Source organism: Populus nigra, chromosome 8 (genome assembly GCF_951802175.1).
Source record: "Populus nigra chromosome 8, ddPopNigr1.1, whole genome shotgun sequence".
Classification (NCBI taxonomy): domain Eukaryota; kingdom Viridiplantae; phylum Streptophyta; class Magnoliopsida; order Malpighiales; family Salicaceae; genus Populus; species Populus nigra.
In genome coordinates, this window is record NC_084859.1 from 15228276 (window position 1) to 15299832 (window position 71557).

General features: G+C 32.9%; 7 protein-coding genes and 1 pseudogene across 9 annotated transcripts in view; 5 read left to right on the forward strand and 3 right to left on the reverse strand.

Moving 5' to 3' along the window:
* LOC133700813 (uncharacterized) overlaps window positions 1-1184 on the reverse strand; it is a 3611-nt gene extending 2427 nt beyond the window's left edge. Inside the window, exon 1 of the mRNA XM_062124492.1 lies at window positions 1-1184. This exon is cut by the window's left edge and continues 111 nt beyond it. Coding sequence (XP_061980476.1) covers window positions 1-801 — 801 coding nt within the window. The 5' untranslated portion in view covers window positions 802-1184.
* Window positions 1185-11146: 9962 nt separating this feature from the next.
* Window positions 11147-12957, forward strand: LOC133701325 (uncharacterized). 2 transcript variants are annotated; one of them, XM_062125200.1, is made up of 6 exons: window positions 11147-11608; window positions 11701-11815; window positions 11909-11990; window positions 12078-12129; window positions 12271-12329; window positions 12421-12957. In XM_062125200.1, the coding sequence occupies exons 1-6, from the start codon at window positions 11234-11236 to the stop codon at window positions 12584-12586; spliced, it is 849 nt and encodes a 282-aa protein (XP_061981184.1). In that variant the 5' UTR covers window positions 11147-11233; the 3' UTR covers window positions 12587-12957. The 2 variants fall into 2 exon arrangements, with proteins under 2 accessions (XP_061981184.1, XP_061981183.1); XM_062125199.1 differs by having other exon boundaries at window positions 11149-11608; window positions 12271-12325.
* Window positions 12958-22986: 10029 nt separating this feature from the next.
* On the forward strand, window positions 22987-23764 carry LOC133701357 (protein SPIRAL1-like 5). The gene is made up of 2 exons (XM_062125246.1): window positions 22987-23316; window positions 23415-23764. Exons 1-2 carry the CDS (start codon window positions 23092-23094, stop codon window positions 23487-23489), a joined length of 300 nt encoding a protein of 99 aa, XP_061981230.1. The 5' UTR covers window positions 22987-23091; the 3' UTR covers window positions 23490-23764.
* Window positions 23765-31504: 7740 nt separating this feature from the next.
* Window positions 31505-34742, forward strand: LOC133701747 (probable polygalacturonase). Its single transcript, XM_062125809.1, has 6 exons — window positions 31505-31590; window positions 31805-32137; window positions 33206-33326; window positions 33407-33581; window positions 33706-33776; window positions 33938-34742. The coding sequence occupies exons 1-6, from the start codon at window positions 31558-31560 to the stop codon at window positions 34642-34644; spliced, it is 1440 nt and encodes a 479-aa protein (XP_061981793.1). The 5' UTR covers window positions 31505-31557; the 3' UTR covers window positions 34645-34742.
* Window positions 34743-35063: 321 nt separating this feature from the next.
* On the reverse strand, window positions 35064-39496 carry LOC133701748 (mitogen-activated protein kinase homolog MMK2-like). The gene is made up of 6 exons (XM_062125811.1): window positions 39087-39496; window positions 38121-38250; window positions 37816-37953; window positions 36536-36868; window positions 35718-35901; window positions 35064-35602 (listed from the first exon to the last, which is right to left on the reverse strand). Exons 1-6 carry the CDS (start codon window positions 39299-39301, stop codon window positions 35430-35432), a joined length of 1173 nt encoding a protein of 390 aa, XP_061981795.1. The 5' UTR covers window positions 39302-39496; the 3' UTR covers window positions 35064-35429.
* A 3278-nt stretch (window positions 39497-42774) lies between these two features.
* Window positions 42775-45910, forward strand: LOC133701292 (heat shock protein 83-like; annotated as a pseudogene).
* A 2675-nt stretch (window positions 45911-48585) lies between these two features.
* Window positions 48586-50945, reverse strand: LOC133701201 (transcription factor MYB46-like). 2 transcript variants are annotated; one of them, XM_062125035.1, is made up of 4 exons: window positions 50697-50945; window positions 50416-50545; window positions 49108-49736; window positions 48586-49005 (listed from the first exon to the last, which is right to left on the reverse strand). In XM_062125035.1, exons 1-4 carry the CDS (start codon window positions 50827-50829, stop codon window positions 48971-48973), a joined length of 927 nt encoding a protein of 308 aa, XP_061981019.1. In that variant the 5' UTR covers window positions 50830-50945; the 3' UTR covers window positions 48586-48970. The 2 variants fall into 2 exon arrangements, with proteins under 2 accessions (XP_061981019.1, XP_061981018.1); XM_062125034.1 differs by having other exon boundaries at window positions 48586-49736.
* Window positions 50946-62031: 11086 nt separating this feature from the next.
* On the forward strand, window positions 62032-64238 carry LOC133700904 (protein ROH1A-like). Its single transcript, XM_062124635.1, has one exon. The coding sequence runs from the start codon at window positions 62303-62305 to the stop codon at window positions 63494-63496; it is 1194 nt and encodes a 397-aa protein (XP_061980619.1). The 5' UTR covers window positions 62032-62302; the 3' UTR covers window positions 63497-64238.
* Window positions 64239-71557: the final 7319 nt, after the last annotated feature.

A 71557-nucleotide genomic window follows, 5' to 3' on the forward strand; every position in this document is an offset into this window, starting at 1 on the left:
CATCTTATCAAGAGCTTTCGCTAACGGATAACTAACAGCAAAACCACCTCCACCATAAGCCATTCCATAAGAAAAATAAATGTTTTGCAAATGAGATTCTGATAAGCTTCCAATATAATAATACTGATTATGATCATACTTTCTCAAGATTCTCACAAGATTCTCCGCTATAAAAACAGTGTCATCATCTCCCATGACAAACCACCGCACATTTTTTAGCCCGAGACGCAATGTTTCGGACACGATCCGGGAGATCCTGATTGCAGACCTATGACCCTGTTTGTTTGTGTAAGAAAATCTTGATGTATCACTCGAGATTTTAATTGGTGGCAAATTGTTGTCTTCTCTTCCTTGATTCTTCACTTTGTCGTCTAACCAAACAATGCCTCTCATTTCTTGAGGTTTATACCAAATCTTGATGTAATTTTGTCGCTGTTCCCATAACTTTGCAGACGCTGCAATACCAAAAACTATGTGTTGCAACCCAGTTTCTTGACGGGGTTCGTGATTTTCTCTTCTGTGAATGGCTAGAGAAGTGTGATTTTGACTCAAAGGTAAGGAATTGTTGTGGGGAATTGCAGAAAGATGATGATTTGTAGTGAAGGGCTCATCATTGCAAGCACGTGAAGTTGAAACAAGCTTGAGTGTGTAAACAACATAAGAGACTGAAACAAGGAGGATTAGCCATACCATGAGTTTTGGTAAGGTTCTGGTTTGTGGCCCAGAAATTGGGTTGGCAGACGGATTTCTCATTTGATCCCAGATTATCTTCTCTGGATCTTTCTGGGCATTCAATTTCATGGTTTCTTGTCTTTTTTTCCTTCTCTTGCCTCTCTCGCTTTGTAAGAACACTTGTCTTGTTTTTGGTTTTGAGGTTGTGAGCTACTTTTTACAGCTAACAAGCAAAAGAAATGTGAGTTGAAAGATTTTAAATTTAGGAGAATCTAGGAGGGTTTTTTGCTAGATTGGGGAGATACAGGTGCATGGGATAGAAAATGGAGCTTGAATCTAGCGAGAAAAGAAATTGAGGGACTTGAATGAATATATAAATCAATGTGAAAACTTAAAACCCAGAAAGAGAAAATGAGGGAAGGCGAAAGAAAGTGAGGTAAAATTTTTGGGAGGTGGGGGAAGGGAATTCAATTACAGCAGAGGAGAGAAGGTAAAGATCGGATTAGACTGAGAGACCATGCAGAGCTGCCAGAGTGCACACTCTCACTCAGTAAAGAGCTACTTTCTCAAAAAGTTTTTAAAAGTTTTTATTTTTTTATTTTAAATTAATTTATTTTTTATAATTTTAGATGTTAAAAAATAAAAAAATATTTTAAAAAAAAAAAAATTAAAAATTTTTTTTTCACTGTAATCTCAAAAACTAATTATTTATACACATGCTATATCGCTTTTATTTTTATTTCCGTATATATCATGTTTTTTTTAATTTAACAATGACATAATTGGTGAATGGGTTGGGTTTTTGAGAAATTGTTTTGTAGTTGTTTTTATTTTTTATTATATCTAATAATTTTTATTTTTTTAGAATTTTTATTATTTTTCTTTTATTTCCAAGTTTTATAGTTTATTTAGGTTGATATTTGGATTTATCTAATGAGTAAAAGATGAGAAATGTTCAATAAAAAAAATTATGGTCTTCGTGTAGTAACTCTATTCGACAAATTTTGTGTTACTTGTATTTATTGTTTTTCTTGTATTATTTTCACGTGCGTCAATTAGTATTGAAACTTAACAATTCTTAGTGGTTAATTGTTATGTATTGTTGAATAACTATAGATGGAATAAGTGATTATAGAATAAGACTTGCTTTTGTAGAAGGGACGAGGTGTTTCTCTCATAGAAAAAAGATGTTCAAGAACCAGTGACAAAAAACATGTAAAGATATATTACAAAATTGACATATTAGTTAATGATAATAAAGTTGCAAAGCAAATTGAAGAATTGTTATATTTAAATAACAGAGATGAAAGAACAAAAATTAAAGGAACATGAGAAAAGTAATCACAAATTCATGGCTAGTTTTAAAAATATGTTTTAAAGGCATAAACATATCATGCGGTTTCTTTATCGGGATGAGTATTGTTAAGACTTCGGTAATTTTGTTTTATGATGTGATAAATATGAATTGATATCTTTAATCAACTTATAATATTTATTTTAATGATGGTTGTGTTGATAATAATATCATATATAATGACAATAATAACGGTGACAAGAGTGGAGTCAATGGGTGGCTAACAGGACCTTGGTGCAAAAAATATTTTTTCCCCATGCCTCCCCTTTTAATAGTTATAAATTTTAGTTCTAAAATTAGTAAATCTTAACTTTTTCCGGCTCTAAATTTTTGTTTCTAATCCCCCCTCCCTTATGCCTAATGTTCTGGTTTTGCCTCTCAATGGTAATAATATCATTAATTGTAACCTCATTGATAACTTAAAGGTTAAATGCAAATAAAACATAAAAGGTGTTAAAAAAAAATATTTTTTAAACTACGTTAATTATTTTGATTACAAGCTTACTATTATCACAAATATAAATGTTTTCAAGGATTATACAGATATAACATGTTTCAATAAAGTAAGTTTAAGTTTTGTAATTTACTATTTTATAAGTAAATTAGAACGAAATAATTTACTAATTGTTGTTAATCGTACAAGTTTTAAGATGAAAAAGACTGAAATTAATGTTTAAAATTTTTATACATCCGAAACATTTTTTTTTTAAAAGGTTTGAAAGTCGACTGGAAATCTACAAAATCGAGACAAAGTAATCTAAACTCGAGGGCAAGCCTTTTCAACCCCGGAGGACTAATGCAAGACATACAATGTATTTACAAGGTTTAGTGTACTTAAGTTTTTCAATGCAAGACAGATGCAATGCTTTTGTTTTTCCTTAAACGAGGAAGGCAGTTAAACACTTTGATTGTATTGGATTCGATGATCATGTTGTTGTTTTAAATGTACGGTGTGTAAATGGGTATTTAGGTTTTTTTTCCCACATTATTTTTTCTTATTTGAAATATACTATTCTCATAAATATACCAATTAAGATGTAAATAATTTATTAGATGAATTTTAATCTTAATATTAAAAAAATGGATGATATTCCCATTAAACTTAAAATTAATTCTTTAAAATTAATTTTTTATATAGAATTTCCATACCAATACATATGGTAATTTATTTTTCCATGGAAACCAATCATTTAAATCTTATAAAATCCACATTTTAGTATTCATACATTGACACTCCGGTTTCTATGAAAATTTATTATCAAAAAATTACTTGTAAATTATTTTTTTTAATTAAAGAAAAAAATTGCATGTTTTGTGAGGGAAATACTAAATTTTTTGGGGGTGGCTTGGTTGTTCAAAGCGTGTGAACAGAAGATGTGGAAAGTGATCTGGCTTGGGTCGTTGTCTTGCGTGTCTGGTCCTCCAAAAGCTAGCTACAGGTAACCGACTTGTGAAAACCATGGACATCTTTTGGTATTATAATCCAGTTATGTTTTTAATTTTTTTTAGTTTTAAATTAATATTTTTAATGTATTTTTTATATATTTTTAATGTATTAATATTAAAAATAAAAAAATATATATTGTTTTAATACTTCTATTAAACTTTCAAACAGACTTTAATCTACAAAATATATTATGAGAAACTAGTCAATTGCACCTTCATGAAAAAATAAAAATTGCCATAAACAATTGAAGAGGAAAAAAAACATTCTTTGTTTAAATATATGGATTTAAGGGCAGATAATTTATCTTGAAATCTAATAAAAAAAGATTTTAGTCTCGATATAACAAAAGTGGGTCGGAAAAACATTTATCATTAATTTAAACAAAAAATTATGGAAAACATGTCAACGTTCTAATTATATTTTTCACCTAAAATATATATATATTTTTTAAAAAAATTATATTATGCTCTCTACCTTTAACTAATCATTTTTAAACCATAAATGTATTTTCAAAGTTAAATAGTGTGTCAACCAGAAATATAAATAAAATGTTTTTTTAGTAATGATGGTAATGAGATGATAATGGTGGCACGATGATAATAATGAAAAATAAAGTGAAAATAACAGTAAAATAAAAATAATTGTTGAAATAGTTGGATAATATTATAAATAAATTATTATTCATAAATTATTTTATAAAATTTTATGAGATGAAAATATTTTTTAATAAATGAATTAATTTTGAAAATTAATAAATTTTTCTAGAAGATATTTTATAAGAAATAAATATAAAAAAATATTTTTTACAAAAACAAAAACAACAACTTTTAAAAATATTTGATTGTAAAATAGACGACACAAACAGACGGATCCTTACCGCGTATTCTTTCCGCCTTGAAGAGTCAAACCCGAAACCCGCTCCTTAAGGAAAGAGTGCTGCTGTCGATAAAGCTACCGTATATCTGTCTTCTATGGATAGAATAGAATAGCTTCCTTACAGGAAGTGTTACTTTACTAGGTGGCATGAAAGGTACGAACAGTAATTATCAATCCAACGTAATTAAAGAAAGGGAAAGGAAAATGATCATCATTGGTACTCTATAAAGCCTCGTCAACTTAGGCAGCAGCTATAGGTTAAAAGCTTGGAAAAAATAAAAGCAATCCCTCAAAATAATTTTGATGCCTTGTGTTGCGAAAGATAATAGAATTTGCTCTAGGTTAAAAATTTTAAAAATTAAAAATACTGTGATTTTAAAGAAATATTTAGAATGTTTAATTTTACTCATCAAATTTTTATTATTAAAAGGTCGTTACAACTTTTTAAATAAAAAAATTAAAGAACCCTGGTGTGAATAGGAAAACATAATAGTATAAAATAGAGTCTTAACTATACTGAACTATCCTAAAAATTTGTGCTTGTTTTATTGTATTGCACATTGAACTAGTCCAGAACTTCTCGAAACCTATAAAATTCTAATAAATAAATAAATATTACAATGAAAGTAATTTAGTGTAGAATAATAATATTTGTCAAATTTCAATATGTTTCATTTATTGTTTTGTTTTCTATCTAATAACTTTTTATGATAAGAATTTACATCACCTTACACATCAGTTCAATAATTTTTGTAAAATATCGCTTGCTCACGCCAACCCCACATGGTTCTCCGCCGAAGAAAACTAATAGCGAGTTTGATATTTTTACGGCTATTAATTTTTAAATTATTTTTTTATTTAAAAATGTATTAAAATAATAATATTATTATTATTTTAAAAAATTTATTTTCAATATTAATACATCAAAATAATCTAAAAATACTAAATAATTAATTTTTAAATAAAAAATTAATTCTTTTAAAAACAATGTTTTGGTAAAAAAAAAAAACCCTAACACAGTGACATGTCAACAATTGCATGTATATAGGACTTAAAAACATATTTGTTTTGTAGATTCCTAGAACTAGAATTGCAACAAGGTTTCATATATAATGCAGTTGGAAAAAAAACCCACGCCATCTTGCATGGTCCTCGTAAGTGGTTTTTGAAATTACAGTGTGACGTTTGTTTAAATGGAGGGATAATGCGTGCTTCAAAAATAAGTTGTATTTTGACAATTGATTGTATGTTTGTTTTTAAATGCTGGTCTACGGGAATTAGCAATATAAATCTAATTCAGTTGATATTTTTAATATCTATAAAAGAATTTAAAATAATTTGATACATCAAATGGATCTTATTAAAAAAAATTGAATGAATTAGGTTATCAATTTGCAATATATTCAAGAACAAATTAAATATAATTTTAAAGCCCAACAGCACCCAACTGTATGCCGTGTGCATGTTAATGTGTTCCGAGTCAAAACTGGAGCCCGAAGAATTGTGGTTTTTAGTAATTTGTGGGAAATTGTTGATGGTTAGTCCGAAAATCACTCGGGTCTCCCAATAAAAATTACAATTGGTGTTTTTTTTTTTTTTTTGCGAGGAGGACTGTTGACTCCTCCCGTACAATTGGCCTGTCTTTTATTAGAACTTCGAGGGCATAATAATCCATAGATAAAGTTACTTTATAATAAAGTTATTTATATTACCATTTATCTGCTTATTTTTTACACTGCAAAGTGCAAACATGTCCGCGTGATAAAAAATCACTACTAGTTCCTGATTGGGAGAAGTTGTTAAGCTGGAACCCACAAAAGAGAAGAAAACTCGCCACGTTGACAGTGATGGAAAGAGAGAAGCAGTGACAGCGCTCACCAATGCCCAAAACTTGTCAAATCCCGTTGACCTTCAACTTTTTTTAAAAAATAATATTTAATTGAGTTGTGTCGTGTGTCGGCCAGCTTTCGGAGGGATTCGAGTGTTACCGATTTTGCGTTAAAAAATATTTTTGGTTTGTTTATTATTTTAAATGTGTTAAAAATAAATTTAAAAAAATAAAAAAAATATTATTTTAATATATTTTTAATCATGAATATCAGAGAAAAGACAACGCGAGGATTACAACGAAGGTTGCTAACAACAGCTGGAAATCAATTAACAGGAGCTGGAAATCAATCAAATGTTTTCATATATATATATATATATATTAAAAGAAAAGAGTTTTTTGGAGACGTTACGTCTAAAAGGAGATACATCCGTCTCTCCCGCCTTTCACATGGGATTTTGTCAAAGGTTATGGTTAGATTGGGTGGGACAATCTCACTGCTTGAACTTTGACGTGTAAACTATAGAGTGGTGACAGCCAACTGTATTTGTGGTGTCGTTTTATACAAGGTGCTGTGTTTATAGACATAGCACTCGCTTTAAGCCCATGTCCCGTGGGCTAGCACTGTTGGCCACCGTTGGCCCGTGCAAGACATTAAATTATTTTTGATATTATATAGATTAATTAACTTGTTCTTGTGTCTACTTACTTGCATGCTGTTCTATATTGTTTTTTCAGGGAACTATACCATGTCAAATATGATCCATATTGTGTTGTGTTTATGCTTTACATGCATCAATCAATTCTATATTTAACACTACTCGCAACTACATATAAAATCCATTTTGTGTTGATAGCTATTATTATTTTTTTCATTGTAAATTGCAAGAACAATGAAAATCTAATGAAATCATCATCCTTCTTCAAACTTTTGATTCTGAAATTAACTTTTGTACGTGGCAATTCCATAAATTCCTCGTATAAAGTTAGTTTTTGTTTATTTTTATCAAATAAAAAATGCGTTTATCACAAGAAAGAAAAACATAAACTTTTTTAAAGTCTCAATTCTCAACTAAAATTTAATTAAAATTATAAACCAAAGAAAAAGAACTTTTTTTTTAATCATCAATAAATAAATGCAGAATCTATCATAAACCGAGGAGATGATTAACACTATAAATTGTCATGGTGTAGGAAGCATAATTGAAAAATAGATTCAGTTTTTGTTTGTTTAATATATGCTTTGTAGTCCTTTTCTTGTATTTTATACATATATTATTATTATTATTAAAAATAGTAAAAAACAAAAAAACATCATCCGAGATCCAACCCGAGTTTGATGGGCCCAAATCTGAACATGGCTGAGTTAAGAGGCAGATCCTAACGGAACAATAGCGAAAGAAAGAATAATATTATAAACCCGTTGCCATTCTAAACAAAATCGCTTGGCAGAAAATTTGGCGCCAGAAGGAAATGGCTGACCAGCATTTTAACAATTTGGATTGTTGTGTTGGCCGCCCGTCAAACCAAAATTGTGCTACGGATCATATTTAGACTTTAATTACTGCGCCAGCATTTTTAACATCAAGAGTCTTTTGAACTGTTAATTCATATTTGGGCCAAAATAGATTTCTTCTGTGTTGTTACCCTCAAGAACCTGAAATATAAGAAGTTGAAAGAAAATTAGACGAATTTTAAAAATGCCTCCTAGATACCATCACTTACAACGCAGTCATTTCTTTAAAAATGCCTTCTGTGTTGTCCTTGAAGCATGTATAACAGATATGCAACAGGGAAGAGCAGTCCATACCCTATCACTAAAAACTGTATCTGATCAAGATAGCTATGTTGAAAGTTCTGTTATTGACATTTATTACAAGTGCGGCAGCATAGGAGAAGCAAAGAAAGCATTCAGGAGTTCATCTATGCACAACTTGGCTGCTTGGAATGCCATGATAATGGGATTTGTCCAGCATGGTTTCTGTCAAGATTTTTTTTCTCTTTAACAAGATGCCTCAATTTGGAAGAGAACCTGATGGGACAACTTATCTTGGTGTTTTTAGTCATGCTGCCATGGAAGGCTCGTGAAAGAGGCATGTTACTACTTAAGACTCTATGTTCGAACTTCATGAAATTGTCCCACATTTAGAACATTATGCTGGCATGATTGATCTACTTGGTTGAGTAGAATTCCTGGAAGATGCCAGGAAAACCATAGATCATATTATTCAATCTGATGTTCATACATGGCAAAATCTTCTGTCTGCCTGGAACATCCATGGACATGTTGAGCTGGGAAGAGTTGTGGGAAGCAACCTTCTTGAGATGCATCCTGAAAACGAATCTGCTTATGTTCTTCAGTTGGTATGTGGAATGCTGTTGGAAGATTAAGAAAAGGGATGAAGGAAAAAAAATTCTTTCAAGGAATATTCTGGTTCTAGCAGGATTCAAGTTGGTAGATCAATTCATAGCTTTATAGCTAATGATACCTCACATCCCCAAAGTAAAGAAATATATGCGGAGTCAATAAGGTTGTATGAACAAATTATAGTGTCCATGGAACCGGAACAAGATGGTGCTTCTCTCTGGATCTATGGACCCAACAAATACCCCTTGGTTTTTTCATTTCAGAAGTGAACTGTTAAATACTTCTATCCAATCAGGTGTCCTCAATTATAACTTCAAAGGCATTTCCGCTCAATCCATTCTTTATTTGAAATGAGTGTCTAATGATTAACTGAAAATCTTCTTTATCCCTCATGTCAACTCTTCTAGAATACACTGTCTTCATATTGAAAAATGAACGAGTGGTTCCAGTTGCTGTGAGGTGCATGTAAAATTTACAGCAAGGGAGATATATAACTGTTTATAATAGTCAGTGTAAATAATGTCCTCAGTGTTAATTAGAGCAGGGTGCATTATGCCGTTCATCAAAAATAAAAAATGGGACAGGACGTTGATATTTGGCTCAGATCATGCCATCCTGGAGGTTAGTTTACTATGGTAATGCTGATCTCTGTTATTTGATGTAGAGGATAAGAGTATGTAGTCAGACACTTTACGAACCATTTTGTTTTCATTCTTTTCTCTCGCTGCTTTGTTTTTTTACTTGCTTACTAATCCGAGTTAATGTCTCTCCATTGTGTCCATGTTGATGAACAGTTAGTGTCCTTAAAAATTCATTGATTCTGATCCTTTTTCTAGGTAAGCTGAGTGAGCAAATGTTAGCCAGATTATTACTGTGAGGAATTTGTTGGTAAGCTGTCTGGGAATTCAAATTATGTGCTTAATGCCTAGGTCAAGTGTTAGACAGAATTGCTTTGCATTATGTTCTAGTTTCTATTGGCCATGCTCTAAATCTGTCTTCCAACAAGGAAATGCAGGCACCATTCCCATTATTTGCATAATAATAATAATAAAAAATACAGGTGCTAGAATGGAACAGGAAAAGAAAAGAAAATGGCAAGCTCAATTGTCAATGCTAAACACTATACCATCAATCTTCAGTAGCTCAACCTATACCCTCGTGCAAGACAACAATTCCTCTGGCGTGCCTCCTAACCACCAATTCTTGCTACAAAGCCCGTTTTCTGTTTCTAACGCACGCTATGGTTGGTATGACACCCAATTCCTCCATGCTAATTTTCTATCTAGGTTCCAAATCATATCATCTGCTTAACGTAAATGTTTAATGCATGTTGAACTCTTTTTTGTGGCAACGAAAATGGGGAAGCGAATTGGTTACTCCTAAACTGAGGAGAATATTTTTTACAGTTGAATAAAAAAAATTCCAGGTGCAATTAGAAATATTTGAATGAGATACCACTTCAAGAACAAACTTGAAATTGAGGCAAATTAAAGACAAGGTAGAGGACAAATATGTTGTTTTTTGGAAGATCAAATACATTACTATTATGAAAATTTTGAAAATTCAAGTAATAGTACCATGCCCCCTCCCAAAGAAAACAAAAGAAAAGGCATATAACATATAATATTATTTTTTTGCGTGTTTAAAAATATAGTAATAATTACTTCTTAAAATATTTTTCATTTAAAAATACATTAAAATAATATATATATTTTAAAAATTATTTTTGATATTAATATATTAAAATGATTTGAAAATACTAAAAATATTTTTAAAATATAAAAATAAAGAGGCTTTTATATTATGATGAAAAGGAACGAGTAGGTTGGATACCAAACACAAGCTATGATGATGACAAGGATCAAACCAGACATACTATGTGACCATGAGCTATCTAAACGACGGAACCACCCCATTGCTGGCCTTGCACAAGGAACTTTGAGATATCTCTATTTTTGTAGGTAAACCCAGGGGCATATTGAATCAAAAACTGCAAAACAAGTGGTCATTTCGCTTCCCATTAACCACTTCTACTCAGATTAAAAATTAGAACCTTCAAATTGGAAAGGGTGGTAGTTCGTGCTGTAGGCTATTCCCAAACTGGAAAGGGTGGTAGTTCATGCTGTAGGCTATTCCCTTTATGTCTCGAGACACCTGATTTATTCCTCGATTGTTTTATTGACCAGGTCTAAATTGTATCATAGTGAAATACGAAAGTGGAAATTAAGTGATTCTGAATTAGAGGTATAAATGGAACTGAATATTTAAGCTTGAAGAATTATATTTTTGCAAAGTTTTTCAGCTTCTTGTACAACCAACATCTCCATACAGAGGAAATTTGTCTTCCAACATTCCAAATGAAAGCATTCAGGTTTGATAGTCTGCCTTCAAATGGAATCTATTCCAAGAGAGGCCTCAAAATGCCTAAACTACGTAAAGTGGGTGAGTGTTTTCGCAGCCCGAATATGGGTGGAAATTAGTCTTGGAGATTCTTCACAAACTTTACGGGGCTAAGAGCTTCCTCGGCTCAAGCTTGCATCATCATGGGTAACACTAGGAGAACATTCTTTGATTTCCTGCCAAGGCACAAAACATGCTACTTTATTCTTTGCTCGATTCTCTCATATTTGGCTCATTCTTATAATCCTTTCTACATTCAATATCACCATTTTCTTATGTGAATAGACAATGGCTGCTGCTGTCAATTTCCCTGGCCAGCTCCCACGGCAGACCATCTCCCTCAAAGGAGTGGCTGGACTCACTCGCGCCTCCTCTCCCTTTAAAGGGTCGTGTCAATTAATGCTGAGCAACGTGAAGATGGAACAAAAAGTAGCATGTTTAAGAAAACAGGTAAATAACAAATCGTTCAACAAAAGATGGGTCAACTTGGTTGTGTCAGCGGCTGCTGCTTTCGACTTGAAATGGGGTTCTTCTCCGTCCAATATGATCAAGCAATTCTATACATGCATCAATGACAAGAAGCTGAAGGAACTAGATGGCTATATCTCGGAGGATTGTCACTTCGAAGACTGCTCCTTCCTTCAACCAATGCAAGGGAAAAGGGTCTCTTCTTATTCTTCATAGACTCCTTTTAAATCTAACAAATACATTTCTTGATTCTTCCAATTAACACAGCCTATAATGTATCACTGAAGGAGGTTATGCATTTCTTTCGACAACTTACAGCAAGCATGGGCGAGAATATGAAGTTCATCATTGAACATGTATGTGAAGATGATGAAATGACAGCAGGGGTGAATTGGCACTTGGGTAAAAATTATAATCATCAGACATTGTCAAGCATTAAAATGTATTTTGTTTCATAACAATTTAACAAATTGATGAGAATTCTCTACCATGCAGAATGGAAAACGATCCAGATACCCTTCACCAGAGGATGCAGCTTCTATGAATGTTCTCACAAAGACGACAGACTTATTATCAAGTAATAACCAAATTTAGAAACATATTTGGCCCCCAAAATCCGTAAGAGAACAAGAGTCTCTCTAATAAACACTATGCTTTGCTACAGGAAAGCTCTGGTTGTGACAGAATCACCCATCAAACCAGGAGGCATTGTTCTGGTAATCACCCAAAATAAAATTTTCTCAACATTTCCTAAATCTTTTAGGCTAAAGAACATTTTTTTTCTAACCAATTATATTACATGGTTTAACAACTTTGTTTTCTTCTTTATGCGCTCTTTGTTCCATGTATGAATACAGACTCTGTTAAAGAATGTGACTGCAATATTTGATGATTTCCCAAGAGCTGCAGAATGTAGGTGAAATTTTATTAAACTATAACAAAGCTTCCATTAATATCAAACTCATAGCTAATAGCATTAAACTACACCTATGCTTTGTTTTCTGCAGGGTTGCTAAAGAGTCCTCATGTCATAATGCAATTCTGTTCAAAAATTTACAGCAGGCTTTTGGCCCCTCTTGTCAACCCACTTCTTGCAGGCTACATCAGAGCCTGGAAACCCATTGCAAGATTATTTGCTTTTGCACTAAACATAGTATTCCATTTTCTAAATAAGTATTTTGGATAGGATGCACTCACAAAAGTTTTTATATACATAAACACCAACAGCAGAGATTGCAGCTTTACATCAACAGTCAGTCATCATCACCGTCATGGCTCGACCACATTTCAAACAACGAGAGAGCAATTAATGGTCCAAAAACAGGTGGTAATGGAGGAGGTTTGCTGAAGGCAACAATAGGATCCATCTTTTCATTTGGAACTAGCACTTTTTCGAAAGAAGCATTGCCCTCTTGTCTCTTCCGAGTTGAAGTGGCTACAGTACCTAGTTTTGTGAGGATGTGATTATCAGTAATAAAAGCTGTTAATTATATGATTGTCTTTTTCGCTACAGTTCAAATAAAAACAAGAATCGTTTCAAGGGATGGGACGTTACCCCATGATCCTGTCATAGGGCGTATCTGCTTGAATTTGTATTTTGCAGGCAATAATGCAGCTATTCCACGCATACGCTATGATATTGTGATCCTTTTAACAAAAAAAAAATAAAATAAAATGGTTACTACTAATTGCGAGAAATTTTACACTACTCGAGTAATTAAATAGACGAATTAATGTAACGTGTCGGATATAACTCGTCAAATTCCTTGCTTCTGCTTAAAATATAGGCATCAGTAGAGAGCACAGCACGTATCCACCAAAGTAACAACTTTCAAGGATACAAAGATTTCAAGAATCACAATAATAATGATGATGATGATGATGGATTAAACACTAAATCAAACCAAAAGCTAGAGATTTTGCAAACAAAAACTCCACATACAAGTTGTCATTCACTTTAACCATCTTCACAAAATAACCAACAATTTCAATAACTCCAAGATCCCGTTTTCAAGAAATCACCTAAATCCTAAAAATTAACCACATTTACATAAAAATCTCCATTTCTCATCAAAAGAAGATGTCAAGCCTACTGCAAAAAACACAAGAAAGAGAATTATCCATACCTTTTTTGATGATATAATAAGACCTCTTGCGGTGCTGGCTTTACTTCCTATGGAGCAACAGAAGAAAGACACCCGGGATAAATGGAGTTGATGTGGAGAGTCAGAGAACTTTCGGGAAAATTCAGGTTCCACGTGGCATGCGACGAATTTTGTTCCTTTTTTTTAAGGGGGGCTTTTCAGCCCAAGCCTTACATTGAATTTGGGATTGTGCTATATTTTCAACTAGGAGTGATCAAAAAAACCAAAAAACCGATTAAATCGAGAAAATTAAAAAAAATATAACTGAAAAAATCAAATCGAAAAAAAAAACAGATTAAACCGATTAAAATTTTTGTAAAAATTTTCGGTTCGGTTAGGTTTCGGTTTCAGAAACCTGAAACCGGAAAAGCCCCAACCGAACCGAACCGGTTCGGTTTAAAGGGTACTATAGTATAAATACAAAAAAAAACGCGTTATCTTTCTTAACCCTAGCCGTCCTTCTCCTTGCTCCTGAGCCGCTCCCTCAACTCACAATTCACAATTTCACATCTGTAACGAAATCAATCCATCTTCATCTACAGGACCACAGCCAGCCACATCCCTCTCTCACCATCTTCATCTTCAAACGCCAGTCAGCCACATCCCTCTCGTCTCTCCCTCACACGGTCACACCCAACCTTGAATCGTAGGACACATAGTCACACACCACACCAGCACACCGAACCTGCAGATCTACTTGTTTGGCAAAAAAGAAAAAGCAGGAAGGTATTCGTCATTTGTTGTGGGGGGTTTGTAAAGCACTCCACTCAATGTTTTTGAAACGCTGCAGTTGCAATTCCTTCACTAGCTAGATCTACTTGTTTGGCTTTGGACATTCCTTCCACTTGAATCCACAGAGAGGAGAGGAAGCTTGGAGTTTTGCTAAGGAAGTTGCATTTGTTTCTGGATCCAAGCGCCATCATTTGAATCTAAGGATACATGTTTCGCTTTATCTTCTTCTTCGCTTTTAGCATGTAAATTTCTAGTTTTTTTTTATAAATTAAATTCAATCATTCTTAAAGTAGGATATCTTGTTGTTGTGGTGGTTAATTGAGAAGCAGGCTTGTTTAGCTTAAAAATGGAGGAACCACTAGGTGACGAGGGGGCTAGAAAGGCTCTGACTTCAGAGAGACAGGTTTTCCGGTTTTTCTATTAAAAAACCGAACCGAACCGAAACCGGTCGGTTCGAACTGGTTTCGGTTCGGTTTCGGTTTGAATTTTTAAGTTTTTTAAAATTTAATTTTGATTAGTTTTTTAATTAAAAACCAAACCGAACCGGTTTTGCTCACCTCTATTTTCAACCTTTCAAGCTTGGGCCTCATCAAACCCCTCCTACCTACCCTTTTAGGATAACGCTGATGGCTGTGGATCTTATGATACCATCTTAAATCATCATAGTACCTGTTGATTACTATGCTAGTGAATACTAGCTAGGGGTACCTGCGTAAGCTTTTTTTATTTATTTGATTAAGATGAATATTTGAATTATATATTAATTAATTTTACTAGCTCTAAAATTATCGATAATATAAATTTTTAATGGCACTGATATTTATAAAACTCAAATTAATAACCTCTAAAAAAACAAATCTAGGCTAATTTATATCATAAAAACATCCAATTATTGTCTGAATTTTGAGAATTTGGCCCAATGGAGCAGTTGATGAGCATAGAATATTACAATTGAGTATATTAAAAAAAACGCTCCATTTATTTTTTATTTAAATAAAAGCTAAAGATTAAATTAATAAAAAAAAACTAATAGATTATAATACAATAAAAAAATATTTATTTTAATTTTCTTATTGCATTTAGAAATAACAATATTTAATAAATATTATATTTTTAAATCACGATAAAATAAAAATATATTATATTATCAGATTTTTTCCAACAGTATTATTCATCTGAATTGTTATATTTAGTGTGATAATTGGCAAATTGATCGAATAGTCTAAAGTCTAATAAAAGCAGAGTAAAGGTATTTAATGGGCTGTTAGTCAATAATTTGTCACGGCAAGAAGAGCATAAAAGGTCGCCGAAACTTCCGTGTTTTATGATATTAATGGCAACGTCACTCTGCTGTTGGCGACGAGTCAATAGTCTAAGTGAATATGGGATCCTTTTTGTTGCTCAGTTTTCCACTCAAGAACATAAATTTCATCAGTATAATGACAGAAAATCCTTAATATATACGGTAGCATAAGATGAGAAACTCAAATGCATTGTTTCTCTCTACAAAACTACTAATTTCCTTTCAATCTATACCAAATATATAGTCTTTTTATTTTTCTTTTTGAACGCATATGGAGTTAATTTTGTCTATTTTGTTTTTTTAAAAAATAATATTAGGAAGTCTAAGTTGTCCCATAACCTGCTAGAATTGAAAGATAAATGGGAAAGATAAAGTTTTTTTTTTTAAAAAAAAAACGGGGGCAAACATTTAAAAATAAAAGAATTAACCTAAAAATAATTTCTCTCCTTCTTCTCTGTGTAACTCTGCCTTGACCATAATTAACCTCTCTTTAAAGGGTTTTTTCAATCAGAAAATATAGAAAAAGAAATATGAGTATATTCATGAGCTTGTGTAGTTTAATTGATTTGTACATCACCTTTCTTTCAAGAATTCTCAGGTTCAAATTTCATATATATATAAAATAGAAAAGATGAGCATGTTCAATCATTGAATATAAAATTTTTTTTAAAGGAAAAGGTAAATGGTATGCTGCCATTTGAAGTGATTTGATAGTACTGTCTTTTATTTTGTTTTTTCTTTCTATGAATGTTTTACTTTTATTAATAAAAAAATGACTAGCAGAATCTTTTTATTACAACAATCAAAGAATCAAGTATCCTACAATAAAGATTGACATTTGTGTGTATGCACTGTTATGGATGATGCAATGCTTACTAAATACATGGTCCGTACGTAAAACTATAGAGGACATAATTTTAATTGATAATAAATCGAGTGGTCACGGGATTCAATTTATTTTGAATTACAAATTTGCAAGAAAAAATAATAAAATATTTGTCCAAAACAATTGCGGAAATGCTTAGAAGTGATGAAACCACTACGGGAAAAAAATCAATGCAGGCGAAATCAGTTGCTCTAATAATACAAGCTTAATAACTCCAAAACTTTTCTTCCTCTGTCTTACGTAGAACTTAATTTCCTTTTCTCAATAAAGGAGCATCCACTAGTCCTTCCTATTTTAGAAATGTGATGGGCCTGATAGCAAGTCACTGGGAAAAAGGAGAAATAATTGTATAAATATATATATTTAGGAAGCATCTATACCTCTCTTTCATCATGACTAAGCTTTCAACGTTATAAGAAAATAATAGTAAATTAAAAACCCTCTTAACCTCTACAATTAGGAGTTGTTAATTACTGAAACAAAACGACACTGTTGGGCCCTGCAGGCATCAGCACTAGCTAGGGATCCTTATAACCACCACATATTTGATTGAATTACATACTTCAGATCTAATCGAAGTTTCAGTGATACGCTTCATCATTCAGGACTAGCTAGCGAAGGCCAGAAGGAGTTAGAAGCATAAAAGCTTATGGAGGGATTGCCATTCTGTTTGCTAAGCTATCTTTGAAGATAAAGTTTAAACCATCGGCTATCCTGTATTTACACCTACAACTCCACTTTAATTAGTTGGCGAATATTGTCAACCAGAATTATAATATGATGCATTACTACAATGACAAGATCAAGTGGGCCAAGCATGTCTATTGTGGAGTTTTATTATTGTTGAATCTCACATGATTCTCACACCTGATATCACGGTGAGATTAAAAAGATTGAATAAGAAGTCACAGTCTAATTTATAATAACTAGAAATATTAACTAATCTATAAAAATTCTTAGACAAAAAGTGGGTATATTAAAGAAAAAAACTCATCATTCTAAAACATTCTATCTAAAATAAGTTGTTTTAATGTTCTGAACTTATGATAATATATTTATTAGGTCTTTCTAATTATTTATCTATATTAAACACGTATTTTTTTTTTATAAAATAATTTGGGATCAGATCCTCACTTCTTAAAATGCATGCATTGGACTCAAGAAAATAGTGAATATTAAATTAGACTTTTAAGCTAATTTTCTTCATTATATCTCATATTGGACCAAATTAGAATTTTAAGTTAACTAAGTTATAAACAGAGTTTTCGGTTCTAGTTAAAAGAAATTGACAGATTAGAATTTTAGATTAACCGAGTTGTAAATAAAAATTTTAATTTTAATTAAAAATAATTTCAAAATTAAAATTTCATATTAACCAAGCTATATACAAAGATTTTCTAGTAGATAGTATTTGGAGTTAGACTCAAGAAAGGCAATAGCTTCACGGAAGGTAGTTTTGAGTTTTGACAGATTATAAGCAAAACGTCCCTCAAATATATTATCATTTGAAAGAATCTATCCAGCGTGCCTTTTTAGACAGACAATTATTCATTGCCATTGCAAGCTCAATCTAACCCCACCTCTGATGCTGATCACCTATCTTTTCCGACTATAGACATCATAATGATTTGTTCCATTTCTTACTGCGAAAGTTGAAACACATACAGACACCTAGTTGCTGACTAGACACCGACAATGTGTATAGGATGGCCGGATGCTCAACTTCTGCAGTTCTCTGGGACCTGAGTTGAAAGCTACTGCCTTCAATCATTTTGATTTGAATGTGATATATATATATAGATAGAATTACACGTGAGAATGCCTTTGAGAGCTTAAGATGCCATAAATCCCGTAAGAGACTGCTAGGAGATTAATGACATTGGAGGTGAATGTGGTTTTAATTACGTCTATCACATTAAACTATGTGATGATTTTAGAAAGGATAATTAGGTTCGGTCCTGACATTTTTAATTTTGACCACTATTAATATCCCTTTCTCTAATTCCGGTGGCATTTTTCTGTTCAATTCAAACTTCTAACAAAGTTTGATCGTTAACTTTAATGAAAATTAACAACGAAATCGGAGGAAGAAATTAACTTTGTCACAAATTCAAAATATATATGGGGATCTGATTAACATTGTTGTTTTTGGGGGTAAGCCAGGATCTATTAACAACTAAAACTCCTTCTAAAAGTGAGAAATCCACTATATACTACAATATTAGAATATGTAATCGTCTGAAAAAAAAAAATATGTACCAAACCCAACTTGATAGAAATCGAAATCATCATCACCTTCGCCTCCATTAAATCAGAGATCACTTGTTAAGGATCTTATGCTACGATAATTATTCTCCTCTAAGCCAAAATCAGGTGTGCAAATTAAACCATTTTGTTCAATGGATTACCCTGGCCCTACGAGCTCCCTTCCAACCGGACTATGTCCATCTGAATTTAAGCTAGTTTACTTGTTTCTTTTCGCACCTTTTTTTTTCATTGAGGAGTACAAGTCATTGATGGGTCCAATTTGCAACACTAGGCCAACCGAAAGCTATTATTTCTCTCTATATTTTCCTGATAAAAAGTCACCCATTATCTCGATTTAACCCTACTTAAAGCTCATAAATTAGTGTGTGGTTTAGGCCCAAGCCACCTGAGCCTGTCGAGACTGGTGACACTTGAAGCATAGTTCACGGTAACTCTCAAAGATTTATATTTTTGTACTTTTCATAGTGAGGTATCATCACCCTTTTAGACGATAAATTCAATTGCTTGATTAGACGTGACCAGTTGCATGACCGATAAGTTTCGGCTTAGATGCCACAAAATCCAGTAAAATGGGCCCAATGATAACTATGAATTAAGGCATAATCCGTGTGATTAGTGATATTACTTAGTGACGGGTTATGCCGCTAATCTCAAATTATGGTTGACATTGTTTCTATCTAGCAGATCGAGCCCACCAGATTTTGACAACTAACCTACTTATTCCGTCTACTTTGCTAAGCAGCGTTACCATATGACGCATACGCGAACTTTCCACATACAATTCTGTGCATTTTGGTGGCTCTGACATACCTTAATTAGTTAGCAGGCAAGCCTGAGATGCAAGGTTTTTTTTTTTTAAATCCTGGTAATTAAGAAGAAAGTGTATCTTTTAACAAGTAGGTCAAATTGGGTAGTAAAAAATAAAAAAATTCGTTAATTTCATAGTTTGGGTGTGAAATGATATGTTTTTGACCTGATCATATAGGTGAATTAAGTCACTAAGAAATAAAAATTCAAAAATATATACCATCTGAAAAAAAGAGGGTGTGTTTCGCATTCCTAGAGCTGATGAATTCGATATATATCTGTATTTTTTGCGTCTACTTCTGTAATATTTTCACCAGCAACTCTATCACTACATATGCTGCAAAACTGAGTCAGGTAAACGCGTGGAGCATTATGCTGCAGTTTATTAATCTTAACGGAACTCATAGCTAGTGGAGTCATGAATATTGAAGAATTATGAACAATTCTTTTTTCAATTAGATTCCGAGACGCAAAAGAGAAGAAGAAAAACTTCTATGCCTGCCTGACATTAGTATGCATAAATTATGTTCCGCCAGCTTCTTTCTGGAACTTGGAATTTGAAGTACAATACCGAAATAAAAAAATTCCTTTGATATTGCACTAGCTAGTTCCATTTATATATATTTATTTTCGAGGGAACTAATGCCATACACAAAGTCCATGTGAAATAAAATAGTTTGTTTACACGTTCTCATCAATTTTCAAGAAACAATTTCTTTTGTTGTACAGTCCATCCACTAATTGGTGCCTGTCTGTAGCTAAGGTTTAATTTGGAGATGCTTTTCAAGCTTTAAATACACCAAATGCCGATCATAGGTGTTTGGTTTTCCTCTGTTTGAGTTTTTTGCCCGCAACTCCACGCTAAAAAAGCCAAAAAAACAAAAGCTTCTTTGTTCTATATTGCATGCAACTTCTATTTCAACAGTTTTTTTAATTAATCACATTTTTTTTTTATTAGCCACCATTATAGCTACAGCCACTATTTAATATATATTCCCTTCTTTGGATCAATCTCTTGCTTAGAAGATCGTCATTGAACTGCTGCTCTACTTTCTAGTACAAAAGACCACTACATTATATGAAGAACATTGAGAATATGCGTTGCTGTACTTGTATATGTAGGTTTATACATGACCAACTTATTTGTTAATTATAATTTTTTCTTAAGGTAAATGATTTAATATGTTCTTGTATAATTAGGCATCCTTATCATTTTAATTGTGTTTATTATGTTCTTAAATAGTATTCAGTTCTCTAATATGGTATTCTGTCAAGTTTTTCATCTAAATTGAAAGAATTATATTTTTTATAACAAAAATGCCTTTTAGTTATACAAGGATATGATAGAAAATAGTTTATGATCATCCAAAGATTTAAATACATTGAAAAAACTCAAATTCCTAAATCGTTAGAATTTTAGAAAGTAATATATTTTTTCCAAGACCTCAAGATTATATAGTTGTATAGATGAAGGGAATTTTTGAAATACAAAAGTAAAATTTTGTGAAAATTGATATGCTGAAAAATGAAATATTATATAAAAATATGATAGACATGGTTAAAAACATATTAACATGTCATAGACTTGCTCAGTTATATAGGATTTATATTCCTTTTCTCATTCATGACTAAAATATTAGCATTTAGTTGCTTTCATACTATATTGATGCTTCTGGTTTTTTTTGTTGTTGTTGAATATTAATACTTTTTGTAGATATATGCAGTATTTATTCAGTAGATGACATGATCCCTATATTTAAACTTGTTAGGCTAAATAATTATCGTATGCCTCTTTAATGAAAAGGAGACAACAATACATGCCATACTCATTTGTAATTAGGTCTTGATGTGCAATAATGAAAATCAATGACTAAGTAGCCATGATGTATCATCATCAACATCCAACCAAAGTCTGTGTAACTATGATAGGTAATTAAATACTAGCTATTTTATCTGTGTTTAACACTAGTTATTTAACTTGCGTTTCATTACGGGTTAAATATTTTTTAAATAAAAAAAATAATCATACAACTTTTTTGACATAAAATATAAAACACAAATCGAAAAGCTTATACACACATCAAATTAAATAAATTAAGAACTATCTATGTCAATAAATGAAAAAAAAAGTCATTAACAATAACTAAATACATATCTAGAAAAGTTAAGAAGTGAATGAAGGTTAAGATATTTGATTTCGTAACACGACTGTTTATCTGATTGTGTTTAATGGCTTTATTTATTAAAATTAATTTTTTATTTAATCAAATGATAATAGAAATAGACACATATAAAATTGATGAAATAAAATCAAAGAAAAAAAATACCTTGCAAGGTTGCACTTATTAGAGATAATATCCAAAAATAATTTTTTTAAAATAAATTTAAACTATATAAAATATATAAAAAATTATAGTTGAATTAGAATAATATTTTTAAAAATTAAATACATTAAAAAAAAACTAAAAAACAATTACTATTTAAAAAGGCTAAATACAAAAAATAGAAATATGAGGGAAAGGGTATTAATTTAAAAATAAACTAAAAAAATATTAAAAAAACTCATGAAAAAACATGATTTTTTTTAAAAGGCAACATTACAAAAAATAAAAAAAGAAGCCACACGTTGTTGGGTCTGACAATAAGTTTAGAAAGTGCCCACGCGCATGCATTATTTTTTTTCAATGAAATTGGAGCGGACATTATTTATTGAAAACAAAATTCTAGATGACTTGCCGTCTAATTTTTCCCAAACAGTGGCCGGAAAAAAATGAGATATATGTTTTTTTTAATCTAAAACACTTAGAAAAGAGTCTAAATACTTTGACAAAGCTATAATTGGCCTTAAAAAAATACAAAAGAACAACCATATAAAAATCCAAGATTAACCCCGAAACAAAAAAATCTTCACAGCTTAGATCTTATTTTTTAGGTAAATTCAAAGTGTCAAAACACTCAAGTAAAACTTTTCTTACCAATTGAAACTTGTTGATATCAAAATCAATCATTTTGATAACTGAAATTAATATCAACTTTGATTTTTTCTCTCTACTACTGGAATCTACTAATCTTTCTCTCTCTGCTTCTTAAACATGAACCAAAAAACAATAAAAATAAATTTTTGTACCAAAATTGATTTTTTAAAATTTAAAGGGACCTAAATTGCATTATTAGTAAAGATAGAGGATTTAAGTGTATTTTTTTTATCTTAAATCTAAAATGCCATCTATTTTTATTTTAATCAATTTTCTTTTAATTTCAAATTTGAAGTAAGATTAAATTGTTCAAAATAAAATTATGAAAATCAAAATAAATTTAAAAGTAAACAGTAAGCCCACAATAACATGCGTGAACATATGTAAAGTAAAAATACCACACCTATGTGTTTTTTGTAATTGTAATATAATATAATATAATAATTTCACCAGCTAAACACAAACACTCGGTGTATATATATGTATTAGGGTTCTCTCCTCTTCTTTCCCTTCTTTGTAATTGATTCATTTGCAGATCTTGATCATTAAGTATACAGGCAGCCATGAGTAGAGGTGGGAGCTACGGCGGCGGGCAGAGTTCTTTGGGCTACCTTTTTGGTTCTGATGAGCAACCAAGTGCACCTCCGCCTTCGCGCCCGGTTAACCTACCACCATATGGGGTTGACATTACCATAGAGAAGTCACCAGATAGTGGTTCTTCTGAGAAGAAGCCGGTCTCAAACAACTATCACAGAGCTCAAGGCCAGAATACAGGAAACTTCATTACTGTGAGTTGTCCTCCTCAAGTAGGGACATACATACACTAAGCATATATTTTTACCTGATCCATAGGCATAATAATTCACCTACTTCCTGACCTTTTCAGGATCGCCCATCCACTAAAGTCAAGTCAGTGCCAGGAGGAGATTCATCTCTTGGGTACCTATTTGGAGATAAGTGATGTTTCTTTCTCCAAACTTTGTCTACCAGCTTTCATAAAGGCAATATAAGAAAATATTATGTGGGTTTCAAATCAAATACCATGTAAAATAAGGGATTCAGTTCCTATTGTTGTTAAATTTGAAACTAGTTTTGTTATAGCATATTGTGTGTGATTTTCAAGAAGATGTGGCTGCAAGTTAGTCAATTTGTGTATTATAAGGTATGTAATTTGTATGGTTTATTATCTATAATAAGCTAGTGAAGTACGATTCCTATCACTATGCCATTCTCATATGATTTTGCCTGTCTTATATTACCACTGTATTGCATTATATTGGAACTGAGCTTGAGATTTTCAGTTAAATACAAGAGCTTATGTACGATTACTTATTTTATTTCTTCTAAAAAAAAGAACCCCTGAGATTAATTATTAATTTGTTAATACTAATTGCAAGTATTTCTCTCTTCTGTACTTTTCATTTTGTTTTCTATGGATGTGCAAAAAAATGAAAAAAAAAATAAGCACTTGAGTTTGCTTTCTTTTTTCGATAGGCAAATACATTAACAACCCAAAAGGGTCAGAGAAAAGCTGATACAACATAAACAAAATTGTCGTGCAAAGGCAGAAACGTAACTCCACAGCAGAAATTAGCAAAAAATAGAGATCTAGAGTCTGTTTTCTGACACTTGTATGTTTCGGAAAAGGATGATTCAGCTTCAAGCTGGCATATTTTGAGATTGTTAAATTTTACACCATCAGTGTTAGTAAGCAGTTAGATATGGAGAAGATATTTGATTTCAACTTGTCCTGATTTCTCTTCTCGAAATTCATGGTGAGACGGTAGCTTAATTATGGTCAGCTGCCTAGGACAAACTTTCCACAAAATATTACTATAAAATTGAACGACGGCATGCATCGATTTATGGAGGAGGGACGATGAGCGAAAAAAAGGCCAGGAAATGAAAAATTTATGGTATAGACTATAGTCTAACATGTTCAGTGCATTAATCTAATTAAAGCCTGGTCATCTTGTTCGTTGTTTTTCTCCATACTTTTGTCGGCAAAGAAATTCAGAAATTTATAGAAGGGGCAGCCAAATGATTGAAACTCCAAAACTTTTTTGCAATAAAAATCAGTTCTACTGTTGTAATACACAAACCAAGATATATAAATTAATAGTATTAAATTTGTTTGCCCATAAGTCGATTTGAAATCCAATCAACTCAAGATAAAATCAAAATTAAAAAACTAGATAAAAATTTATCTAATTAACCCAATTTGATTTGTTTTAGAAAAATTCAAACAACATTATTTAATTCTTTTTAAAATATTAAAATAATTAACATGAATTAACTTGATCCGGCCATAACCCCACCATTAACTTTGATATACAGTTTTTGCACTAAATTTTCGTGCATTTAATTTGTGGCAGTGATATCCGGAAGAGCTTGCATAATTTTTCATGAGGGGTGCTGCAGTTTATTCTTCACAAAGAAAAGTTCTTTTTACTACCTATATACCATTAGAGTATTCTTTCAGAAAAGTAAACATCCTTGAACCCATTAAGAAAAGCATGTACTATCTCCTTGAACTTATTAGAGTATTCACGTGTATAGTTGGACTTTTACACGTGCATGCAACACGAAAATGTTTCTCCTTCTTGAACAAAAACTTGAGAAACTTCCATTCATACCACAATACGGCTTAAGGGTTTTGACTGGGATTTTGAGTCTATAATATAGCAGATAATTAAAGCTTAGCAGCCTGCCTTTGATGAATATGGAGAAAAATAAAAATAAGAGAGATAAGGATAGATTGAAGAATCATTCCATTATATAAGTACAGATGAGGCCATTATCTCTGAAATTAATTAAAAATTCTCCGTGAGTACTCTTGGAATGTTGAAAAGTTTCCAGCTATTCTTAGTTCCAGTATAGTAAGATCATATGAACACAATAAGTGCTTGTTTTACTTTATCGATACTTTTTCACTTGAGAGAAGAAATAACACAGAATAAAAACTTCCTAGAAACTCTTTCATATATTTTCTTCAATATTGGTTTTCTTGATATCTTTTTCTTCCCTTTTCTGCCTTTACGGTTAGCTAGTGCTCTCGGGCTATTTTTTTTTTGTATTAAAACTACATCTCTACGATCAAAGATAAATAGTCCATGTGTAGTCATTCATGCTTGATCGATCTAAGAGTTAGGAATTTCAATCTGCTCTAAGATTTTAACAGGATGGTTAGGGAGGGATCTTGTCCCTTTAACCATCAATCAATCCCCTCGAGTTGGTTTTCGAGCCTGTATTCTTATGCAGCTGTATCTATCAGATGGAATACCTTCATTATGCAGTTGAATTCATGGATCCAATGCATGCATGGTTTGGCCTCTATCAATCAATCTCATATAAAAGATTAGAATGCGTACACGTGAGAACCAGTCATTAAATTATTAGGTTAACAAGAAGCTCTACAGACGTAGTTTAATTGCTAGTTTTACTGCTTTATGATATATTGTTTTGATGGCATATTAGAACAAAAATCCCTATGCCTTGTTCTTACTCTCCTCAGTGACCAGGCATTGAAATAGCTAGCATGAAGATTACTTGTTTAAATTATAATATATGATGTGATAACTTGATTAGAAATTATGGAACCTTAATCAAATTAATAGCAATGAGTTGACAAGAAAAGGAAACGACTTACAGGAAAAGATTTTGATCTCCCACAAAGTTCTACAGCTTTTCATTCTACTTTTGTTGAGTTGGAAGCATTTATCTACTGATCTGATGCAGCTTCTTTGCTCTGCAGAGAAGACATGGGTTACTCATTTATTACCGAATCTAATGCAATGTAAAACGAGGGTTAGCTAGTGTCTCGCTGTCTGATCACCAGGCATATACATGCTGCCATTTCGGCGTTTTCCTCGATCCAATTGTATTTACTAGAAGTAACAGATATAATCTATCTATATATTTCTTCTGAAGAATGAAAATTAAGAAGAGTTATCATGCTTGGTCTTCATGTTATGGCCTTAGCCTTAACAAAAAAGAACTAGAAGAATTGAAAGAAAGAGAAGATGAGAAAGTAGAATTTGTTACGAAAAACTGTCATTCATTGATTACTTGCTTCTTACATCTCCCAATTACACTTCATATACAATGAAACCAATTACCAGAACTAACTGATTACTATCTAACTTCAATCACCAACTAACCAATCATTTATCACATGTTTTTTCGCCTATTTACACGTGACTATTGTATTTTTATTGGATCCTCATCTTCAAGTTCTCAGCTTTCCAGTTCTGCAGAATTAAGCCTTCAAGTTCTCAGCAACATTACTTCTTACTACTGTCTTATTGAATTCCTGACTTAACAATACTCCTCCCTTAGAGATTCTTGCCCTCAAGAATCTGTTTTGAATTCTAGAAATTGACTGGACAATTCCTCCAATTCTTCCCACGTAGCATCTTCTTTTAAGAGGTTTGACCATTAAACCAGTACCATTGTAACAGCTCTGCTTCCCTTCTTCATGATTTTCCTGTCAAGTATGGCTAATGGATGAACCTTCATAGAACCATAGTCAACTATTTTAGGAAGAGATAATTGCATGATCTGTAACTGACTTCTTTAACAGTGAGACAGAACACATGGTGGATGTTTGAACCTTCTGAAAGTTAAAGTTTATAAGCCACAGCTCCAACCTTCTGTAAAATCTTATAAGGTCTATAATACCTGGGATTTAGTTTGATATTTTGTTTGAGAGCAATACTAGTTTGCCTACAAGACTGAAGCTTAAGAAACACACTAGCTCACCAACAAGAAATCCTCTCTTGGTTCTCTTCTTATTAGCTAACTGTTTCATCATGTTCTTTGCCATCTACAACTAATGTTTAAGTAACTGACTCATTTCAACTCTCTGCTATAACACTTCATCCACAACAGCTACATTAGTTGTTTCCTGAATGATCATTTCCTTATTAGGAGGCTGGTGACCACCAAATAAGGCCCGGAAATGTGTCATCTTAATAGCTGAATGGTGACTTGAATTGTACCATAATTATGAATTTGATTAAAGAAATCTAAAATTAATGATTAAATTGAAAAAAAAGTATACATAAAAGCTGAAATTGACTAAATTAGAGGCTAAATTAAAGAAATTTAAAGTTTATTGGTCAATTAAGGGTAAAAATACACAAATTCAGAACCAAGGATTAAAAGAAAAAAGTCGGCTAACTTAGAGGCTTACAATTGAGTTTGACGGGAGTTAAATTGCATGCAATTAAAATTTTTTTGTGTTAATCAAGGATGCATGCCACAATTGGAAGAACAATGACTAAATTAAAACTTTGTTAAATCCCAAATTAAAAACCCTAATTTCTAAGCAATTCACGATGATCAGGTTGGCTCCTTCAAAGAGCTCGTTCTAGAGTTCTAAACCTTCTAATGACATGAGATTTTTTGCAAATAAAAGAGAAACATCCCTTATACAATTCTTTTTCCATGAAATTAGATGCTTACATCCCAATTTTATCATAAGAGTCCTTAACATCTTGTCCCTGATCAGTCATCACTCAATTTTTAGATTTAGCTAGAGCTGATTAACTTGACAACTTTAAATGCATAAATGTGGAGTTATAGACCTTCAAATTGAGCAACGCTGGATTTAAATGAAAGGTGTGCATACCATCAACCAAATTCAGGTATTCTTAGGTAACAATGATGTCAGAATTGCTCCGACAAAGCCTTAAAAATAGGCAACACAGTCAACCCTAACAGTTTTAGTTGATAACTTCAAATGCATGAATGCAAAGCTATAAACCTCTAAATTGAGCAAGATTGGATTCCAATAAAAGGTGCGCTCTATCAAAATCACGGGTCTCAGGCGATGATAATGTTAAAAGTGCTTCGACAAAGCCTTGAAAGTGAGTAATTGTCTTTTACAAATTGTATGGGGTTAGATTAATAATTTTGTTTTTTTAATAGTAAAATTACTAATTTAACACTATAATAAAATGATATAATGCCTACTACTCAGGGATAGTTTTGTCTTTCTAGTTTTTTAAATAGTGTAATTATTTTGATGCTTTAAAGACAAAACCAATATAACTTTCTTATAAGGGTGTTTTTGTCATTTTACATTAGTTTTATTGTAAATTTTAAGGCTGCCTCAGGGGTATTTTTGTAATTTATATTTATTAAATATTATTTTAAAAACTTCCGGTGCATGTGGATGACCCTTGACTGTTCGGGTGACACGTGTGAGGCCATTCGTTTGGCGCGCGTGGGGCCATCTGAGTGATGCGTGCAAGGTCGTTTGATCACCAAACACTACCTTCTGTTTTAGCATCTTAAAGGTCTAGGTGCTCTCGACATGATAGGGTGGCATGTGCCCCAAACGCTTCTTAAGTTTGACGTCAATGATTGTTTGTTTTTTTTAATTTCTCCACATTGAATTCTGCGCTAGCCTCTTTAGAAATTTAGACCAATCCTTGCAATTTATTTTTCCTTCATATTTGGTCCATGTTCTTTTGATTACTATTTTTTTTAATTTTGAATTATCTATAAAATTACAAATATTTTTCAATTTCAACCTTACCATTTTTAAATCTATAAATAATCTATCAAATTACAAATATTTTTTAATTTCACTCTTTATGATTTTTTAATTTCTCAAATTTGATCTCCAATTTTTTTTTTGTTTGGGATCATTTTTTAAATTGTTATTTTTTTAGTATTTCATTAGCTTGAGTTTTTTTTAATCAAATTTTATGCCTGTTTTTTTTGTTGCTATCTTTTTTTTTGGAAGTTTTTTTTTATTAATATTTTTTTTCAAAGATTTCAACATTCAAAATTAAATTGGCTGTGAATTAAGTGTCTTGATTGAACCCGGATCCAGGACTTCATGAGTTGTAAGTTCTAGAGATTATATTAGGTTTAGGAGGTTCACACGAGTTTCTTGATTTTTTTTCTCCTTTTCTTTAAGCTGATATTTTCTTATTTTTTAATCTTTTTTTTAGTTTGCTTTGTTATTTTTTACGGTTTTCCTTTTATTTGGTTAGCCTTAGGATGACTAGGATCACTGATTTCAAAGATTAATGTTGGTTCACCTTTTTTTGATTCTTTTTTAAATTAATTTATTTTAATTTTATCTTTCAAATTTATTTTCCTACTTCTTTTTAAGATTATCCTAATTTTATTCTCAAAGTCGCGAGGTTTGAACGTTCACTTGGTTTAATGGTGATTTTTTTGAATGAAAAATAGTTGTTTTTTTTTTTTTTTTACAATTTCAACTTTCAAAATAAGGTTTGCGAGCCAATCCAAATGGGCTCGGGTCTGGTTTTTTTTGTTTATTTATTTATTATTATTGTATTTATTTATTTATATTATTTAAATTACCAATTAAATTAATTACTCGGATATTGAATTTTTTTTACTGTAGAATTTTTTATAGCGGAAAAAATCCTAGCCTGCGGTGTGCAGGCAATAAATCTAGTCCAAGCAATAGGGAAAAATATTAAGGTGGGGAGGTTGTGAACAAGTGAGCCTGAATCCACCCTCCTGAATTCATTTTCCATGATTGTCAAATGATCTGAAGTAAGGCTCAGGAAAAGTGATGACCTAATACCCTAATTAGCTATGGAGCTCTCTTGTGATCCACTCTGAATGTTGATTACATATTTGTGGGCTTCAACATAATGTGTGTCTCATTGCTTTATTAGACTTTGGGGGGATGGTTCAATCACAATAAAAAGCCGACAGACTAGTCTACAAATTGGGCCCGAAATGTTCACGTAGCCCAACTAGATAGCACTCCCTGGCAGAGGACCAACTATGATTCCCCAGAAGCTCAAATGAGACGCACCCAAAACCACTCAATCACCCCCCCAAATGCGTCCTAGATAAAAATTAAAAAAACTAATGTCATCTCGTGAAAAATTAACTAAAATTTAATGCAACTATACCAGAAAAACATTATTTTAAAAACAATCATGTAATCAGGTATATTATAGATAAGACTTATATCTAATTATTAATTTTTCTAGACTGAATAAATCAGGAGAATAATAACCCATTAAAAATTCATAAATAAAAAACAATTTGATGTTCCATAACATGCCATGCACACGATAAAAAAACAAAAAATAAATTACTCATAACTTGTCACAAGAAACAACTAATTTTTTTCGGATAAATATTATTCCAATTCATGATAAAAAAAACTTATAATATACGGTACACATAACCCTTTTATTTTTTTTTAATTGAATTATTGGTCACCAATCATAAGGATTGAAGGTACATGTATTAGATGAAAGCACACAAACCAGCCACATTTCTCCTAGAAATCAGATTACTTTTATAGAGGCTCGTCGTCACTAAGAACATTATCTCCACGCAGTTCAAAACTACAGGTAGCAAGTTCATTGGCTGCTCTACCATGTATATAAACATGCTCATATTCGTTCAAAACTATATAAACTGCCTTGAATTTCAAGGTAAGTCATCTTTAACCTCTCTATCTTCGTCCTCTAATTAGCATGTATAATTCTCTCTATAACCATCTTCTTTAAATTTTATAAATGCACACGCAACATATTCTCTAAGGCTTCATTCCTCTTACACTAGTGCTAATTTAAAGCACCAGAGAGTCTTCTAAGCTCAACGAGGAACTACTAGTTTCCCAACCTTCTAATCCATCCACCAGCCTCAGAAAGAATCGGATCTCAGTAGGGTTTTTCATGAACTTGCTCCTATAATTTTGATTAAGGCGAAATCACGTCCATATTTAATGGATGACTTGCAGGCTTTCCATGGTTGCATGTACTTTGAAGCTAAACAAAGTGACATTTTCTTTCTTAGAAGACTCCTCTTGTAGTTTTCTATTACACAAGAAGAAAATGAAGTTTTGAATTTTAAGCAAACTGACCAGGGCTAGAATTGTAATTTCCCATGTTTGATCCACAACGATAAAAAATAACTGTTTACGGTTAATATCCGTGAGTCACATTGAGTATATATATTGCACAGATAGCCCATCTGTCTCTGCAATAATAAACCGAAGGACCTGGTTTTCAGCACCAATGGAGTTGTGGACAAGTGCAAGAAGATCTAAGGTAAAAAAATTTTGGAATCATGAAAACAATGAAAGCATCTTCACATTTTAAAGCATCTTCTCAACTTTCAACACCTTGCTGTTCTTAGGATCATGTTCTGAGACGTCAGTTATATATCCTTTTGCTCTGCTTATAGATGAAAGAGAAATAAAAATCTCATTTCCATGCATGATTTTCCTGACCAGGCTTTCATATTCTTGAATTAAATGAACAGGTGATTGGTGTCAGAGTAGTACTTGTTTATTTGGTACTGTTATGTACAATTGGTGTTGAGAGCAGAAAATCTTCGAAGTGGGATTGTTTTGAGTATGCAGCTGTAAGTTGCAGGGCTCATAGTGCATCAGTGTCAGATTTTGGGGGTGTTGGAGATGGAACAGCAGTAAACACAGAGGCTTTTCAAGCTGCAATTGATCATTTGAGCCAGTTCTCATCAGAAGGTGGATCCTTACTCTATGTTCCTCCAGGAAGATGGTTGACTGGGAGTTTCAATCTCACTAGTTATTTCACTCTCTATCTTGACAAAGACGCTGTTCTGCTCGGTTCTCAGGTTAGAATTTGTCAAGTTTCTTAATTATTTTTTAATGTAAATTGAACTTGCTGATTTCCTCTTTCTTTCCTTTATTCTATTTACCTAGTAGCCCTTTCTTCAGTTCTTGCTCGAGATCGGTCTCCGAATATAAATTTGTTTGGATGCCTAGAAGATGCTCTCCTCTTTCCTCCCGTGGCCCATAAGAGAAATAACTTAGTTCTTCATTCTTGCCAGAAATTTGGTTTAATTACTAATTCGTTCTTCTCCATTATGATGTTATTTTTCATAAAGAGGAAAGAAAAAAGGGGGTCTCCATGAAATGGTGGTTGAAAGTAGTTTAGTTAGATAAATGGACCAACTTTCCTAGGCTGCTATGGTCCAGTAACTACCAGTAGAAACTTATGCAATAAATATTGTGGGCCTAAATTGGAAAGTGCACCTTGAAGGAGCCTGATTGAAGATTATCGGCTTCACAAGCTAGACAGGTCCACTCTGTGTCCATATGATTTTGTTGTGTTTGATATGTTTGGCGAGTAAAGGTGACTGGGTATGAGAGGTGGAACAAAAATGGAACTATGACAGTGGACAAATTAAGATTGCTTTTATATATCATATCCCTTGCCTGCAACAAACACCAATACAAGTATGAAGTTGTATTATGATATCTTGTTCAGTCTTGTAGATTGGGGGGGGGTTGGTGAGGTAAGAAAGATATAGCACGGTCATAGAGACTTCTTTGAAATATGAACAATTTAGGTTAATTAATATGAGTTCCATCAGGTTAAGATTCTTATATATCCAATACCAGAGAAACAAAAATGAAAAAAACATCTGGTTTATGCATTAATTTCCAGTTTTACTCAGAAAGCTGGCAAAGCTCTTTTAATTCCACTGCTGGTGCTTGCAAATATTATAAATTTATCCTAATATAGCAATGATGTATCAATATTTCCATCTTAGTTAGAGAGTCCCCTAAGTACTACCCAAGTTAGAAGATGCCTTTAGCTATTTGTTGAAAGGTATGGGGAGCCACCACCCTTTACAAATGATAAATTAATTTTTCCTGCATTTTGAACATTTCATCAGGATGAAAGTGAATATCCACTGATTGAGCCCCTGCCATCCTATGGTAGAGGAAGAGATGCAGATGGTGCAAGGTTTAGCAGTCTTATTTTTGGAAACAACCTCACAGATGTTGTAATAACTGGTATAATATTAATAACTCCTTTTCTAAAGTAAAAAGGAAAGTATTTCACATATTGACTATGGACATATTCGGCTTTACAGGCGCCAATGGCACAATCGATGGTCAGGGTGAACTCTGGTGGACAAAATTCCGTGCCGGGGAGCTGAATCACACCAGGCCTTACCTGATAGAAATCATGTTCTCTACTAACATTCAAATATCCAATCTTACATTGATCAATTCCCCATCATGGAATGTTCATCCTGTTTATTGCAGGTATTTCTCCTTGTGCATGGTTGTTACTAGTAGTTGCATGCTTCGCTCTTACTTCTCTGGTGTTGATACTTCCCTTAATTATTCCGTTGGAAGAATGTGTATTGATATATTAAATGCAATGCAGCAATGTTGTAGTTCAAGGCTTGACAATTCTTGCACCTGTGAGATCTCCAAACACTGATGGGATCAACCCAGGTAAACATGGAGAGATTGAATTTGCTTCTATAGAGTATAAAGCGAGAACAGTTTTTCATACTTGGTACTTTTTCATAAAACTGAAAAGAATGCCAGAATGTCATTCTGAAATTCTGAACATGCATGTGACGGTTGAGTTATTGGTTCTGTAACTTCTTCAGATTCTTGCACAAACACCAAAATTCAGGACTGTTACATTGTGTCCGGAGATGATTGTGTGGCTGTTAAGAGTGGCTGGGATGAGTATGGTATTGCTTTTGGGATGCCTACCAAGCAAGTTGTCATCAGAAGGCTGACATGCATTTCACCGACCAGCGCAGTGATTGCACTAGGGAGCGAGATGTCTGGGGGGATTGAGGATGTTCGGGCAGAAGACATCACAGCTATTGATTCAGAATCAGGTGTTAGAATCAAAACTGCTGTAGGAAGAGGAGGTTATGTAAAAGACATATATGTAAGAGGGATGACATTGAAAACAATGAAATGGGTCTTTTGGATGACAGGAAATTATGGTTCTCATCCTGACAACAACTACGATCCCAATGCAATTCCTGTGATTCAGAATATCAATTATCGTGATGTGGTTGCCGAGAATGTGACAATGGCAGCTAGATTAGAGGGCATAGCTGGTGATCCCTTCACTGGAATCTGCATATCTAATGTGACCATTGGACTTGCACGGAATCGAAAGAAACTTCAGTGGAACTGCTCTGATGTTGCAGGGATTACAAGTGAAGTGACCCCAAAACCTTGTGATCTGTTATCAGATCAGGGACCAGGAAATATTGGAGCATGCAATTATCCAGAAGATAACCTGCCAATTGAGAATATGGAGGTTCAGACGTGCTCTTCCATGTTGGTGACATGAAATAGTTTCCTGTACATTGGAATGTGTTTTCCGTTGGTTCTAATGGTATTATAGTGTGATTTATATAGCAAACAAAATTTGGTTATTGAGATGATAAATGACATATCCATGGAAACTGTCAGGCTGCACAAGTAAATCAACCTAATGGTAAAAGACAAACGGTATTCCAAGCACTCAATTTGAAATTCCATGGAATTTATATAATGATTGCATAAATAATTGCAGCTTCGCTATATTTCTATTTTCCTTTAGATGTCTTGTTAAACCATTCACTGAAAAAGAAAGTACCAGTCCTACGAGAAAAGCACATCTACAAAATTTAAGCACTCAACACCAGCTTGCTCTGCAGCAAGTTTTCAACACCCAAGTTCACTAAGAAACCAGCAAACATCAGCATGGTTTACAAAACACGGCAAAAATGAAAAACAAACACTTTTTATTAACATCTCAATTTTATTGGAGAATCATAAAGGGGAAAAAATAGATACTGGATCCATCATATGATCATACAACACATGATCCTTGCTTTGCTCCTTAGATCAAATTCCCAAATTCTAGTACTCACGATAATCAACTCTACTTTTTACAATGCACTTCAGGCATTAACATTTTATATAAGCACCCAAATGTGTCAGAAGTTATGCTAACTTCGTGATCATTAAATAAGTTCAGCTTTTAGGTTCTAAGAATGTGGTGTTCGTATTCTCGAGAAAATGATGAATGGAGGACCTTACGAAGAAGCAATTCCATTTCCCAACATCTTTCTGCAGCATAATCCTTTTCTCCTAACAGGGTAGATCCGGATTGAACTTCACTGATTCCCTCCAGATCAGCTCTTTGATGTGCTCTTCAGTACATGATGGGTGCTCAAAATCAAAATGAAAAGGCCTGGGGCAGACAGGCTCATCATTGATGTCATGGAGAGATGACAAGTATGAGTGACAAAGAGCCTCATCGACTGCAAACACATGAAGAAGCGTGACCATCTAAGAGTGAAGGAAAAAACAAAAAGGGCTCGAACTACAAGCCACTGCTTAAAAATGTCTCAAGTAAAATTTGAACTGTCTTTATACCAGTGATGCGGTTATTGGGATCAAACACAAGCATTTTCTCCAGTAGATCAACAGCTCCTGGAGACATATTGGGAAACCTAGCTGAGAAATTTTGCCTTTTGTATTGTGGAAGCTGTCTAACATATCTTCGGGCATTATTACTTCGCAGAAAACCAAGGCTAGCATCATCAGGTGAACCTATCAACTTTAAACAAAAATAAAAGGAATGAATTGATGGTTGTTAGTGAACACTAAATAAATAAACAAGTTCTCTTCCTCAGTTTTGTCACAATTAAAACAATCAAGAGATATGTGCTGTTCTTTTCTGGAATAAGAATTTAGCAGCACCACAGGCTAGCATCATCAGTGCATGTCATGATGTCTCCAACACCATGTCAAAAACCAATCATCTGTTTTCTTTACAGACAATGCAATCAAATATCTTACAGGCGATGCAATCAAATATCTTGAGATGTGTGACTATTTGCAAGCCACCACGCATATAGAACACTGATGGTATGTCTAAATCGACACATCCATTACTAATCAATCTAACAAGAGAGTAAACATCAACTAGTATATATAAATTACTAGCCTCATGTTCACTAGTGGTATGAAGGTCACTTAACAAAACCATTATGGCAAGCTATACTCAAAGCAGGATTTCTAGGAAGGAAATATAGAGGAGTGAGGAGGTGGCAGGGGCTGAGGGGGGTACTAAACCAGACTGGCCTTCCATCCAGTATGACTGAACCACGGATCCTATATCATAGAGTGCATAAAAGGTGTAAAGGAAGATGCAGCAAAAATTAACTACACATGAGGCCCAAAAGGCATACCTCTGTAATAAGCCTCAGCTGATGAACATAATCTTTCCCTGGAAATAAAGGTTCTCTGGTCATAATCTCACCAAGTATGCAACCAACAGACCAAATGTCAATTGCGGCAGTGTACTCTGAGCAATTAAGGAGCAACTCCGGTGCTCTGTACCAACGAGTGACCACATACTCAGTCATGAAATCTGTTTCAGATGTTGTCCTTGCCAACCCAAAGTCTCCAATTTTAAGGTCACAATTTGAATTGAGAAGCAAATTGCTGGGCTTTAGATCACGATGCAGAACATTGGCTGAGTGTACATATTTCAATCCTCGCAATAACTGATACAAGAAGTACTGCAAAAGGTTCATTGAGAAGCTATTAATCCCATATGCAATGTCAAAGTCAATTTTATTCAAGCAAGTCATGACATATTAACTCAAATTTTACAACATAAAAATTCCAGATTTTGACATGGGTAATGTCCCAGTACACAAGTTCAACATTTTGACAAATGACTGTTCAAATATCGTATTGTCACAGTAAAATTGGACATTATGAATGTGCTTTAATTTCTCTAAACTTTAGAGTACTTTTACCGACAACATCTATTTAAGCTGGCATTCTTGTTAGTTACTCTGGACTGAAGAGTCAATAACGTTGTTATTTGAGTTCATTAGCTATTTTATCATTGCATACACTAAGCAACAGGAAGAAACAAAAGAAACTGGTTTATGTACATCAGTTAGTCAATGCAAGCATTCATTTACCTTTTGCAAAGAAGCGCTAGAAAGAGAAATGGAAGCCTAAATTTATACAGATTATGAGTTATGCTGCTTTAAGATTCTAAATTTTCAATTGTTCTCATCAATTTTCTTCACAAGAGAGCCAAGCACTTCATACTGTTATGATATTTAGTTGATGCAAGCATTCATTCATCTTTTTGCATAGAAGCTCCAGAAAGGGAAGTGGAAGCCTATATTATACAGATTATAAGTTATCATGGCTGTTTGAGATTCTAAATATGGAATTGTTCTCATTAAATTTCTTCGCAACAAAGTCAAGCACTTCAAACTGCAATGAGTTGAGGGATAAAATCCCCAAGTTTTAGTAATCATTATGGTACCATTTATTTCCTTTCTTGCTGCTATGATCTTTATTGAAAGAAAATTTGAATTATATGATTCCAAGTTGTGATCGGAGAATCTAATAAGACAACAAGCAAGCACATAGATAAGCTATCAAGTTTTTCACTAAAAAAGTCACAAGGTATAAGGCCTAAACATTGTTCTTGGTGCCATACCTGACAATGATCATCATTCAGTGCTTGATCAGAACGAATAATCTGATGAAGATCAGTGTCCATTAATTCATAAACAATGTAGACATCATTGAAGGCCTCCTTTTTGGGTGGCCGTGTTATGTCCCTGATAGCAATAACCTGCAGAAAAGAAAGAAATGGAAATCTAAACACACGAGGCATATGGAAGAGTGATGAATGTAGAACCACTAGTGAACACAATAATATAGGTAAAAGAGAGAGAAGTGATGAGGCATATGTGACCAACAAGTATCATGAATTTAACCCTAGGTAAATTACATGCTTACATTTTCATGATCCATGTGTCGGAGAAGCATAATTTCCCTCAGTGTCCTTTTAGCATCTATTCTGTTGTCAAATGCATTACCAATCTTCTTTATAGCAACTTCCTCATGCGTATCTGAATTCACAGCAGCACTGAAAAGAGCATGCACAATAAGAAGTTAAGAACCACTCTTCCCACCACTCAATATACTGGTCTCATGAATGGAGGACATGAAGAAATCTTTCTGAGAAGTGGAGGAACAAGAAAGTATACTTGACTTATGTTCCAGCCACGAAAAATATAACATATATAGAAACAATGCCTTAAGGATATGAAAAAACGCAATATAGTCACCGATAAGTATAAATGGAACTGGCAACTCCTACATGGTATGAACGTGAAACTTAATGACAACTCATCATGATCCCAGAGAAACAAATTGAAACTATCATGAGAAAAATGCAACGGATTCTCTCAAGATCTTTAATAAAGCACAAAATTATACATTAGGTACTACTTATTTTTGGGAACTATTTGCCTCTCTTTCCTCCGTGGAAAGTCTTGATCTTTCTGGAAAACACAAAGAGTTATACCGGCCTGAGAAAAAACTTAAATAACCTATTAAAGAAAGTAACATCGATAACCCACAAGCAACAGCTGTGTGCATGAGATAAATTAACAAACAAAAATTCAGCAAATGTACCCCAAGTTTCAAATTCAGCAACATGAATCACAGATTGAATAAAAGAAGCATATTTATGAAATAAAAAAGAAGTTCAATTGATCAATTAAAGAAAGCTTCGATAGCCATGGAAGTGACGACCAAAAGAACCCAATAACAAAAAGATAACTGAAAACCCTCCAAAACCCATTTCCCATATAGGTTAAAAACCGCAATTGAAAGATCAAAACGGAGGAGGTTATATATCAAATCACACCATGAAAGAATGAGTAAAATCCCAAAAACCCAGAAACAGAAAACACTTACCAGACAATGCCATAAGCACCACGACCAATAGGTCTAATAGGAGGGACATACTTGCTAGAAACCTCAAACAAGTTACCATAAACATTATACTGAACATAACGACCTCCATGAGTTAAGACTCCTTTTATTTTACTTCCATGGTGATGACCAGCTCCTCCTCCCTCTGATGTTGAACCAGAGCTGCTAGACTCTTTAGTGGTATTAATAGCAGCCATAAAGCCAAGCTTCTCTCTCGCAAAATCTCTTCTTTTCCCTTTGTGTTCAGTCTTCTTTTTCAGAGTAGAAGAAGAAAAAAAATGGAAAGTTTCGTTGTTGCGTAGTTGAATAAAAAGCAGGGAGCTTTCTTGGGAGGTTTGAGTGTCCGTGAAATGAAGCTGACCTTTTCTTTTCTAACGTTCAAACTTTTTTTTCCTATGAAAAAGAAAGAAAATGGAACTTTTGAATGGTTTGATTTACTACGTTTTAACACCCAGCCGCCTCGCAGCCAGTCATAGCATGCCACTTGTCCATGGATTTTAATACCTCATTTCAAGATCTTAACATTTTTTTATTATTAAAAACATTTATTATTTATGAGAGGCCATACTATGCTTTTAGCCTTTCTGTTTTTTCGTCCTGTTTAAGAGATCTTTGGATCATTTCTTTTTATATCAAAAAAAAAAAAAAAACAGACAATACATGATCATATATCATTTAGAAGAAAATATTATGCCCTCTAAATTTTAAACTTGCGACAGCATTACACCTACATATTAACCACTAAACAACAATATGAAGCTGTAAATTAAATTATTTAAAAGAACTATTAACCTGGTTTATTTATCATTGTAAAATAATTAGACGTACGCGTCATGTTGAGTGGATAAATCATTTTATTTCATGTATTTGAAGCTGAATTAACAATGGAGTGAAGAAAATCTGTGAGTAAAAATATGCAATTCCGATTGCCCATTAATTGGTCAGTTTTTTAAAATTATGTACCGTAAAGAAAATAATGTACAATAATTATTGTAGACAAGTCATTAATTCCTTATCTTCACCTTCGTTATAGTTTCTAAGCAAGACCAAGAAGTATATATAGTCTCTCTTAAATGAATAAGATGGTCAGATTTTATATGCTCTTCTTTCGTTGACCAAAAACATTTTTGAGGTTGCAAAAACAACACTTAATTGTACTTCGGAGACCAGGTAGAATGCATTACCAGACAAGTGTGTGTGTGTATATTAACAAATTGGAGTTCATCAATGGCGGTCCGTTGTCTTGGTCATAGATATGTGGTCACCAGAGCCTCTTCAGTAATTACTTTAAGAAAACTGTACATGTGCGTGCTCTAGAAAGTGTCAAAGCAAATCCACAGATCGATCTACCAGTAATAAACTCGCTGCTTTATGGATTTGGTGGTTGCGGGCTCATGGGATTTATGTGCATTTGCCTCTCAATCCCTCACGCCCTGGTTTCTTTTTTACTTGGCAGGTGTAGCATGATAGCAATTTCTATTGCTTTGCTCGCCTATCTTTGTCCAGATTCTCAGCATTTCCTCCGTATTTTGATGCCGATATAGCAATTAATGAGAAGGGCGAAAACACAAAAAAAAAATAAAAAATAAAAAAATCGTCCTTTTGGGCATTCATTGCTCGGTTGCCTTCACCGGATAATGCAGATAGCGTAAGAGAATTTGAAATATGAGATCAACCCTTGTAATTGTCAATCTCGTAAGCTGTTAAAAAACTTCAGATAAATTTAGCTCAACTGGGCTTTCTTGGTTGATAATCTTGGGCGGTGTAATTACCTGGGAAAAAATAAAAAAACACTCCAGTGGCTTAGCAATCAAAATTGAATAAGAAAAGTAAAACATTGAGGGAAAAATTGAAAGAAAAAAAAATAAAAAAAAAGAATAAAAAAAGAAGATTTAAAAGAATAGAGATCAAAATTAGATAAATAAAATAAAATAAAATATTGAGGGACCAATTGAAAGAAGAAAATAAATTAAGAAAAGTAAAAAAAAATTAAAAGAATGGGGACTCTTTAAAAAAATTAAATCTGGGAAAAAATTGAAATGATATAATTAAAAACAAAATAAAATCAAATTGAAATTGATAAAATTGAAAAATATTATTTAAAAGAAATTCCAAAATAAAAAAGACAAATAAAAAATTAATTATAATTAAAAAAATAAAATAAATAATAGGACAATCTTGATCTTTAGATAAGGTAACATGAATTTCAAGATGTAGTGAGATAAAATAAAGAGAGGAAAAAAAAATCAACCACCGTGATTTAAGCAAACATGCAGCCTCTACGAGCTTCTCCTCCACTATATGCTTCGAATGATATGGCAATTGAGAAACTTTGATCGTCGCATGAATTGATTGGAGGGCGAGTGAAGTCTACTTGCTGCCATGTGCCCCGTGCGTACCAGCAACCTTTTTTTATTATTATTATTATTTATAAAAATACTATTTTTCCTTTAATTCAAATAAAATATAAAAAAAATCATAAAAAAATACTAAAATATCATTTGACTGATCCTTTTAACTTTCTTGACTTTAAGATCAATGAAGCGATTTATGAAAAACCAAAATTACATAAAAACCGACCCACGAACAAAAAGCGAGTATAAATCCAAATCATTACAAGTTAACAAAATATAAATTTAGATAGTTTATTAAAAAGGTTTTATTGAACTTTTGATGAGTATCAGCAAGAGAAGAGGATGAGTGGGAAAAGTGTAAATTTATATTTTATTACACACCAAGAATCCATAAGACATTGTTTATTGACTCTCTCTTGAAAAAGATAAGCTAGAGAAATTGATGGAGAGGAGAATATGTTGGGTGGGGGATGGAAAACACTATTTCAAATACCATGAATATTTTTGTGTTTTAAAAGAATTATTTTTTTTTATTTTTTTGTTTTAAAATATTTTTTGTGTTTTTAAATTGTTTTAATGTGATGATGTTAAAAATAAATTTAAAAAAATAAAAAAATTATTTTAATATATTTTATAATAAAATACATTTTAAAAAATAATAGTTGTAAATATGCTGTTCTTTTTTCTTTTTAGAATTATCACTTATTAAAGCTACATTTTTCACAGTTTTTTTTTTTTTTAGTTTAATGTGAGTGTCCGGGTTAGCTTGCGTGTACCTCGACTAATCCCACGGGTTCTGAAGTTAACGACCATGTAAGTCTTCAGTGGCTATCATATGAGCAACTACAGGGCTCGAACCTAAAACTACAGAGAAAACAAACTTTTTAATTTTAAATTCTTACCACTGAATCTTCATCTAAATGCACAAAATTTTATATAGTTGGGTAGTGGGTACAAATGGCTTATCTTTCACCTAATCGTCAAGTCAAAAGTATCATTATTTAAAGACTGCTGCACAGAACCTAGTTTTGAGAGCCTGTAAAAACCCAACGAGAAATGGAAAAGGAGAATAATTACTGCAATGAGATTGAGACGAAAGAGGTCTGCTCTGGGCAGGCTGAGGATCTTGAATTTATAATGGCCTTGGACCATGGATTGGTGCTTAAGCTAAGCCCATTACAACTTTCTAAAACTGTAAGGAGATTCAACATTCTGGAAAGCAGATCCAGAAAAGAAAAAAACACAGTCTCAGCTCACCAGCGATTGATTGGACTCAACATCTTACCGAAATTGAGACACAAATCATTGGGCCAAGAAGCACCGAAACCTTAATTTTGTCTTTTCAACCAGCTGATTCCAAAACACAATGAGTTTTTCCAAAGGAAAGGAAAGAGGTGTTTCCAAACCCGGGAACATGAATTCCAAAACTGAAACCATCAGAACTCCTTTCTCTCTTACAGACATGCAAATATTAAGCACCGCTTTATGTTTCCTCTCTACCTTTCAAGAATTATCATCCAAAATCCAAGAAACCACTCTACTCCATCACCAACTAAAGCGACCTACTTGCCGCAAAGTCGTATATTTCTTGTTTTTTTTATTTTTTATTATATATATTTATTGGGTTTTGTAGAATCATCAAATGGCAGACGTGAAGATGGAAGACACTGAGCTGTTTGCGTTCCAGGCTGAGATAAATCAGCTTCTCGGTCTTATAATCAATACTTTTTTATAGCAACAAGGAAATCTTCCTTCGTGAACTCATTAGCAATGCTTCTGATGTAAGTGAATGACTCTAAATCTCTCCTTTCTTTGTTGTTCTTACAACCATGTTTTGTTGTTCCTGGAGAAAAGAATTGCTAACTAACAGGAGTCAAGAAAACAGAATTTTTTTGTGGGTGTTAGGAATTTTTTTTTATTATTATTAATTAAGACCTCTTGATGCTAAGTTTTCTCTATTTTCTTGGTAGAAGGAGGGGAGAAAAAGGAGGGATGGGGATTTTGGATTCCGAGATTAATGAATTATTTGAGTAATTTGTTGTTTTAATTCTAGGCACCGGACAGGATAAGATTTGAGAGCTTGACAGCTAAGAGCAAGCTTGTCCCTGACAAGGTTAACAAGAGCCTGCCTATTATTGACAGCGGAGCTGGCATGACTAAAGCAGGTAAATGTTAAATTACACAAATGTTGAATTTGAAACTTGTTCTGTTCTTGTCTTTGTATGGTCAGCTTTAATAGAACCGGTAATTGTGATCTTAGATTTGGTGAACAATCTGGGTACAATTGCAAGGTCCGGAACAAAGGAATTCATGGAGGTATTACAGGCTGGGGCTGATGTGAGCATTATTGGACAATTCGGAGTTGGTTTTTACTCCGCCTTCCTTGTTGCTGACAAGGTGATTGTGACCACTAAGCAGAATTATGATGATCAGTATCTTTGGGAGTCTCAAGCTGGAGAACCTTTGGGTAGAGGAACAAAAGTCACTCTAAGAGAATTCTGGATAACAGAGTGGTTAACAAGATTGAGATTTTATTCAATCCAGGATAGCAGAGTGGTTAACAAGAATGAGATTTTAGTCTTAGAAGCTTTATATTCGGTGTTTGGTCGTGGATTCTATATTTAAAACCATGATAGTTTGAGAGCTCAAGCCTCAAATTTTTTTTGTTGAATACATGTCTTGTTGAAATGTGGTTTAAATCTATACATTTTCTTTCCTTGTAACGATATCAATTCAATTTGTCCTCCCTAGTGCAGTTGGAGTAATTGGGAGTGAAGGACATTGTGAGAAAGCACTCTGAATTCATTAGCTACCCAATTTACATGTGGACTGAGAAGACTATTGAGAAAGAGGTTAATGATGATGAAGATGAAGAGACCAAAAAAGAAGAGGAAGGTGATGTGGAGGATGTTGATGAGAACAAAGAAAAGGATTCCAAGAAGAAGAAGAAGAAGATAAAAGAAGTGATCCATGAATGGGAACTCATCAACAAACAGAAACCTATTTGATTGCGCAAGCCTGAGGAAGTCAGCAAGGAGGAATATGCCTCCTTCTACAAGAGCCTCACCAATGATTGGGAGGATCCTCTTCCTTTTTGTTCCCAAAAGAGCTCCATTTGATCTCTTCGACACAAGGAAGAAAATGAACAACATCAAACTTTATGTTAGGAGGATATTCATTATGGACAACTGTGAAGAGTTCATTCCTGAATATCTAGGATTTATAAAGAGTGTTGTGGATTCTGATGATCTGCCACTCAACATTTCTCGTAAAATGCTGCAGCAGAACAAGATCATGAAGGTGATCAGGAAGAATTTGGTGAAGAAGAGTATTGAGATGTTCAATGAGATAGCTGAGAATAAAGAAGACTACAACAAATTCTATGATGCTTTCTCTAAGAACATTAAATTGGGTATCCATGAAGATAGCCAAAACGGAACCAAGCTTGCCGACTTGCTGAGGCACTACTCTACCAAGAGTGGTGATGAGATGACCAGTTTGAAGGACTATGTTACAAGAATGAAAGAGGGACAGAAATACATATACTACATCACTGGTGAGAGCAAGAAAGCAGTCGAGAACTCTTCATTCCTTGAGAAGCTCAAGAGGAAAGGGTATGAAGTTCTTTTCATGGTGGATGCCATTGATACATGTTGTGTCACAATTGAAGGAGTATGATGGCAAGAAGCTAGTGTCAGCGACCAAGGAAGGGCTGACAGTTGAAGATGACGAGGAGGAGAGAAGGAAGAAAGAAGATAAGCAGCAGTCTTTTGAGAACTTGTGCAAGACAATCAAGGAAATCCTTGGAGACAGGGTGGAGAAAGTAGTGATATCTGATCGGCTTGTGGACTCTCCTTGCTGTTTGGTTACAGGTGAATATGGATGGAGTGCTAACATGGAAAGGATCGTGAAAGCTCAAGCTTTGACCCATGTCTAGCAAGAAGTTATGGAGACCAACCGAGACAATCCGATCATGGAGGAACTGAGAAAGAGAGCCGATGCGGATAAGAATGACAAATCAGTAAAGGACTTGGTGCTTTTGCTCTATGAGACAGCCCTGTTGACTTCTGGGTTCAGTCTCGACGATCCTAACACATTTTCGGCAAGGATTCACAGGATGCTGAAGTTGGGTCTGAGCATTGATGAAGATGAGACCGGCGGAGAGGACGCGTAAATGCCAGCATTGGAGGAAGAAGCAAAAGAGGAGAGCAAGACGGAAGAAGTTGACTAAAGTATAACAGCCAATGGCATCAGACAAAAAGCATGATCCAGTAGTAATGTCGGTGTCTTTTTAGTGAGTTTCTGTTTCTGTTTCCCTTTGGAGTGTGGTTCTGTTGCGTTTTGGATTCAGGTTTCCCTGTTTTGCTTTCTTTTCTTGTTTAGAGTTGTAGCAAGCTTCCTTTCTTCTATGTAAACACTTTGCAATCCAAGTTCTGCATGCGTTAATTAGCATCATCATTAGTAAGAAACCATCTACCGCAGACAGTATACTGTATCTTGTGGAGCTCAGCAAGTCAAAATGACTCAATTTTCTGACCTTTTATTTTTTGGCCAGATTTTTAGGCAGAAACACTGTCTGGAGCAAGAACGATTTCTTCCATGATCTTTTCACGGTAAAATTTCCTTATCGATTCCAAAATGTCAACAGAGTTTAATATTATCAGCTATAGATTCATTAATTTGTTCATCATTGTGGCCTTTTTTTAGGTAGGCTGAATTCTGTAATCAAACAAGCTGTTATCAATTAAAATCTTTGACAAATATAAGATAGTATTTAAGGTTTAATATATATGTGAATTGAAAATGTAAAAGTATATAGAACATGGAATCTAAAATAATTTAAAATTAAATCAGTTCGGACTCATAATTAATTTAATTTCCAAACAAGTCAAGGTTCAATTGAATAGATGGTATTCTAAGTAATTATGTCTAATTCGGTTAATAATTTCTTGTGTTTGTACAATTCTAGAAACAAGCTAGGGTATGCTCATGCTTCATATATACCACTAACAAATTATATTTATTCGTAAAACAAAATCATAAAATTCAATTGAATAGATGCTAACCAGATACTTGATAGAATTGAAAAACTTTGTTTTCAACATTCTTAAAATTACAGCAAAATCTCATATATAATGCAGCTGAATCACATAAAATATAGTCGAAGTTGTGCGGGGATATGGAGAAAAACTCATAGCTTGCATGGTCATCATTTTGATCTCTTACACTTGTTTTCAAATGGAAAAATGCTAGGCAACTCATCATTTTTCATAGAAGTAGGTGGTAAAATCAACACTATCTTTCAACCATAAATAAACTCAAAATAACAAATATTACTAGTCTTGTCACCAAAAACTAGCAAAACCACTGCGGTTAGCCATTATTGTGCAACGACAACCACTTGGTACTAGATAGTCGGGAATAATATACATGGAAAAGACAAGAAGTTTTTGTCATTTATCAGTAAAAAATAAAATAAGAATTGCCACATAATATTAATGTTTTTTAGAACAATGATCAATGATAGTAAACAAAATTATAATATAAGATATAAATTTAAATTAAGTATATGAAAGTAACATACAAAGTGTAATTTATAAAAAGTAGGTGTGAAAAATATTGATGCATTCAAACTATATAATGTTTTTAATAATTGACCCTATTTTATTTTATTTTACATGTGGCGTGTGTGTTTATAGTGTTAATTTAATTGCTTCAGGAAGAGGAAAAGGTCCCAGTATAACAAAGACACTTATAGGGATTAAGAGAAGGGTGGGATGAGATGAGACTCTTTATGCTTTCATATGAAAAAAGTGAGCTTAAAAAACAACATACCAACTCAAACTCTCTAAAGAAAAAGAAGCTAGTGAATAAGAGAAATTAAAAATCTAAAACAATAATATATTTCAATTAAAACTAATAAAATCATATCAGTCATTAAATTTAAAATTAAAGGTGTACTAGTACTAGGTTAGCATGATCTATCATGTTATATCAAACATGACTTGAGCTCCTGTTCCTGAAATAAGTGACCCTTAATTACAAATTAATTATGAAGAGTCTTAATTGTTTTGTGCGAGCCAAACCCCAACAAAAAAGACTCAAGATTTCTCATCGGGCCAGTGATGCATGCTAGTTCAGAGGTAAGATGCTTTCATTAAAGTGCCTTAATTTAGTAAGAACTGTTTTTTTTAAAAAAGAAAAAGTTGCTAGTTGCAGAAATGACTCTAAGCATTTAATTACTACTACCAACGATGATCATTAGTAAAACTGCCCTAGGATATGATTATCAATGTTGTTGTTGCATTATTGTTACATAATCATTACTGTTAAGAGATGTTGCGATTTTGTCACACTGATTAAAGAGACTGAACATGGGAGAAAGTGATGATGAAAAGACATTGAAGATTGAGAAGCATGACCTCCTACCATGTAGATTAATGAGCCATGCAACAGAAAACATGACATAGAGCTGGTATATGTAACAGGGCCGCAACAGTTGGAGGGTGCATGATAACGTTTTTCCCTTTAACACAAGGAATTTATATCAGGACAACCATGGTTATAATGAAAGTTATCATTTGACAGAGAACAAACAGGACGACGTCATCATTAGCTTCATAAACATCAACAGCACTTAATTACGCTCCTTTACGTACTATGTATGTGTAGAAAGATGTCCGATCAAACGGTGTATTCGTATAATCGATTTGGTTAATGGTTTTCATGTATAAAACATGTCACTTGATCATCTACCACCATGAATTAAGCAAAACATTATTAATTAATTAATTATATTCACGATGTTAGTGCTTAATTAATGCAGATCCGTTAGAGATATCCTTATAAGCTCATGAATCCTAAGCCATCAGCTCGATGCAGGATGAGATGATATCCTTAATCATAAATTCCTTAAAACACAAGTTATTATATCCCAGATTATTTTTACAAGCCATTCCCCTTAAATATCTTTCAGTATCTTAATTTTGAATTAAGGCGCCACCAAAGAAGAAGGTATTTTTCACTGCCATTATACTCCTTAATTAATTCTTGGATTAGAAAGACCGCCATGATCTTGGTTGGATAGCTTACCTCGAGAGTATCGTCAAGATTAAAAAAAAAAACACTCAACATTCAATGATCGATCCCATAATCATTTCTTAAGTTACATTTCAGCATTTGGTATGCCCTCCTTTAACTTTTTTTTTTTCTTTTTTCAATGTATCAGCTTGTCACAAGAAAGATATACACGAAGTCCATTAGAACTGTTATTCAAAATTCTTGAAAAAGTGAAAGAAAAAAAAATCACTCGTTGACATCACCATAATCATGATCAAACTCTGCTGGGGTTTGTTGCGTTGCCATTATTCTTTCCTCTGCAAACGCCTAGAAAACAAGATTACATGCATCCTTATGCAGTTATCTGTTTTCATTGCCTCAATTCTCACAATCTCACCTGTGGGAGTTAAAAGGCGGGGTAGAAATGAAAGAAAAGAAATCAACAAGCTGTCTTCAAAAGCCTGAAGCCCTGGACCATTCTGAAAGCTCTATAAAAAGATGAAGAGGGAAGAGAGATGAGAGGCAGTTTTCACCATTATAAATATCTTATAGAGATGAAGGGAAAGAAGAGAGTGTAGCAGCTCCCATACTTGATGAAGTTGGTGCAATTTCTTCTCCACCAAGTGGTCCTTCAACATTATCCCAAAAAAGAAAGTTTGAGCATTGTTGGGATTCCACCCATTCAATATTCAACTCTTGCCTTTGTAAGCATTCCAATGATATCTCTCCTTCGTCATTCATGCTACAGGATTGCATCTCAATAGGCACCATGTTATCCATGTTGTCAATCAATGGAGGCAAGTAATTTGTATCCATTCCAATACTAAAAGTTGCTTGGGGGGGCAGTACTGCTTGAACATGATGGTGCTGGCTTGAATTCCAAGTTTCAGTGTTTAAGCTTGCCGAATCATGAAAAAGCTCCCCACGTACACTACTATCCACAATTCCATCAAGTGAGGCAGTACTGGTGTCAAACATAAATAAGGGAGCTGAAGACGAAAATAGGGTTTCTTGAACTTGTGGCCTTGTCAAATCTTGATGACCTAAATCTAGTTGGTTTGAGGTATAATTTATATTTGAATGATCAGTACTGGTAGTTGCATTGGTTATTGTTGCAGGTGCTGAAGGCTTTCGTATCTTCTTTTTAATCCAAGAATTCCAATAGTTCTTTATCTCATTGTCTGTTCTTCCAGGCAAGTGACTTGCAATATGAGCCCATCTACAATTGATCAACCATGCATATAAAAACTTAATTACCACAAAACTAGCTAGTGACTAATCATAGATTACAAAACAACAGACAAAGCAATTAATCAATTAGCTAACTTGTCTGGATTTAGAGAAGCAAGGAATTTGTAGCAAAAGTACTAACATGATTTGATAAAATATCTTACAGAAAGAGAAGGGGAAAGACAACGTTACGGTGTTGAGTTAGTGCTGTGCATAGCATAGACAGGCATTAATTTCCAACTGAAAACCTATGTTACAACTTCTGACATTGCTTTCTCAACGTCTCCCGTAATGCAGTTGATAGGTGCTTATAGAACTACTTAAACATTAATTAATTATGTGGTTGCTTCTAGCTAGCTTATCTTTTGAATATATATATATAGAAACGCATGTCAAAACTTACTTTTCAAGTTTCCATTAAAAACAGAATAAAGAATGAATTTCCCCCATAAGCTCCCCAAGAGAGAGAGAGAGAGCGAGAGGAAGTCTCAAGATTATTTTAGAGCACTTAATTGTCCTATTCTTTTTTGAAAAACCGTAAGAAGTAAGAACTTATATACTTGATTGCAAGTGCATTCTATGAGGCCCAGCTTAAAATTATTAATCTCTATGTAATATATTAAACTTGTAATTGCAAATGCCAGTTTTATGTAGTTTATTGTAAAAACCTGTTTCCAACAACACCATGAAGGCTAATTATCAACTTCTCCTCCTCTGGAGTAAATCTTCCTCTTCTTATATCTGGCCTCAAGTAATTAATCCATCTCAAACGACAACTCTTGCCACATCTTTGAAGCCCTAAAATGTTCAACCAGAAAAGAGAGAAATCATTCACTAATTATACCTATATCAAACAAGAAATTATACAGAGCTTAATTACCGGGGAAAACTAAACAAAGAAGAAGGACAAGAAACAAGTGGTTGAAAACAGGAATAGAGAGGCAAGTACCAGCTTTCTCAGGAACCTCACTCCAACATCCATAGCCATGTGTAGTGATATATCTGATGAGCTTTTCATCTTCTTCAGGTGACCAAAGTCCTCTCTTAACCTTTTGCTGGTTGCAGCAAGAATGGTGACCCATATTATGATATATCTGATCTTATTGATCCCTTCTTCCTCTTTTGTTTCTTTGAGTTTGGTTTCTTTGATTAGAGAGTTAGAGCAGTAGGTTATTTCTGGGGCTAGGCAAGAACTATTGGCCACTCTCTTCCCCATTTAAAAGTAACACGAGCACAAAGGGAGCCGACATGGATCGAAAAAAAGATGGGGTCCATGCAAAGGGACCCAGATATTCATCTAACCCTAAAATGACATTTCATCAGCTATTATTTCTCATTCTCTCAAGGTTGGGGTCTGTGTTTTACTATTTTCTACGTAGAGTTAAGACTTAAGATTGTATTACGTAACCAAAATTCACGTATCCTAAAAGCACTGCTGGTTGTTTCACAGACCTAGCTATTTCTTTCTTTCTCTCTCAAGGAAAGATTTTGTAATATCCCCTTGGCATTGTCCCGTCATCTAATCCCCAATTATAGTGTGACACATTAGGGGAATGATCAAGAGATACATGAACCTTTGGAGAAACCATTTAAACGTTAAGTGAGCACTGTAATTTTTTATTTTTTAATTTCAAGGAGTGTGATCGATGATGATGATGATATGTAAGTTTCAAGTAGAGGGGTAGGTTTTTTCTCTTCAAGTTGATGATCGTCTGCGGCAAAACCCACATAAAACTTGCCCAATTAATGCGGCACAAATAACGGCCGCAAACTAATGATTACAATCACAAGTAGGAGTAATTGATGATTTATTCGTCGTTTCGAGTTCTACTTTATGGTATAATGGAAGTATTGGTGTTTTTTTTCTTCTTCTTACAAGTTTTAACTCATGAATTTCACTTCTTGCTTCTACTGTTGTGAGAAACAAAATGATACTTAGTATTTGTTCTGGAGACTTATGGAATATATATATTTTTTAATATCTCAATTAGTATAAATCAAATCGATTAATTAATTAATGTAGCACCAATCAACGTATATCTTGTCAATTATACATATTTTCTTACCATATATAATCCAGCAAGGACTGTTTATAGTTAAACTAGCAACACAAATCCTTGTCTTTCTTCTCTTATTGTCTTATAATCTTGATATTTCATAATATGAAATAGCATATTGTCTTAATTTTCTAATTAATTTGAAGTTGGGCCTTCCTTCACCAAGACAAGTACTGGGAACTGTGTTATCCTCTAATTTGACATAAAGTTGGGAGCCATTCATAAATTTGAGGTGAATCCTATGATTATATGAAAAAATACAATTTTGCCAATACCTAGATAGAATGGGAAAACGTTACTCGTTCCATGATTACTTCCAATTACACTTATTGTTAAGCATTAAATCTTAATTGTCTTAAATGCCAAACAAACTTATATGTCCTTAAATTTTATTATATTCACGCTAATCAAGTTCACTGATGCAATGATTGGATTAGTAATAGTTTAACTTGGTGAATATGTACAGGCACTTTTTAAATTATTGGTGGTTTAAATAAAGATTTGTTTTTTTTTCCTCCAGAGTCCAGATTGACACATTTTATATTATTTTTTTATAATCATACATGCATGATCTATGATTGAGGGCTCCTCTATTAGGTTTCACTCAATATTAATGACGATACCATCACCAAATAAAATGTTTTGTCAATGGGAGTTCATTTATACCTATCTTGAACTCCATTATTGTTGAATTTGGATGTTTTAAGACTTCAGATTTTTAAATTAAAAAAAAAAGTAAAAAATCAAATAAAAAAAGAATAAGAAGTTTTCATTTCCAAGGATCAATAATTCAATAAAGACTTTTTTAGAAAGCCCAATAACCGTTAATGCTGAAAAATATTCGATACCACTATTATTTTAACAGAAGAAAACATTATAACTACGTACAAGGCCCGTTCTTGATTAGTTAGGGGACATCCAGAGACCTCATGAAAATGAAATCATTTAATTTTGATTTTCCTCAATACTTACTTATATTTATTCGTAGTTTAGTAAAGAGCTCATCGATCCCTAATGTTAATTCTTCAATCATCTTGATAAATACTGGTGACGGTTGCATCACGTAACGCATGAATTGAAATCATATTCCTATGAAAATAGCATTGTTTGATCAGTTCCTCGCGCCTACAAACTGTTTTCTTTTTTTTTTTTCTTTTTTTTCTTCTTAATTTTAAATAACAAGATCAAAGAAAGACATTGAGAAGGACTCTTGATTTTATCGTAATGCAGTGAGTCTAATTAATACACTTAAAGCAGTTTGACTAAATTTTGTCCCCTTGCTTAATTATCAAGAAATTATGTGCTGATTGTGTGGGAATAACGTCTATACGTAACATGGTTAACATCACTAAATCCAAATGGTTGTTGATCTACAACAACTCGATCCTTGATAAAACTTCAGCTCGTGAGCAGATTTTATATTTCTTAACATTTAATCGTAATTGATATTATCTACTTAATTTGCTCGTTAAACCGTATAATTGAGTTAATTTTGTGCAATTTTATTTTTCGCTAAGATAGTAGTGTGGCAAGTTATTCATGATTTTCTTTTAAGAATGAAATTCTACAAGCAGACTGTTCGTTAAACAAATACATCGGTCCTGGATGAAGAAATTGGTTCGTGGAGGAAAAACAAATAAATTAGACGGGCACTGTTAATGGGGCCAAATCGATCTTGATTTACCAGCTAGCTAGCAGTAAAAAAAAGAGTTGGATAGATCATAATTATTAGAAGGGTTCATCACTATTCAAACCAATTAAATAATAATTTTGGCTCAATTGGCGAAGCTCATGCAAAGTTTTCTCAAACAACAAGTGCACGAGGATTCTTATTTATTATAGAGTTTCGAGTGCTTTATCACTGTCACGCACACTTGTGTATATTGGAAATTCAGTGAATATCACTGAATTTGTTCTTTAAAAAACATAATTTCCAGAATTAATATGGTAATTAAATCACTCAAATTCATGACCGAATTATCAAGGCTCCAGAAGCATATGTGTTCCTCTTAAATTCACCCTTTTGCTGGGCTAATAAATCATCGAGATTGCTTGATATATTGTGAAATATAGTTCCAGAAATGCGAGTGATTTTCTTCTTCGATTATTCCACGATACCGTTTATATATATTGTCCGTACGTACGCACATGCCATGATACACTTGAAGTACTGAATATTCTAATCCACTACAGTGCAGCGTATTAAATAAACAAGGTCTTTGTCTAATGACATAAAGTTCACAGATTAGTTAGAAACATAAACAGAAATTGGTATATATCTTCGAGTATGGTGTTTTAAGCTTCTGTACTATACGTAGATGGATCAAAATAAATGTAGAGAGAGAGTTTGTCGAGAATGAAAGCGAGGGCAATATTATTCTGTTGATTGATGCAAATCATCCACCATATTTGATGTGAAGATAAGAATGTGACTTTTGCTTGGATGGATCGCAAGCTAAAACTTTGAAAGTAATATACAAATCATTTTTAAAAGAGACTCATTAGGAGGATATTGAAAAGGGGAAATGATTATACTTAGCTTTAAGGAGGAGCAATGGAGAGGCACAGGGCCTACCAATGTGGAATTTCAAGTGCCCATTAGAGAGAAATTTTTTGGGACATTGCCTTTAAAAGCATGGTTGGTTAAGTTATTAATCATGGATGGAAAGACTCTACCTTTAGATCCTTGCTTAGATGTGGTCCTCATGGTTTCTCAACCTTGTTTATCTTAATATAATTAATAATGCACTTTAATGATGGTTTTCTTCACTCATGCCCCACCATGCATGAATCTTCACACAGACCCTTTTCCTTTCATATGGTGCTCATCCTTTCCCTTCTGCTAATCCTCATATGGGACTCCAGCTTCATCTCTCTCTCTCTCTTGCTGCCCCCACCATTGCTTGCTAGAAATGGTAACAATGGTGACCGAAATTAATCAACAAGTCTAAAGGTGGCCGATTGAATTGCTTTATATCATATCTTAGATCTGATTTCCTTTATCCGACATGAATATTTTATAACTTGCTTCCAAGTCCAACAAACTCAGTTGCAAATAAGACCGGAAACAACAGACATTTAATCTTAATGTAGACATATCATGGCTAAGCTGATCGGGGCCATACCACACATGAAGTGAAATGGTGTCTCTTCAAACCAGTTAACCAATGCTGGAAAGAGAACGAAATTATCTCATTCTGCAGGATTCTGTGTGATATGTTTAGGGCTTTATTCATCTCTGTGGGCATAAAGACGAAGGGGCATGTGCGTTTTTCAATCCATGTTTTGGAGGTTCAGAAAGTGATTGGAAAGGAACCTTAGCACCATCCATGTAGGCCCATCTGCATTGCAATTTTCATAGAACAAGGAAACAATCCACCCTGGCTTACTTATTGGCTTGATAGATATATAGCTGCATGTATATTGCAATCATTCTTTCCAACATAGAATTGATTGTGAATGTGAAATTTGCAATTCCAAGACAAAGATATCTACATCATGGTTTCTATTTGAGTTGGGCTTACATAATGAAACCACCGGCTTAGGCTTTCATGGGTTTTGAGAGTGACTCTTCCTGGAGGCCCACGAACTAGCCCAATGAAAGATAAATGGCTGAAAAGTGAATACCTCTTGGGCATCTCTAGGGGTACCAGCTCCTTGAACTTGGGCCCATCTAACTCCTTTTCTTTTCTTTTTGCAACGCCAAGTTCCTTTATTTTCCTTTACTTGTGCAATTACTCTCCCTGCATTTGCCCCATCTAGGCTGTGTTTTTCTTTGCCAGATACAATGTCATTAATACATTAATAAAAGTTTTCTCTCTCGCATTAGTGAGAGTGAATTAGCTCATGTTCTGGGCATGGAACTAAAACGTGTTACCATAATTATCACTTTCCCTGGTCCCTTCCAATTATATATAGCCGATGCCCACATGTGAAAGTGCAGTAGTGGTCTGTCTGTTTCTTCGGGCATTGACTACAAGTTTGCTGCTGGGAGGATTGTGGACTCAGTTATCATTTGGGGCTAATAAGTGTAGTGGGTATCTCGGGCATGCTCATGGTGATCACATGATATTCATGAGACTTTTTCTTTTTGTATTGTCAAATAAAAATAGCTTAGTTTCATGTTGAAGGTCTGCATACATAGAGCATTCCTATGCTTATCGATTCCTGGTTCTCTTCAGAGAGGACAAAGATACGTAATCGTGGATAACTAGTTTTTTGTTTTTCAACCCGAAAGAAATATAAAAATGTTAGAAGGTCTAAATTTTAATTTACAGCAGCTGACACAATTTTTAAATGCTTAAATGATAAGATATTGCAGGATATATTTTAAAATATATATTAAGATGGTGATAAATTAAATTAATTATGGTTTTCATGCAAAATCCGCATTATAGATATGAGATACTAATAAAATTATAAAATCAAAAGCGAAACAAAACAAGAATTTTAATTATAACGAATCAGATTTTAAAAGCTAAAAATAAAAAGAATTAATTAAAAAAAATAACTGGAGTAACCATATCAATGGTAGTGGAATACCTTGAGGTGGGACAAAATTTCTCAACCTAAAAAAGAAAAAAAAATTAAAACAACGCTAGGATCTTCAATTAAGTAAACGAAATCAGAGACTCGGATAATTAAATAAACCAACTTTTTTATGTATTAAAAGATAACATTACTCTCAGGGACCATATAATTGTTGTTAAAAAATTATGAAATGACAAATCAGTCCCTACAAAGATGCTTCGAGAATTCTGATTTTAAAGTATTAACTATACAAAAAATCTAGGGATGTTACTCAACGATTTTAAAACGATAAATAAACCTGTGAAAATACAAATATACCCTTGTATTCAACGAGTGTTTTTTAAGAGTAAAAATGTAAATCCACTACTAGGATTCACAGTGATTTACATCTGCTGCACGGCAGTTTGGCCCGTGGGGTTTAGACTCTGTAAATTGCTGAGCAGTAGATTCTAAAAGAAAAGAACTTGCCCACGCTCACAAGCAAGCTCGTAAAACTAAAATAAAATCATCTAGTCACCCGCCAGGTCAGCATAATTGCCCTATTAGTAGGCCACGGTGATGGCAAGAGAAACATCACTACCACACCTTTCGTTCAAATATTTTTCGGACCTAATATCGGAATAAATCAAAGGAAAAAAAAACACAGTAGCTGGCCCCACCTTTTACAGGATAAGTCTACCACACCTTTTACTGCTTGCTTACTGTACGAGTCAACTCCTTCAAAACATATTTATTACCTATAATCTAAAACGCGTGGGGGTGTTTAGCTGTAGTAGGCTAGTAGCCAACACTATTTATTCGCCCACACACAAAACAAAAAGGTAGACGGTTTTTATAATTTACTTTGGTCAGCATGATTTTATTTTAGGTTTGATCTTAATTTAGGGTTAAAGCTAATTACTTCTTTTTTAGTCAGTGATAGAATTGAAAGAATAAATACCTTAAAAGTTTATATTAGGTGTTTTTTACTTTTTAGGTTTGTAAAAAAATGAACTCGGTTTAATTTTTTATTTTACGTTGATTTCTATTGTTAAAACAATTTTTTTTATTTTTTTAGGTCATGAATATGTCTGTTACAGTTTCTAAGATGTTTTGGATATAAAAAAATTGGTTGAAAAATAGTTTTTTAGATCAATAAAACTTAAGTCCTGATTTTCCGACTATCATAGTGGTCAGACAAATTAAATGACACGTTGTCTGATTTTTTTTCAAAATTTTTTGGAATGACCCAGTTGCAATAAAAAAGTTAAGGGCCTAGTCATGCGAGCCTACCTTACCAGGCCCCGCGTTGGCCTTCATGAGAAGGGTGTGGCGGGGTGGTCTGGCTTGCTAGGCCCAGCAATACCTGACCTTTGCTCTTTTTTCCACATTATTGTTTATCTAATTCGTTTTTAAAATAATGCTTTTTTATATGGTTTTTTTAATTTTATTTAATTATATTTAGATTAGTATTTTTTTTATTTTGTTTAGAGAATCTCTTTTAAATTATGATTGTTTTGTTGTTATGTATTTAAAATTTAAAGATTTTTTTAATTTATCTATAATTTTTTTTTAATTTTTTGTATGGATGAATTTTATTTTTAAAAATTCAAAAAATAATTCTAATATGTGCAAATATATATGAGCACTGATGCACCAAAACTCATTGCAAGATACGGCGATTGTGATTATACTAAGCATGTGAACATGTGATGTGTGAGAAAAAATAAATATCCGAAGAAGAGATGAGTTGGGGAGGGGAGGGGAGGGGAGGGGAGGCCGTTAATTATTGACTGAGCAGGAGACCACTTCAACGGCAATCAACGATAAAAACGGCATTGAAGGATAGAAAATCAATAAAGAAACAAGACACTAGAGATCCATCAGTTTCCCGATACTAAAGTGCCTTTAAAAAATGTGAAATTCAACCCATGGTCGGCTTGATTTGTCATTACATGCATCATCTCCAATGAAGAAAAAAGAACAGGAATTGAGTCTCTGACACACAGTTCCTCTTCCTCGTGTCTTGTCTCGATCACTTTATTTTCTATTCCTTTGTCTGATTTCTTGCCACAATCAACGCTAATCACTGTAATGTAATGTCAGTGAGTGAGGGAGTGGGGTTTATTATTATCAAAGTGCCCAAAACATCAGTAAAGATCAGTAACAGTGATTGCACTATATATCCACCCATCATCCATTCTCTTGCCAGAGGTTTTTATTTTTATTTGGAACGATCGAAGCGAGGCCGGCCAGATCTACTTCAAATCTAGGAGTCCTTGCCAGGTGGGTCAATGTTCGCTGCCACCAACCTGAGGGCTTTATTTCCTTTTTAATGGAGGCCTGGCATGGTGGCCAAATATCCCATCCAGATTGGGATTTCTTTGTTAATTTCATTAATTAGACTATAACATGATCTTCCAAGCTGTCAGCAGATTGAGAAATTTGAGTTAGATCACCAGTTGTAAGATTCGTGACAATTAATTTCTCAATTCAATTGTTTACCTTAAACTAAATATACTTAAGGAGCCAATCAATGTTAAGTGACAGCAACAAATCTGAGAGCTTCAATATTTTTAGTCATTCTCAGTCTACTTGATGCTGCAGGAAAGGATATCTTAAGATTCAAATTATAAATTATTAGAACAAATTAAGATATGATGTTTCCTACTTATCCTATTAGGCAGCTCTCAATGAGTCATTCCAAGAAGCATGGAGTCCCTTGCACCTCTCTGTGCCATGAATGATATCGGTGGTGGTTCTCTTATTAATTATGCCTCATCTTGTAGGTTAAGTCTTTCAAGTTATAGAGGAAGCGACTTGCCAAATGTTGAAGCTCTCGAAGATCTACCCCGTGACATTTTGAGAGTTTTAACATACTGGTCTTCAAGTTATCTACCCTCATGTCACTCAAAAGTGCCTTGGAGCCTTCCTTTAGTTGCAGGACAACTTGGTTGGCCCTTTCAAAGGCTTCTTTTAACTCTAGAATTGGAATCAAGAATTAGAATTCAATAAAAAGTAGAAAGATTAGGATTGCATTGAGAATTACAATTCAATAAAAAAATGTTTCATGAAATATTTTGGTAAGGAAGTGGAAGACAAACAAATAATTACCCAAGTCCAAATACGTTTACTTTCAGAGTGTCATTAATTCCATGCACCGCTAGAGAAAGGAGTCGCGTAGATTAGTCCACAGGCTTCTCAACTTGCTCGCCTTCTTTTTTGACGGCAAGCAACAGTGCATGTCACCTCTATCAGAGGTAAGATCACATGTAAAACAAGAAAAGCTAAAATAGAAAAACAATGTTAGGTAATTATATTTATTTATTTCTTGACCATGAATTTCTAATCGATTAGATTTTCTTTTCTTAATTAATGTCTATGATCTCTTCCAAATTTTCTTGATCCTCCTCTTTATTTATTTATTTTTTTCTTTTGCAAAACCCCCAATATTGTTTTTTTAGTACCTTGTTCTTTCTTTCTTCTTATTTCACTCCTTGAATTCTTTTTGTTCTTTCTTTTTTATTGTTATCATGATAAAATTAAATTAAAAAATTAAATTGGATCAAATATATTATTTTTTAAAACACAGAAAAATTAGAGGTTAAAAACAATCATCAATATTTATCCCTAATTTCTCACCATACAATACATGCAAAATAAAGGTTTATTATACAATAAGTGAGAATTTTTACACCTTTCACCCTTCCAACACACTATCAAAATGTTCTTAATTAGAAATTAAATCATCTTTAAGTTGTTGTTGACTTGGCTTAATTTCTTAGGAACCATAAATATATAATGGATTTTTTATATAGTTATTGTCTTAGAACAATATAGATATCTAAAATTCTTACATGTTGGATAATAAATATTGTTTAAGTAATTGCTAAACTTGACTAAAAACATGATCTAGACCCAATCCAAAATATAAAAATTAACAAAAACAACATTAACCCCTTTTTAGATATGATATTAGAGACTAGAAAATGACTTGTCCTTTCTTTCTTAATTAATTAATCATTTTGTGTCTGACGTTTCAACTAGAATCTTTTGTCATACATACATGGGGCGTAGAGAGTAGACTAGAGACGCCTCCCATTGCTGCGATGAACTTGTTCTTCTGTGTATATAAAAAAAGATTAATTTTCAATGTTATTAATTAAAATTGATGATGTGAACAAATCTAATTATTTGTAAAAAAAACTCGTTAGTTGGTCCACTAGTTTTACTAAATTCATTCAATCCTTTGTCACTAGCAACTAACATGTAGTCTTAAATATAAATGGGAATAGATATAATTAGATTAATGGTTTAATTGATGTAATCAATAATATATAATTACAAATATCTAAATCAATTAATGTGTATCCTTAACGCATATGTTAAAAGAACTCTCTCTTTTTTAATAGATGAAGTAATATTTCCTTCTTTCTCTTGTTGTTTTCCCTTGTCCATTTATAACAGGGAATAACATCACCAGTAATATTAATTATATCTTAATATATAGCATGTGTGGTATTGCTGTCAAAATGTTATTTGTTAAAAATTTATTTATTTTTGTTAAAAATTAATCTTTTTAATATATTTAAATTGTTTTGATCTATTAAAAATAAAAAAAATATTTTTTAAAAAAATATTTTAATAAATTTTAAAATAAAAATATTTTAAAAAATAATCACTTCTAACATTTCAAACACAATCTAAAAATTCTGATTTGTAGTGGCTTTGGAATAATAACACGACACTAAATGGAGACAGCATACATTTTGTCCGTGACACACTAACTTTCTTTCAATTTATTTATTTTTCTCCTTCCATAAAACACGTGAAATATCACTTGGTGTCCTGGGGAATACAAGTAAGAACCCCACCTTCTCTTTTTTTTTTTTTCTTTTTTTCTTTTTTCTTTTTTGTAAAAAAGGAGGTGATTACAGTGTTGATTTGCAAATGAAAAAAGAAAAAAGAAAGAAAGGAAAAGAGTCATGAGCAATACAAATGATTGATAGAAGGATCAATATATTAGTTTAGTTTAATTAGCTAACATACTAAGCGCAATTTATTTTGTATTTTAAAAATATTTTTTCAAAATAAATTTTATTTTATTTTTATTTTAAATTATTTTTTAATATTTTTAGATCGTATAGATATGCTGATATAAAAAATAACTTCTAAAATATAAAAATAAAAATATTATTTTAATATTTTTTCAAACAAAAAATATTTTAAAAAATAATTAATACTACACTATCAAAAAAAAAAAAAACCCTCTGATTCTTTTAAGTTTGAAACCTCTAATTCTGTTAAGTTTGAAACCTTTTTGCCATGTTAGAAGTAAACCTGCCTTTTATCAGATTCTTTTTTCATCATTGCTTTTATCAAATCTGTGAATGCTAACGAGGTGATAATAATTCAAATCAAGAAATAATTAACAAGACAATAATAAGTGATGTGCTCTCTTAAATTGTTAAATTTTAATTAGAACATAAAAAAATCTTAAATTCAAATTAAATTTCTAAAAAACAGCTAGTCCAAATTCAATTTACATGCATTTATGTGACCTAGTCATCGTATCCGTTAATTTCCTATTCCTTATATAATAATAATTATTTCCACTAAAAAAAAGGTTTTCATTTCCTAGGAGCCAGCCAAGCCAACAATTTTGGGCAGCTTGGGGAAATAAGAATTGCTAAGAAGGAGCCTCCGTAAGAAGAAGAAACGGTCTTGCACAAGACAGAAGGGCATAAAACCATCCACTCCCTCGTATATAACTGCGCAACTGTCTCTTTGTCTTACAAAAAAAAGCCTCTCCTTCTCTGACTTCTTCCTCTCTTCCCCCGTTCTCCCCTCGCACTCCTAAAAACGCAAACACAAACACTACCCCTTATCCACCATTCTTCAAGAAAAAGAAAAAGAAAAAAGCACCATCAATCACTTGTGGTGTTTCCTTCTAAAATCTTTATCCAAAAAGGAAAAAAAAAAAGTGAAGATGCCTGCTACAGAGCACCAGCCATCATTTCTTGGCAGAATCAGCATTAGAAGAAACCAGGTAACTGCTATGGACGGTAACCATGAGCAAGAGCTAGAAGACTTGGAGCTTTTTCAAAGACACATCGGTGATCGTTTTGCTGAATTACTATCACCTCCTGATAATCAAGATTCTCCTTTCTCTGGCGAGTCATTTCTCTCAATTTCTTGGCTAAGAAAACTAGTCGATGTTTTACTGTGCTGCGAGGCAGAATTCAAAGCTGTTTTAATTATGGGGCGTGACCCTTCTCAAATATCTAAACCACCTTTGGATCGTTCACTAAGTGATTATATGGAGCGTGCTGTTAAAGTTCTTGACATTTGTAATGCGGTTTCTGGTGGGGTTGATTCTATTCGTCAATGCCAAAAATTGGCTGAGATTATTGTTTCTGCTTTAGAGCAGAAACCAATTGGTGATGGTCAAGTTAAGCGAGCTAAAAAGGCTTTGAGTGCTTTGATGTCTGCTTTGGCAATTGATGATAAAGAAAGTAATCATCCAAGGTATGCAGAGAGAACTTGGTCTTTTGGAAGGAGAGGAAATAACAGTGGGGGTAATCATAAGGACCGAGCTAATCATGGCTCCTTTCGATCTTTATCAATGGTTGTGGCTAAAAACTGGTCTGCTGCAAAACAGATTCAGGCCATGTGTTCTAATTTGGCGGTACCGAGAGGTGGAGAATCAACAGGGTTGGTTCAGCCTGTTTATATAATGAGTAATGTTATGGTTTTTGTGATGTGGGCTCTTGTGGCTGCGATACCATGTCAAGAAAGGAGTGGGTTGTTGACTCATTTTCAGATTCCAAAGCAATTTGGGTGGGCACATAGCATAATTGGGATGCAGGAGAAGATTGGAGAGGAATGGAAAAGGAAAGAGAAGAAAGGGTCAGCTGGATTGCTAGAGGAGATGCAAAGGATGGAGAAGTTGGGGCAGAGTTTGATGGAATTTGCTGATGGATTCCAATTTCCTGCGGAGGATGAGAAGGTGGAGGAAGCGGCTGCACAGGTGGCGGAGCTGGCAGAGATTTGCCGGAGAATGGAAGAAGGATTGTTACCTTTACAGCAGCAGATCAGAGAGGTGTTTCATAGGATTGTAAGGAGCAGGACAGAGGTACTTGATTTGTTGGATCATGGGAAAGTTTCTCAACCTATAATATAATGCAAGTCCGGACTTTTGTCCAAGATGGGGACTTGAAAGTTTGAAAATATTTTAGGTACTTTCGCGATTGCAGGTTCAATCTGTTCATGTGGGTAGATGAACATGGGCATATGTTGAACCTCAATGTGAATCTTCATACAGGTTTTTTTTCTTCTTTTTCCCCCCCTCGTTACTAGAGATTATATGGCTCCAGCACACCAAGTTTAGAGTTCTAGCATGCATTTCTATGTGTGAAACGTGCTCTTCTACTTCTCTTTCTTGGCTTAATTTGTTTTCTTGTTGAGTGCAAGATGTTTTGTTTAAAAGATATGTATAGTACTAATTAAGGTTTACTTTTGCATTTATTGGAGTTGTGATGGCAGTTTCTGATTTGAAATGGATGTATTAGTCCTTTGGCTTTATGATCAGGGCAGGCGAATTAGGGACTGGAAAATTGATTTTTACCCTAGAAGGTCTTGATTCTGTTGCAGAACAAATGTATAGGTGGTTGATTCTTGCAGCCAAAGACCAGATCAACACTTGTTTTGCTGGTTTTGTGGAATTACACTGCTGCAATTTCCTTTTTGTGGAGCAAATGCCCTCAATTAGGGCATCAGTATGGCTCTATATTGCTGTAAATTCCATGATTAAGGTTTTGTAATTTGACCTACTCTGTTGTATGCTCTCTAAGTCATGGTGTGCTTTGCTTTTCAACTTGGAACACAAGTCCGAGAAGAAAAGAATCATTTCTGGATTATCTCAATTTCTCTGTTTAATTTCTCTTGCCTTTATTTCCATAATTTTTGTAAGAAAAAAGGGGAAGGTGAATACTTTGTTTGTGGAAATTCACAGAAGAGACAAATGTACATGGAACTTATGTCATGTCTTCCACCCTCTCCTGCTCGCTTGGAATCTACGTTTTTTTATATATATAACTCCTGCCAACTTGTTGAGAGTATTCCATCTGTGTATGATGGGAGAAAATGGACAACAAGACAGCTACAAACCACAAGCCTACAAATAAAATTTAGTCCTCTTTGTGGATCGCCCAGCTAGCCACCATCTGAATAGAGTCACAAACAGCTTAGCCATTGCAGGATGGCGCCACCTGTTTGCCAATTGTCTAGTTCGATAGGATGATTAAAATTCACCGTAACCCATTCATTGTTGTTATTATTAGTAATATATATATATTTTTTTTTTAACCCGGGATGTCCGGGTCAGCTTACGCGCACCACAACTAATCTCTGGACCAACTGAACACCCTGCAAGCCCAGTAGATATGTAAGATACCGCGGGGATGACAAGCGTGCACGCTAGGGCGCGAATCCAAGTGACAAGCGTGCACAAGGAAACCTTGTCTCTGCCGCTGGGCTACAAGCCCTGGTGCTTATTATTAGTAATATTATTTTCCCACAAGGTGGTCCATGTCTCTCATCATTTTCAGCCATGTTTGAAACATTTTCAAAGTAGCCATGCACCTGCAAACTGGGAACATATCCTGCCAGTTGCGAAAAGTCTCGTGTGTGCGTTCTGAATTTTGTAAATGAAAACCTGGATTTTACTGAATTGATTCTGCATCGCTAAAAACACTGTGCTCCTCATCAAGGCTATTGTAGAGGAAGAAAGTCATACAAGCATTAAAAGCATCCAATTTCCAACTTTTATCGTGAGAGAATATCTCTGCCCTGGTGCGTTTAGAAAGAAGAAAAGAAGAAGAAGCATTAATCTGTCCCTGTCTGAACATTGCATTTTGTTGATGATTCATGTGGCTTCTTTATTTATCTACTCCTATTTATATTTATATTTATATTTTAGGTTGTAATAAATATCCTCCAAATAATATTCGTTGCATTCAGACTAGGGGTTAAATATTTAAGCACGTTATATATATACAGACTTGATGCCAAGCTCGCGAGCTTGTGATATACTTGTGTGTTGTTGTGAGTTTGTGAAAAAAATTATAAAAAAATAAATAAAAAAATTATATGAAAAAAAACTATTGTAATCCACAATATTTCCAAGTAAAAAATTACAAAATTAAATTCTTAACCAGTTTAATATTAAAAAAATAAAATTGACAATGATAATTTTAAAAAAATCAGAACAAAAAAAATACAAAAAAAAATCATGCAGGGAAACACTGTATCCATATATAATGTTTTATGAGGAAATTTATAGTTATAATTCTCAACTAGCTCAATATTAAAACTAATAAAATCGATAAAGATAATTTTGAAAAAAATCATAAAAAAAATCATATAGGGAACACTATAGCAATTCACAGTGTTTTAAAGAAAAAAACTACGAAGCTAAATTCTCAACCCGCTCAATATGAAAAAAAATAAAATCGACAAAGATAATTCTGGAAAAAAAACACAAAAAAATCATTAAAAAAAAACCATGTAGGGAAACACTATAGCAATCCACAATATTTTAAAGAAAAAAACTGCAAAGCTAAATTCACAACCAGCATAATATTAAAAAAATAAAATCAACAAAAACAATTCTGAAAAAAACACAAAAAAAGAAGATAATTTTGGAAAAAAAAAGCAAAAAAAAGGGGAAAAAAACATGTGGAGAAATTTAAAACTAAATTCTCAATTAGCTCAATATTAAAAAAAATCGACAAAGATAATTTAAAAAAAAACATGTGAAAAAACACTGTAGCAAAACAAAAACCATGGGGGAAAATATTGTAACAATATACAATATTTTAAAGAAAAAAACTACAAAGTAAAATTTTCAACCAGTTCAATATAAAAAAAACTAAAATAAAAAAAGATTGTTTTGATAAAAAAAAATCATAAAAGAAAGAAAAAAAACTATATAGAGAAACATTATAGCAATTCATGATGTTTTAAAAAAAAAACTGCAGTACTAAAGTCTCAATCAATTCAATATTAAAAAAAAATCGATAAAGATAATTTAAAAAAAAATAAAAAAAAAAGACAATCTTGGAAAAAAAAATATAAAACTAAAAAAAACAAATAAAAAATATAAAGAAAATTACTGTATTTTCCCTAAACATTTTAAAATATTACTTAATTAGTACATTTCGCTTCTAGAAGAGTCGCCCAAGAAGAGTCAAGAACTGCTCAGGGCAGCTGGCAGCTGTGTCTATCACCTATATCCCACCTGGGCTGCCGTGTACGGCTCACATATGTTGGTCCGTGGATCCAACCAGTTCATGAGGTCCATGAATAGCCTTAGACAAGAAGGCCGAAATAAATAGTCATTAAGCCTTACATCTTCAAAAAAGTTCAAACTGTTCCTCTAAATGACCATTTGTAAGAGGCAGACATGGGCCCAGTCCCGTGGCTATATTATTATTATTATTTTTGTTGTAAAAAACGATGTTTAGACGCTGTAAGTTTTTTTTTAAAAAAAAAAATTACAACTAGAATAAATTAAATAAATTTATTTATTTTAATCAAATGATAAAACAAATAGGCAATACTACTTTATGCTTTTGATACATATCTTTCCTGGATAATCTGGTTAGGTAAACTTTAATCTATATTTTTTATTTGATTCTTTGAGATATATATATCATTTTTCTAGAGAATAATTTTTTGCAAAGAATTTTCACTCCTGTACTTGCTTAGAAATAAGAAGAATTATATCACGAGAATGAAATTAACCTTATAAAGGTACTCCCCCCTCTCAATTTATATTAATAGGTATCTATATAGCTTATTTTCTTAAAATAACCTTATAGTATAAATGTTGACTTTCTTATATTGTTGACCAATGAGCCTCCATCAAGAACATAGAAACTGGTTTTGATGGGTATATAGCTGTAATCAAACTTGAAAATGGATATACTATATAAGCAGGCATGACAAGTTTCGAGTTATATATTCGGTGATTTTTAATCTTTAAATTCATTTCATACTGATGCAGGAGGAAGTATAATAAGGATAGCGGTAGGCATAAAAAGATAAATAATTGACCGAAATAGGCCTGAAACCAACCTTAAACAAGGTAGAAAAAATCAGAATCCTAAAATCAAAAAAATAAAAGATAGCTAAAAATATGAAAATAACATAAAATCTGGAAAAATAAGGGAAAAAAAGAATCAAACAACATTTTCAAGGCCTAATTTTATATCTTTTAAAGCTATGTTGTTTTATATATATATATATATATATATATATATATATATATATATATATATATATATATATATATAAAACTAGATCTCGAGAATTTTCAAGAAAAATATAAGATCAATCCAACAATCAAATAAAAAATTAAAGTATTTTATTACTATTATGCTAGTTTGATGCGGCAATGTCTCCTGTTGGACCTAATCCTATTCTACTTATCTATAAAAATCTTATTAGATTATTTGTAAAATCTATTGGTAGTATATCTTTATCTAACTATTATAAATATCTATATAACTAATTAGAACTCATAATTTCTACTAGCCCGACTATATTATTGTTCTTAGGTTGGAAAAAATTTATTCTCAAGTTCTGTTCAACATGTTGTTGTTGTCATCGAATATTTATTAATATCTAAAGTGCAATCAAATTAGATAAAACAGATCAAGAATTAATTTCTAAAAACATCTTTAATTTTGATAGAACCACTACTACTGATTGTTAGTGACTTGTTCCACCATGTACCTTTAAAACTCTTCACATTCTTTTTAATTCTTCCCTTTTTTTTTCCTTTTTTTTTTTCTAGATGACACATACTCATAACTACTGCATCATATCAAATATTATCAAAATATTTTTTATTTATAAAAATAAAATAAAACAGTATTTATCCATGTTACCTTATTATATTTATTTGGTCACGGTTGAAACATTACTTGCTGCCCATACTAGCACGCAAGTACGGATTTTCCACCCTCACATTTTCGTGGCTTAAAATGTGCAGAAAGTGCATTATTCCTTGTTGAAATGCTCTTTTAGATGAATGTGTTTACGCATGAAATCCAGATATGATTATCTCCTATATTTTTATTCAGGGTTTTTTTAGCACGAAGGAAGCTAAAGAAAAATATGGTGGCAGGTTTTTGGAGACAATGGTACAGACATGTTAGCTCTTTCTCTTTTTTTTTTTTCACAATATGGTGTATTATTAATTATAGTGCTTTACATTTTGGTTCGTGTTTTCTTTTGTTGGCAGCTGGAGTGTTAGAGAATAATATAAATCATATCCTGAAACCTCACCTAACTACTTAAGCTTTTGAGTTGAGATGGTTTTTTGACATGGTATCAGAGCCTTGATGACCAAGTGGTCACGAGTTCGAATCTCACCATCCCCATTTATTTGATAAAAATTAAGCACAAGGTAAAATGGACATGTGCAAGTTTCAAGCCTAAAGAGCTTTCACTTGAAGGAGTGTGTTAGAGAATAATATAAATCATATCCTGAGACCTCACCTAACAGCTTAAGCTTTTAGGTGAGATGGTTCTTTGACATGGAGAGACAATTGAAGTTGGGAATTTTGATCCTAACTAAAATCGACAAACCATGTTTTTTTTTATGAATTTTTTCTTTTTTTTTTTCAAAATGGTCTTTGTCGATTTTAGTTTTTTTCATATTGAGCTTATTGAGAATTTTGCTTCGTAGTTTTTTTCCTTAAAATATTATGGATTGTTACAATATTTCCCCGCATGGTTTTTGTTTTGCTACAGTGTTTTTCCACATGTTTTTTTTTAAATTATCTTTGTCGATTTTTTTTTTTAATATTGAGCTAGTTGAGAATTTAGTTTTAAATTTCCCCGCATGTTTTTTTCCTATTTTTTTTGTTTTTTTTTCCAAAATTGTCTTCTTTTTTTATGTTTTTTCAGAATTGTTTTTGTCGATTTTATTTTTTCAATATTGTGCTGGTTGTGAATTTAGCTTTGTAGTTTTTTTAAAAAAAAAACATTGTGGATTGTTATAATGTTTCCTCATATGGTTGTTTTTAATGATTTTTTTTGTGTTTTTTTTCCAGAATTGTCTTTGTCGATTTTATTTTTTTCATATTGAGCTGGTTGAAAATTTAGCTTCGTAGTTTTTAAAAAAAAAAACACTCTGAATTGCTATAGTGTTTTCTATATGATTTTTTTCAAAATTATCTCTCACCATTCTTCAGTGTTTTTTGTTGAAAGATGTTATAGTTAATCATTGCTCCTGCTTGGAAGCGGAAGTACCGAGGTATGTTTCTAACTTATTTAGCTTGGTGGTTTTGATAAGCAATCGGCAGTCGGTTATTTCAACTGCTCCCTAAACTTGCAAAGAGCCAGCCTATTGCTGATAAATCCAAACTTCAGTCTGCATCTTCAGTGAAAGAGGCCGTAGAAATTGCTCAGACATCCCTACAGGCTGTAGTTTAGTTGAAGAATCATAGGAATATTACGAAGTATCATTGTACAATTGAGCAGATTTTGCAAGTTGCAGGTTTCTGATCCTGTGTATCAGGTGAAATAAAGTGCTTGAGTAATCTGAAAATTACTTAAAATAGCTCGTTAAATTTTTGTTCGAGGATCTGTTTTCTTCAACTTCTTTAAAATGCTGGATGAAACTAGAGCCCGTAGGGAGTTTATAAATTTGAACGCAATGATGCTCTGGTAAGGTGGGGGAATAAGGATGTGTGTAGAAAACAGTTTGATATGATCATTCACCACTCAATTCGCTCTGATGTTTTTCCTGGGTTGAAAGGTTTTAAGTTTTTGCATTTGAACAAGTATATGGTGGCATGATTGTAACCGGTAGCTGGACCACTGTCAACATTTGCCTGGCAAATTATATATGGGCTGGTTCTCAGAATCACGAGGTGTACGGACTTCATCATCTATCTGTTTCAAGTAGGATTAACTGTTAATTGCTAGGCTATAGACTGGGGTTGTTGGGATTTAAAGGAATTGTCTTTATTCGATGGAAAGTGTTTTTTTTTTTTTAAGATTTTCTTATATTTAACTATATTATAAAGAATATCAACTAAATTCACTTTTTAATTAAAAAACATAAGTTTTAAATAGAGAAAAATGTTTTTTTTATATAAATGATTGAAAAACACTTTCCATCAAGAATAAAAAAACTAAATTGATACAATACTTCATTATTCTTATATTTATAAACAATAATATATTAATAAAATAATTTAAAATATAATATTGTTAAAAAATAATAAATTACTAAGAATAGTATATTCAAATATATTAATATATAATATAAAAGTATATTAGTTTGAATGCATATAATAATAATATAGCTAGAAAATATTTTCGAAAACAAAACATGTTATATTATATAATAATCATATAAATTATGTTATAAAATTATAAGAAAAAATTTATTCTTAATGTTCTCAAAACACCAACAAATACTTATATGTCTATAATATTATATTTAAATATTTATATTATATGTATATTTTATAAACATATGATATAATGTAAATATATAAACTATAATATTTTTAAAAGGAAAAAAACAAAATAGCATAAAGGCTAAGTACTGTGTACAACCAGTGGACGATAAGTACATGCGCATAAGGTTAGGACTGAAGGCTTCTTGACATTTTCTAAGTTTTCCATCAATAGACAGATTGGGATTGACGGGTGCAGATAATAAGATAAGCAATGGAAAAACCAGGTCCTAAAGGGGCCGGTTTATTTGTCTATAGTGGCTAAATTTCTGGGTATTTTATATATATATATATATATATATATATATATATATATCTTAAAAAGGATTTTCAGCCGTTGTAATTCACCTAATAACTAATTCATGTTTTGTTGTTTTCCTATTTTAATTTATACTATTCTCTTGATTTCCACGTAAGGGTGTTTATTTTTTAGGGGCTGTCCTAATCATGCCAGTGTTGCTATTCAAGATCGGCCCGTCGATGATTTAGGTTAAGTATGTCACTCGTTGAATTATACTTTGGACAATTGCAAGAAATAATTGCGACCTCTCAATTATCTATAGCGTTCCTCCGTCCTCAGTGCTCGTTGGAAAACCACAGCCACACATATATAATTAATTAATTAATTAAACTGAGTCATTGTCCCAACATGATAATGATTTATCAACTCGGCTTATGATGTAAGCAAATCACTCCTATTTTTT

Coding starts and splice junctions, on each gene's coding strand:
- LOC133701748 (XM_062125811.1), bottom strand. CDS start 39,301: ATGGCTGCTATTAATACCACTAAAGAGTCTAGCAGCTCTGGTTCAACA. Junction 38,251..39,086: donor GGTGCTTATGGCATTGTCTG/GTAAGTGTTTTC, acceptor TGCTCTTTTCAG/TGCTGCTGTGAATTCAGATA. Junction 35,603..35,717: donor TCCCAATAACCGCATCACTG/GTATAAAGACAG, acceptor ATGTGTTTGCAG/TCGATGAGGCTCTTTGTCAC.
- LOC133700904 (XM_062124635.1), top strand. CDS start 62,303: ATGCCTGCTACAGAGCACCAGCCATCATTTCTTGGCAGAATCAGCATT.
- LOC133701357 (XM_062125246.1), top strand. CDS start 23,092: ATGAGTAGAGGTGGGAGCTACGGCGGCGGGCAGAGTTCTTTGGGCTAC. Junction 23,317..23,414: donor ATACAGGAAACTTCATTACT/GTGAGTTGTCCT, acceptor TGACCTTTTCAG/GATCGCCCATCCACTAAAGT.
- LOC133701201 (XM_062125034.1), bottom strand. CDS start 50,829: ATGGGTCACCATTCTTGCTGCAACCAGCAAAAGGTTAAGAGAGGACTT. Junction 50,546..50,696: donor TGAGGTTCCTGAGAAAGCTG/GTACTTGCCTCT, acceptor TGAACATTTTAG/GGCTTCAAAGATGTGGCAAG. Junction 49,737..50,415: donor CATGGTGTTGTTGGAAACAG/GTTTTTACAATA, acceptor GATCAATTGTAG/ATGGGCTCATATTGCAAGTC.
- LOC133701325 (XM_062125199.1), top strand. CDS start 11,234: ATGGCTGCTGCTGTCAATTTCCCTGGCCAGCTCCCACGGCAGACCATC. Junction 11,609..11,700: donor AACCAATGCAAGGGAAAAGG/GTCTCTTCTTAT, acceptor GTATCACTGAAG/GAGGTTATGCATTTCTTTCG. Junction 11,991..12,077: donor GACGACAGACTTATTATCAA/GTAATAACCAAA, acceptor GCTTTGCTACAG/GAAAGCTCTGGTTGTGACAG.
- LOC133701747 (XM_062125809.1), top strand. CDS start 31,558: ATGGAGTTGTGGACAAGTGCAAGAAGATCTAAG. Junction 33,327..33,406: donor CACAGATGTTGTAATAACTG/GTATAATATTAA, acceptor TCGGCTTTACAG/GCGCCAATGGCACAATCGAT. Junction 33,582..33,705: donor GTTCATCCTGTTTATTGCAG/GTATTTCTCCTT, acceptor AATGCAATGCAG/CAATGTTGTAGTTCAAGGCT.